This window comes from Clupea harengus, chromosome 19 (genome assembly GCF_900700415.2).
Source record: "Clupea harengus chromosome 19, Ch_v2.0.2, whole genome shotgun sequence".
NCBI classification, from domain to species: domain Eukaryota; kingdom Metazoa; phylum Chordata; class Actinopteri; order Clupeiformes; family Clupeidae; genus Clupea; species Clupea harengus.
The window spans coordinates 14,908,492-14,977,284 of NC_045170.1; the positions used below are offsets into that span (position 1 = coordinate 14,908,492).

At 42.3% G+C, this 68,793-nt stretch overlaps 7 protein-coding genes across 16 annotated transcripts in view; 3 read left to right on the forward strand and 4 right to left on the reverse strand.

Moving 5' to 3' along the window:
* Positions 1-10,578: 10,578 nt before the first annotated feature.
* c19h6orf136 (chromosome 19 C6orf136 homolog) lies at positions 10,579-15,758 on the reverse strand. Of its 2 annotated transcripts, none has more exons than XM_012818326.3 (7): positions 15,413-15,758; positions 14,153-14,315; positions 13,330-14,025; positions 13,124-13,212; positions 12,803-13,003; positions 12,421-12,490; positions 10,579-12,296 (listed from the first exon to the last, which is right to left on the reverse strand). In XM_012818326.3, the coding sequence occupies exons 2-7, from the start codon at positions 14,249-14,251 to the stop codon at positions 12,153-12,155; spliced, it is 1,299 nt and encodes a 432-aa protein (XP_012673780.1). In that variant the 5' UTR covers positions 14,252-14,315; positions 15,413-15,758; the 3' UTR covers positions 10,579-12,152. The 2 variants fall into 2 exon arrangements, with proteins under 2 accessions (XP_012673780.1, XP_031442150.1); XM_031586290.2 differs by lacking the exon at positions 15,413-15,758 and adding an exon at positions 14,642-14,845.
* Positions 15,759-15,909: 151 nt separating this feature from the next.
* On the forward strand, positions 15,910-26,611 carry abcf1 (ATP-binding cassette, sub-family F (GCN20), member 1). 4 transcript variants are annotated; one of them, XM_012818275.3, is made up of 28 exons: positions 15,911-16,133; positions 16,780-16,835; positions 16,943-17,017; positions 17,109-17,235; positions 17,323-17,357; positions 17,440-17,538; positions 18,341-18,397; positions 18,744-18,842; positions 18,938-19,006; positions 19,847-19,915; positions 20,017-20,106; positions 20,216-20,314; positions 20,425-20,547; positions 20,717-20,817; positions 20,985-21,070; positions 21,233-21,372; positions 22,371-22,519; positions 22,939-23,022; positions 23,345-23,469; positions 23,588-23,700; positions 24,131-24,302; positions 24,428-24,502; positions 24,620-24,690; positions 24,782-24,814; positions 25,141-25,309; positions 25,461-25,525; positions 25,634-25,706; positions 25,885-26,611. In XM_012818275.3, the coding sequence occupies exons 1-28, from the start codon at positions 16,076-16,078 to the stop codon at positions 26,052-26,054; spliced, it is 2,682 nt and encodes an 893-aa protein (XP_012673729.2). In that variant the 5' UTR covers positions 15,911-16,075; the 3' UTR covers positions 26,055-26,611. The 4 variants fall into 4 exon arrangements, with proteins under 4 accessions (XP_031441473.1, XP_012673729.2, XP_012673731.2 ...); XM_012818277.3 differs by lacking the exon at positions 19,847-19,915; XM_031585612.2 differs by lacking the exon at positions 18,341-18,397.
* A 5-nt stretch (positions 26,612-26,616) lies between these two features.
* On the reverse strand, positions 26,617-28,715 carry mrps18b (mitochondrial ribosomal protein S18B). Of its 2 annotated transcripts, none has more exons than XM_031585618.2 (7): positions 28,543-28,715; positions 28,088-28,256; positions 27,908-28,005; positions 27,734-27,802; positions 27,567-27,633; positions 27,399-27,458; positions 26,617-27,246 (listed from the first exon to the last, which is right to left on the reverse strand). In XM_031585618.2, the coding sequence occupies exons 1-7, from the start codon at positions 28,612-28,614 to the stop codon at positions 27,047-27,049; spliced, it is 735 nt and encodes a 244-aa protein (XP_031441478.1). In that variant the 5' UTR covers positions 28,615-28,715; the 3' UTR covers positions 26,617-27,046. The 2 variants fall into 2 exon arrangements, with proteins under 2 accessions (XP_031441478.1, XP_012673735.1); XM_012818281.3 differs by having other exon boundaries at positions 28,537-28,677.
* A 191-nt stretch (positions 28,716-28,906) lies between these two features.
* ppp1r10 (protein phosphatase 1, regulatory subunit 10) lies at positions 28,907-39,839 on the forward strand. 5 transcript variants are annotated; one of them, XM_031585614.2, is made up of 18 exons: positions 28,907-29,748; positions 33,956-34,070; positions 34,354-34,440; positions 34,575-34,710; positions 34,834-34,885; positions 35,029-35,118; positions 35,310-35,468; positions 35,593-35,698; positions 35,843-35,985; positions 36,136-36,245; positions 36,379-36,538; positions 36,661-36,804; positions 36,937-37,204; positions 37,329-37,404; positions 37,579-37,896; positions 38,010-38,160; positions 38,314-38,685; positions 38,923-39,839. In XM_031585614.2, the coding sequence occupies exons 2-18, from the start codon at positions 33,964-33,966 to the stop codon at positions 39,039-39,041; spliced, it is 2,598 nt and encodes an 865-aa protein (XP_031441474.1). In that variant the 5' UTR covers positions 28,907-29,748; positions 33,956-33,963; the 3' UTR covers positions 39,042-39,839. The 5 variants fall into 5 exon arrangements, with proteins under 5 accessions (XP_031441474.1, XP_012673732.2, XP_031441475.1 ...); XM_012818278.3 differs by having other exon boundaries at positions 28,910-31,389; XM_031585615.2 differs by having other exon boundaries at positions 28,910-31,389; positions 36,958-37,204.
* Positions 39,840-46,681: 6,842 nt separating this feature from the next.
* Positions 46,682-49,023, forward strand: agr2 (anterior gradient 2). The gene is made up of 8 exons (XM_031586016.2): positions 46,682-46,780; positions 47,109-47,241; positions 47,442-47,505; positions 47,700-47,752; positions 48,101-48,177; positions 48,328-48,391; positions 48,548-48,631; positions 48,769-49,023. The coding sequence occupies exons 2-8, from the start codon at positions 47,124-47,126 to the stop codon at positions 48,816-48,818; spliced, it is 510 nt and encodes a 169-aa protein (XP_031441876.1). The 5' UTR covers positions 46,682-46,780; positions 47,109-47,123; the 3' UTR covers positions 48,819-49,023.
* A 1,059-nt stretch (positions 49,024-50,082) lies between these two features.
* On the reverse strand, positions 50,083-55,304 carry tspan13b (tetraspanin 13b). Its single transcript, XM_012818247.3, has 6 exons — positions 54,936-55,304; positions 53,938-54,105; positions 52,984-53,064; positions 52,485-52,598; positions 51,954-52,067; positions 50,083-51,369 (listed from the first exon to the last, which is right to left on the reverse strand). Exons 1-6 carry the CDS (start codon positions 54,996-54,998, stop codon positions 51,295-51,297), a joined length of 615 nt encoding a protein of 204 aa, XP_012673701.1. The 5' UTR covers positions 54,999-55,304; the 3' UTR covers positions 50,083-51,294.
* A 3,999-nt stretch (positions 55,305-59,303) lies between these two features.
* Positions 59,304-68,793, reverse strand: part of LOC116225006 (CD276 antigen-like) — a 12,907-nt gene continuing 3,417 nt past the window's right edge. Inside the window, exons 2-4 of the mRNA XM_031586313.2 lie at positions 62,575-62,922; positions 60,870-61,151; positions 59,304-60,379 (exon numbers count right to left, since the gene is read on the reverse strand). Coding sequence (XP_031442173.1) covers positions 60,267-60,379; positions 60,870-61,151; positions 62,575-62,922 — 743 coding nt within the window. The 3' untranslated portion in view covers positions 59,304-60,266. The remainder of the gene's footprint in view (positions 60,380-60,869; positions 61,152-62,574; positions 62,923-68,793) is intronic.

A 68,793-nucleotide genomic window follows, 5' to 3' on the forward strand; every position in this document is an offset into this window, starting at 1 on the left:
TACCATACATATTTGACAACAAAGGCGCAAACAAATTGATGGATAGAACATACCTTTTGATGAATACATGAAATCATACTCCCTTCAGAAGAGATCTCTGCCACATCACGAGATAATGGGTTTGCATGCTCGTGATTCATGGACTGCAGGTACTTTAACGTCAAGGAAATGATATGGAATGATATGCATTTGTTATGCTATGCTACATCTACAATCATCTTAATTAAAATATTTTGATTAACATAGCGTGTGGTCCCGGTAATACAATAGCTGAATCAATAGTAGTTCATGCAGACCACTGATTTCAAATACCATGCGATAAAGTTCCCTGTGGGCAGTCAGAAACCCACTGACTAATTGTGGCCACTGAACTGCACATAATTCTTAGTATCGTTTTGCCTCCATATATTGAGCCTGTCAATGTCATCCATGAGCCATTAGAGGCGAATGAGGACTGAGATTAAACTCTTGAAGCGTGGTAACAGACACAGTCAAGGCACAAGGCCAAGTGAGGAGGAAGCTTCTCCTACTTTCTTTAAGCGCTGTGAGTGTGGCGAGTCCTTCGCATATACCCCGACAGCACATATCTATTATTTATTCTGGGCTCTGTCCGAGTCTATTAATACAAACCACATCGTTGTACTGTTTACAGTGTTTTACTATAAACAGAATCACATCATCATTTTAAATCAATCTTTGAAGTTAGAGTTGGACTAGTTGGAAAATGCTTCAGTGGTTAAAAGAACACAACATGACAAAAGACCTGCATACAATTGTTTGGCTATAATTGAGCAACTGGAATTTTTTGCTACTTCTTGAATGCTATTGGTGTGATGCAGAGAGCACATTATTGTACTTTCTAGGCACGTCTACATAATGATAAAGGATTTTGAGAATAGTAACTGTCTCGTTGGAGCATTTCCTCAGCATCATGCCATCAAGTCTTCAGGGCTGTTGACTGCAAAAACTGATATCATTGTCATTTGAGCTAAGAAATAACTCTAGGAGCGCTTCTTTTGTTCGAAAGCTGACACGCTGGAAAACTCTGGCAGCGGGATGAGTCAAAGTTATCCTCTGTGGAATCAAATGCTTAAATTAGCGCGCTTGTAGATGCAGCGTTATGAGGGGGAAAAACATCACTTCGACTGTCAATTTGCAAAGTGCAGCGTGCTGACATACAGAAAAAAAAACACCAAAAAAACCCCACACATTCACTTGAAGAGAAAGAGAGAGCAGAGATAGTTGTGTGCAGTGGTGCACTGATGAAGACTATCTGATCAGCGCTTAGAGCCTCTCAGAACTAAAAGGGCAGGTGTTATTGATTGCTGTCGACGCCAAAGGGGACATCAGCTTCCACCCGCTACTCTGGCACTGCTCTTGTACTGCTGAACATGATCTGCTGTCCCTGAGGGGTGAACAAGGCTCAAGCAGGACTCAGTATCCCATCATTTTATGACATTGCCGGCCACTGTATCTTATTAAACTGTCCGCAGATCAGTACAGTCATGCATCCCTTTGTTCACTGACAGGTATTCCACGGTATATAACAGCATAAAATGTATTGACATTTAAGAATGTCGAATTGACAAGACTTGGCCATTTCAAGGAGATATATGAGATGTTAATGTGTTCTGTGTTGTTAAATGACCCTTTGTGCAGGCTGAGCACATTGTAAGGAAAACACTAGGCATGCACATGCATATAAGTGAGGCTAATGAGTCATAGTGTTGGGTTTAATCAAATTAGTTGTCCACTTTGCAAATTCAGTTATGAAACTGTAAGCTGCAACAGCACTTTCTTGCGCTGTTGCTAAGCAAGAAAATGGCATCTTCTTTCTTTCTTTTTTTATACAAAATTGATTTGCAAATATAAATATATATCAGCTATTATGCTGAATGTCAGCATTTCATTTTAGTATTTAATTTTTTTTGCAGAATGTCAGTCTTTTTCAGTATATAGCTTTTAAAGTTGTTTCAGTATAATGATTGTGACTGCAATGTATCAGCACATATGGTTAAGCGGCTGTGAGTATCACATTTTGTGTCACCACAATTTGAGCCAGTTCATAATCTCGTCTCACTGGATTGTGTTTCCGTGGTGTCATAAGAATTTAGTCTCTCTTTCTCAAGTTATGGAGACATGAAAGGTAGTGAAAGGCCATTTAGTCAGAAGCCAATCAAAAAGAGCATGAAAAGAACTACTGATAGAGCTGTCAACAAAACAGCTTGTAAAGTGTTTTGTGTTCAAATTTTTGAGAAGTTGAGGTACTACAAAAGGCATTTGTAAAAATGTCATGTCCTTGTTGTTGTGGACTGTTTCATTTACATCAGGCTGGATTTATGTGTGTGTAAACAAGAAGGGTCAAACTGCAGAGAAGAAACCTACAGATTGTGACTTTCAGTCGGTGAAATATTCAATCTGCCTCAAGCCCACAGGTTGATAAAGTGGATCCTGTACTAGAGGTGACTTGTCTCTGCCATAAATAAATGTGAACGTTCAAAAATGACAGTAAAATGGTCGCAATCAATCCCTTCTTCCTTTCCTTAAAATGTTGCTTAAAATCCGATATATTCTCTCAGGATTCAAATGTTCCGAAAATGTCATCCCCTGGGATAACGGTACCGTAGTCTTACTGATATTTTGAGGAATAGCATATTCTTTCATTCAGGGTAAGTGCAATGAAAATATACCATCAAATGTGTCATTGCTCTTTGGGTTGCTATGTCTGCCTTCTGCTTTCTTCATGTATTGCTCTCATAGTATAACCCCAATAAAATACCTCCTCATAAAGACATATTGAAGTCAGTGTAAACATGTTTAGAAGTTTAACAATAATACTAGACACCTTTTTTTCAAACGTATGAATTGTAAATGCCAGATTCATTCCTCTGATGGTCTCTACATAGTGTCTGACCTTTTCCCTCTGTTTACACTTTTTTCACTACAACAAAGTTGTTTTTCTATATTCTGCTGTAGAATATCCAGCACTAAAGGTTAACTTGTCAAGATAAGAGTAGTTTGACCCACAGAGACAATAAAAGCACTTCTCAGAGTGTGAAAGGTCTCAGAGTTTGAAAAGTTACCGCTAATAGAGGTCTCAAACAAGGGCTTAAGACACTACTGTTAAGTGCCTGAGAAGTTCACCACCCACTCACACACAAACAGGTACAGGTCCTATCTTTCCCGTATTCTTTGGAGACGGCATTCCTGAAAAAGGCCAAGGGCTTATTCACATGTATATAAATATTTTCCTGCCAGAATGTCTCCCAAACCTGTTGGCAAAAAAAATTCTCATTTACCTGTCATTCCCAATTCTTAAATACATTCCTATGAGAGAATATTAAATGCATTCCTATGCATAAACCTGTACTGTGCAGCATGAAAAAAATATCATAGGAATCTGTCATTTGATTGAGATTGGTTACATTTCCTGAACCGTCATTGTGGAGAAGCTTGCTGAAGCCACAGAGGAGGCTGTCCCTACTGATCTGAGTGCAGGGTCCAGTGCTCCATCTTATCGTCTCCAATGGATCTGCTTGGGCCTCCAGAGTGACACTGACACCCGAGCCTCGCACTCCAAACTGAGGGGTTCTTCCTGCCCCCAGCCTGGCTGCCTGCCTACCTCTTTCTCTCTCTTTCTCCTCCCTACTGCCGTTCGATGGGCCATCGATTCAGTCCTCAGCGCAGGAGACGCCAAGGCCCAGGGAGAGCGAAAGTGGATACACCTCGCCCGTTTCCAACAGTCCCTTTGTCCCCGTCTGGACAGGCCCGAAGTAAATTAATAGTGTGCTTGCAGAGCCTGGGATATTGCTAATGTATTTGCTATTGATAGAGTGAGATAACATGAGTAGCTTCAGCCTTACTTAACACAAAACATAAATCCTCGCAGGCCCTCCACCTGTGTCTCCCGGCACGAATGGCGAAAGCAGAGACTGAATGGTTTCGGGGTTACGTTTGACATTGAAAATTGTTATTTTTGATCGGATTTGATCTTGGCATATTCTGGAATGGCTGTACTGGGTACAATATGTCCAAGTCCAAACACTTTGTAATATATTTTTTTAATAAGAATGCTATTGAGTCCAGCTACATTTGACATTTGGCATAAATCTACATTGTCATATTGCAAACATTCCACATTTTTGTCATCTTGATACTTTCGATGTCAAGAGAAGTTCACATCCCCTCAGGATCATTAGAACTATTGCTGTTTCCTCACATATCAAATGTTATGTGCCTATAAAACCAAACATACTCTATAATCTCTCATGCATTCTGTTTCTATGGACCATCACTGGGACACAGGGAACCCATCTGAGGCCTGATAAGCAGCCAGTACTTCTGGGATTCCAACTCACTCCGTCCTGATTACTTTCAGAGAAAAAATGTCAATCAGCTTGGGTACCTCTGGCTAAAACTCAAAAGGCTGAGCTTGTCAGGGAGAGACAGCCCAGGAGCAGTACCAGGTGTTTACCAGAGGCGCTAGTCTGACGTCTTACACCTCCACTCTCGCCTGCCCCAACGTGTACAGATCTATACACAAGCTCAAGGTTCCGCCCCAGTGCATCCCGAAAACCGCTCCCACTCGACGGCCGCCAGGCAATTACTGACCACACACACGCTGAGAAATGGCAATAAAATCAATTTTAAGGTTTCATTCCATTACTTTTCAAATTGATCTTGCTCCAAATAATTTTCTTTCTCATTTTTTTTCTCGTTTCTCTTAAAGGCTGAATGTAGGATGTGTTGGAATATAAATTGCTTCACTCAGGACATTTATGTATGAGGGTGACAGAAATAGCTGAAATAGGAGGTCTTGCAACAAGGACATTCAATATCCAAACATGGGACAGCCATATATTTTTTTTTCATTTTGTTCTTTCATTTTTCATTTGCCTTTTTCTGTGACCAATCATACTGTCACAGCAGGATGACCGTCCATCAAGATGACAAAAATATTTTGGATTACTCAACCGTACCCTGCAAGCTGTGTCAAACCCTTCCCCACATGTTGCATGTTTTTATGAAAAGCTATTTTCTTCAGGGAAATTGGGGAATTATTCAGGGGCTTTTCTTTCAAAATAATATCCTATATCTCAATTTGTGTGCCACTCGGTTACTACAGAAGCCTAGGTGTCTTCTCACTGTCTGAAGTGGAGATGCCTTTGGCAGGAGCTTGCCGTTTCCCTACCAATAACTCTTGTTTCGAGGTGTTTGGAGGTCGTGCAAGTGGTAAGTATTTCAGTGAGGCAGATTTCAAAATGTTATGAACAGAAAACTTTAAAGCTATCAAATGTGACAAAAAAAAGATTAAAAAACAAATTGGTTGCTTTTTTTCTAAGCCATTGACACTGGGGTGTGACTTTAAAGGGTTGTCCTGAATGAACTGTTTGCAGCCAACTATTTCATTGCGGTTTCATCAGATGCCATTCTTCATGTTCATTAGTGGGTTGGAACACAGAATATCACAAATTAGAACTCCAAAACAGGCATTCTTATTCATGAATGTAGAAACTGGAGATCCATGCAGAGACAAAACGTAACTTAACCTTATTACCTATCAACTCATTACTTCAAGGGGAAAATAAATAAACTGCATTGAATTAAAAATTCTAAGTCTGATCACCTTTGGAACACGCTTGTATTAATCATAAAGCTCTGACCTGAATTCCAATGGCAAAACTGGGATAAAATGTTTATCCTGTAATTTCAAAGGTGGATTATACACAATACCAAAGGTAACCATAGCGGATGCAATATAAGTGAAGAGGCTGTGATTGTGATTCATACAATGTGTATGACAGGCCACTTAAGAGAAATTGTCTGGCATGTAGCAATTGTTGAAAATAACAATGTTTGTAAACCTACAATTATTGTATTTCTGAAAGTGTTATTATAAAAGGCAGTTTACAAATACCCTTGTAAGTTATGCGCACAAAAACAAAGAGAAGGCAGACAAATGAAAAGCGGGGACAGAAAGACATAAAGAAATGTCCTGTGGGCGCATATTATGTCGTTACAATCTTTCCATGACAAATACAATTATGGTGCAGTTGCATAAATATACAGTATGAACCCTGCAATTACAATGTGAGCAGAATCTGATATGGCTCATTCCACAAACTTGCGCATATATTTAAAAACTTTTTAAAAACATTACAAAAATGCAAGCCCTGATAAAAGAGGAAAAGTAGTCCTTCCTGTCTGGTCAGTTATAGGGCTATATTAAGATGAAAGTTGAACTCTTGTATTTGGGACACGGGGCAGAGAGGGTGCAGCCAACTAAATCACTGTGCTTTACGTTCCCTGAACAACATGGCTACTGTGTTTTGATAGACGGACCGATTCTGTTTCACTGAGCAGGGCGACAGATGATATTATTGGAAATTCTTAACATAGAAGAAACTGAAATCTATGGACGTGATGTAGTTTCCTCTTAAATAATGCAGGTACCTTCCCCGGGAGAAATCTACAGATTGTGCGCATTTGACATTGGTCTGGCGCTTCGTGACACAAGAGTCTTTTTCCAATAGGTCTGTGGTAATCAAAGACTGATTTTATATACTGATCTTGATGCATTTTGGTATGACGTATCACTGGATAAGTGGATTTCAGGGATGAAAGCCTTTTTTCTTACAATTGATTGAGGGAGTCTTGGCGGCAGCTTGCTACTGTAATAGACCTCTATCAAAGTCAAGATCAATTGTGGTGATGTTATATTTAAAATGTAACAAAAAAAGATTGTGTTCTAAGTTTAAATGTATCAACAATTATCACACAAGGGACACAATCTTCTTCATTTCACAGCATATGTTAATCTGTCTGTTTTTAATTGTGACGCTTAAAATGTTCAATGTTTAAAATGTACCAATGCGATTTTTTTAAAGTTTAATTACAGGTAAAACTGACTCTGAAATATGTGTGTCTAACATCACAGCTTTTACTATGAGTTATTTACAGCTTATAAAATGCTTTTGCAAACTTTTTGCAAGCAGTGTCAAACAGATGTTATTAATGGATGGTGAGCAAAATATGTCTGAAGATAAAAGAAGAAATGAAAGAATGATTATGTTACTGGTGACAAAAGGGATACACATATTGGCATAATGGTGAATGCTGGCAAACTGGTGGTCCATGCCTCCATATCAAAATCATTGTGAATTCCATTTGGCTTTCATGGCTGAGAGAGCTGTTGCCGAGCAACATGACAGACCACAGAATGTTATGTATGCATTTCCGATAGTCCCTTTCTATTTTTATGAGTCTCTGTGTCGAGTGCTGAAGAGACATCTGTATCTGAACAGAGTTAGTGTGATAGGTGATTCATGCTGAAAACTGTGTCCTATTGATTATTATCAAATGGGCAAAGTAAATCTACCATCCATGTAGACAACATGCCTCTAGCATGTCCCAGTTACAGTGACTTACAAAAAGGCACTATCCATTGAGGGTAATGCAATGATAGTTTTTTGTTACTGAGATTTAGTTTCTTGCAAATTAGAATTGTGCTTACACAACAGGACAGAGACTGGCATTTATTGAATAGTGGAATGACTGCTACAGCAATTTGCACCAATTATTGGAGCTGTAAATTACAGGTGACTATTTGCTAGAAACAAACGGCACTAGTTTTCACTGTCAAATTATGACAAAATTCAACAACTACTGTGTTGAATGATGTTTAGTTTAGTCTAGTAGATACAAATATTGCTGATGAGTAACTGATAATAAAATTTCTAAGACTGTGTGATTTTGTAAATTAGCAAGACAAAGCGAGGCAGACCTTACCCTGAAAAAAGCATAGACATATTCTGGAGAAGACCTAGTGGTTCATCACAAGAGCAGCCCGGCACTTAATTTTCCAATTAGCTCATTGCCCACCCTAATCAATTTAAAATTACCACTGAAATGACTTAGCCTACACTTTGTGCATCATGTCTATCTTCAGTCTTGATATTCGCATGGAGGTTTCTTTCTCTTTCAAGCTCAGTAAAATGTCTTTTACAGTATTATCAATTTGCACAATGTCCCCAATTCCCCTTCCCATTTATCAGATTGCAGCTGATCTACCGTACAATCTATAATTTCATGATGCCAGCAGCACTAGGTGGACTAACAGTGTGGAAATGGCACAGCACTGCCCTCTAGAGGACATAAGGGGCAATGAACATCATGAACTGGGCTCATCTCTCTCTTTTCCCACTAAATTCTTGCAAGTGAACCTTTCTTATTCCAAAGAGGGAAATGGCTGTTTCTTATTAGGGCCCAAAAGCCTTATCGCTTTTGGCATGTTTTTTTCTCAGCACATTCACTTGTTTTTGAGGCATTCATGATGCTTGAAAACTTGACTTGCTTGAAATTTGGCACATGCGTAAAATCATAGTTAATAATAATTAAGACCTTTGTCAGGTTTTTAATGGCACACACAACACACTGGAACACACACGTGCATATATGGAGGCGACACAGGACACACACACACACACACGCAGGTAAGCCTGAGGTCGCGGTGAATTTATTTTCTGCTTTTTCCCATCCTGGACTGTCCTTCCTCAAGGACCCCCCAGGAGCAGTGGGCGGCTTGTAGCGCCCGGGGACCAAGTGAAGTGAACTGTCCATCTTTGGTCAGGGATGGACAAGTGTTCTGTTATTTTGCATGTGTTTTACATACTGCATGGGCTTGGGCGTGGTCGAAGAGTTCCATAGCGGCCCCGAACACAGGTAATGGTCAGGATGAAGTTGCTCGGACGTGCACAAGATTTGGTATGGTAATTGTTCTCATCATATCAGACAAAGTTCACTTGGTTGTATGTGACTCTGGAAGTCAGCCATGTTGAATGGAATTGGATTTGATTTGATATTGCAATTAAGCATAGGTGTGCCTCAATGGCTCCATAGCCCCCCCCCCCCCCCCCCCCCTGCGCCAAAACTAAGCAAATTTGGCACACTCATTAAAGGTGTAGTGTGTAGGATTTAGTGGCATCTAGCGAGGAGGTTGTAGATTGCAACACACTGAAAACCCCTCCCTCACTCCTTTCTTTCCAAAATCTCATTGTCAACGACCACATCCAGTAGCCATAATATGTCAAGTGTTGAGGCTCCTTTAGCTAGATATTTAGACATTTTATTTATTTATATATTAAGTCTGGACATATTTCCCATTGACCTGTACTTACTCTGCCAAACAGGAAGCTGGCCATTTTGCATTTTTCCCAGACTTTTTACAAACTCTTTCGAACTCCAACTACAGAGTTCATCGGATTCCCTTGACATTTGGTTGGTATAAACTCCAGATACATCTGCTTTGGACGATGGGTGTGTGTGTGTGTGTGCAGGTACATGTGTGTGTCAATGAGTATCTCTTTGTGTACGTGCACAACTTGTACTGTCATGCACACTAATAGAAAACCGTGTGTATGCATGCGTGTGGACAGTATGTTTTTCAGAATGTATCAGATTGGAATAAGTTACTGGCAAAGCTCTGCTATAACAATAATACAGCTATGTAATGCAGTCCTGCCAGCTAAAACATTTAATTTCCCTAGCATTACTAGTATAAGGCTTGGTTATTTCTCCACTAGCCATTAAAGTTGCTAGTTTTCCATGTCAGAAAATGTAACACATAGGTGTTGGGGACATTATCATAATGGTTACCCATGTCTGTGAGTGTCTTTATCCAAAACACTATTGTAAATTTGACCATTAAATCATATTGAGTCCAATTTGAAATACCTCCACAAAGACAATGCTGATTCCATCATATCCCAAAGCACTGCAATATTATAAATAGTAAAATATATTTAAGGTTTGTTCATTTTAAACACAGGAAATAATATTAAAATGAAATAAAAGTAAAAATGTCCCAAGGGTATTATATCTACAATCTGGCAACTATTTCTATTATACTAATGATTACAATTTGTTTCAGATATTTAAGTCTTTACATTTTAAATACCGGTACCAACAATGTTTTCAAAGTTGTTCATTTGAATCACCAACCAGTGAACCAACAATTAACACAGACTAACTTCCTATAGTTCCAAAAACTCTCTCTGCTAAAGCATCACTACAGTTATCAGTTGGTTTGACACGTTAATATTCAAGAGTTTTTTTTATCTTCTGTAACAAATTCAGCTCGCCTACAGCGCTTACAGGATTCTGCATGTCTAGACATAGGCTTTCACAAATCGGTTGCAGTGGTTGCATGTGTTGGGCAGCCTTCGTTCAATTAACTGATTATCTCACTTCCTGTGAAGGCACATGGGTTCAATGGAAATCACGGTGAGTTCAATCAGGTGGCTGGGTGTATCGAAGCTATTCTGGCATCTGGACTCTCTAGGATCCGCCAGTGTTGAATGACTACCAAGAGCAATCAAAACTTTGAGTTAGGGGCAAGTAAAATGTGTTACCTTTGTTTGTTATGACAGAGAATGTATTCATTGCTACATGAAAGTTTCTGTACATTTGAAGTTTACTTAGCTTAGCTATTATAGTAGTGGTCAAAAGATGCCTAGTATTGTGTGTGAAGGAGGAAAAAAATCAATTTAGTTGTCATGCAAGTCATCACACTCTATACTGTTTATTATTCACACATATTTTGTTTTATTCCACAGCAAAGTTGAATTATTACAGGAACAAAGAGTCATAATTACCACCACAGTACCATCATGAGGATTTTAGTCATGTTTACTAATGAATTTGCTTATCTGAATGATTTAACTGCAGAATGACGTCAAGTCATGCTTTTTTACTCTAGATTTAATAAAGCACGAGCACTACTAGCGGCTGAGTGGCGTCGTCAGAACAGATGAATCACAGAGAGCAATGAAATGAGAAGAAATAAACGGTCATTTTGTACTACGATTTGAGGACTTACCTTTTATTTTTTTTACTGTTACTTGGTTTGCTGACTCTTATGACGAATTTTAAACGCTCGTTTCTGGAAGCTGGATGAACAGACTACACATTTGGACAACTTGGAACAATACTGCCTTGGGGTTTGCATTATGAATTCCAGAGAAAACCTGGCTATAACTTTACACCAATTTGATTACATTGTCATGATTTGCTTTCTCATATACAAGAGATATGATTTTCAATGCACTGGTTGAAACATATTGCTATACTTTTTCTCTCATCTGTAACCAACTAGAAGAACATGCACAGTGAGAGCTTTGGAGGATGAAAAAGGACCATTTCATAAATCCATTTCCAACAATGAGGTTGGGGAAAGGGATTGCCATTAATCAGCCGACACCTACCACTGCCATTACATTTTTCACTTCATATTTCCCCAGAAATGACTTACAGTATAAGCTGTTCTTGGTGGTACAGTATAGTACAGTATTAATTCTTCCCATGAAAGTTTGCCAGACCGTATCCATAATGGTAATGCTTACCCGTTGAAGGGGGTACAATATATATATATATATATACACACAGATATTGTGACCCACCCAATTATCTCTAATCTGAAACCAACACCTTGCAAAATACCGCATCTCGGAGAAAAGCCTGTCCTTTGGCCAGTTTCAGTCAAGAGGTTCTTCAAACTGTACAATAATGACAAAGTGTCCACAGGGCAGGGTGTGAGTGTTTTGTCTGTGTGTGTGTGTGTGTGTGTGTGTGCGATATTTTAAAGCCACTGCAGCTTTTTCTAAGGTGCATGCACGGATTGTGCGCAAGGTAGAAGCTATTTAGAATATCCTATTCAGTGATCCACTTCAGAAAAGGGGACACATTGGAGGGCATTGCATAACAGTTCAGGTCGTGTTTTAACCAACTATTCACAAATACTACATAAATTCCTCTCGGCTGCATGTGAAAGAGGAATACATACTGAGGGTTTAAGCTTGCCTGTACAGTTAAAGCAGGTGGAAAAAACTTGAAAATAAAATAAAAACAAAACAAAAACACAGGGATAGTCATTTTCAAGTGTGATATTACTGGTTTTAGAACGATTCGTGCTTCTGATTTAGAACATCAATCGCTCTCCTTCTACACCCACCTCCAAACACATCCCTTACCTCTTAAGACAGGTTTTTCACTTCACTCTTACTCACTCTCTCCCTCTCTCAAAACTCTTTCTGCCATCATGAAGTGCTTTAAGTCCATCTCTCTATCTCTCCTCATTCTCCCACTATCAGTCAGACTCAGTCTCTGCCCTGCCTGAGGGAGGACAGCAGGAAGGGCAGCAGGTTGAGAGCCGGCCGGTGCTCCTCAACGCCCAGAGCCACCAGGGCCCCGGCCAGCAGCGAGGCCACCCCGGGCAACACGGGCGGCTGGGCCTGCATCACCTAGAGACAGGAGTAGAGTAGTAGTAGAGTAGAATTATGGAAAACCCATTGACGCATTCTTGCATCCACCTTCCCAACAACTGCATTTTTATGATTTTGTTTTTATGTGTTATAAGACTTATACCTTTTCCACTCTATGACAGTGTATGAGACCATCTGAGCCAAGGTAGAACGTGGAGAATGCATCGTGACTCCTAAGAAGAAGTGGAGAGAAGTCAGATTCGTGATCCGATTAACAAATACACCCTATGCTGATTTGACTCCCGGGTGAGGAATGGCCAGCGCACTGCATATGTTCCCAGACATATGGATTCTACACAATCATTCACACAGATCATTTTGAAAGAGCATATAAACATCATCTGCATTCTGCATCAACATCTGCTTTACAAGCAAAACTCCCTATGCATCAGGACCGCCAAAAAGCGCAAAAAATGATCTAAATCTAACTGAATTATCTTGATTACAGTTATAAGTGTGCTTTACTTGCCTACTCGTGCTCTCACCTATAGAGCTGGCTCTTGTCCTTCTTGTAGAAGCGCAGCAGCAGTGTTTGTAAAGGCAGGCCCCGGAGTCTCCAGCGCGCTCGTACCGTACCGTCCTCAGGGTGCTTGGTCAGCTTCAGCACCTCCAACCGTGCATCTGCGTAGTAGCACAGGCACACAAGCCGCCACAGAGACAGAGTCAGCTGGTACATCAACCGGCCCCTGGAAGACACACACACACACACACACACACACAGAGATTACTTTAAGCCTAGACACCAGATTAAAAAACAAATGTGTGTCCAAACAAATCCAACTTGTGTAACTGGAATGGTTCTTTACTTGGTCTTGGCGTTTATAAGTCCATTGATGAATTCAATGTCATTGGAGTACAGGCCGTAGTCGTGACTCTTTGAGAAAAATTGTGGAAGCTGCAAAAACAGATCAAAACCACCTGGTGAGCCGGGGAGTCATAAAATCCAAAGCACTCATGAAAACCAAAAACAAGAAGAACGACATTGTTAACCTGTTTGCCTTCACACACCTACCTCCACCCTTAGCCTCTCATACATAACGGCCAGCTTCTCCTCGTTCTCCTTCTCAGTGTCGCTCCTTTTCCTCTCCACCTGGTTAGGATCGTCCTGGAAGAGGAAGACTGAGGGGAAGGGAGGAAGGCCTGATGTCTGTCCCTCTAGTCCGAGCCTCAGATTAAGTCTGCCACCACTGATGGCCAAGGGCTCAATTCCCGGGCAGTGAAAACAGTAGAAGCAAGAGCCCAACACAAACGGAGCAGGACAGCCCTCCGTCTCGAAAAGACTCCTGAAAGAAGCGGTTTCCTTCCAGGGAGCCACTCCCTCCACATGTCCCTCCTTCCTGTCGTTCGCTGTAATGCTAATGTCATCCTCCCTGCTCCCGTCAACAGTCGTTAAAGGGAGAAGGAGCTCAAAGGGCCTGTTGGGTCCCAAAGCCAGGAGCTCGCTTAGTTTAGCATGCCCAAAGTGTGACACCTCCACAAGGGTGTGCTGCTCCTCAGACACCTTGGGTCGCAGCAGCACGCACAAGCTGACTGTCTCCTCCCAGTCCTCGTCCAGGACAGGTGCTGACTGGGACTGACTCGCATGGTGGAAGGGGTTTGACAGGGACGGAGGTTTAAGGTTCTGATAGCGGAGGCTGTTTGGAGGCGCCAATGCCCACGACGCACTGCACAGTGTCCTTGAGGAGCCATTCAAGGGCTGTTCAAGCATCTGCCAATGACATTTCAATTGAATAGACTCTTCTAACCAACTGAATATTACTTGCCTTGAAATAACATTTGTTTTAAATCATTCAAATTATGATTCAATTACAGGGATTCGATTTTTTTAAACATACCTGATATACAGCCCAACATGGTTGCCTCTTAAGTTGATTGCTGCCTTGGCTCCAGAGGCACCCTACCCAGAAAGCGGCGCCCCCTCTGCACGCAGCCATTCACCTCAGGAGGGGCAGGGATGACCCCAATGACAGATTTAGTGAGCAGTCACCATCAAACAAACTGAAAGGGAAGACATACCATAGATAACTTAATGGCCAGTAATGGCTTGTTTGTTTGTTTTTGTTTCTGCATTCAAAACTAAACAAAACAATTAATTTGAACAAGGCTAGCTCATGCCCATTGCTTTACCTGCTAAAGAATAGGACACTGATGGTTAACTGCCAAAATCACACTCAAATTCCACTAAAGCATTCAAAGCACCAGATTCGGTACTGCAAAATGATAGCATGAAGTTTTTGTTTATTCAAACCATGTGCTATTACTTAATCAATAAACAACTGCCACCAATCGCTGCTATTGTGGGACGCAAAAGTGGTCCAACATACCGTTAACGACAACGTTAGTCGAGGTGTATGAGACTTTGACCTCTCGTGCTCTTGAGGCTCACAAAACAACCCAAGCCAGAGTAGCACATGACACACTGAACGTGAGTGGCAGCAGCAAGTTCGAAAATCATTCGATTAACGTTCGCTGCAACTTCTGTAGCTAACTAGGTAGCGGCTGTTCAGCTGCAGAACCTGCAATGTACCCATGAGTTCACTACACAGGCTTTTTCACATATGGCAAATAAACGTATCTTCAACCGATGACAGGTGTTGACTAAGTTACTGTAAGAGTGAGCGAAAGTTAGCAGCTGACGTTCACTCACCACTGCAATGTCTAACGTTAGCCAATGTATGTGGCCAACGTTGAGATAACAAACCACAGCACGAAGAATCTAACGTCAACCTAACCCAACCCACTAGCACAATTACGCAAACACAACAAAGCAGTCCAGCAGTCATTTCTTTAGTAACGTTAACATGCAAGCCAAAGCTATGTAGCTAGCTTGCCAACTGTTAGCTAGTCAGTGAGCTAAGGTTATTTGAATCCAAATTTGGTTGTGGGCTGATGCCTTGGTGACCACTGTTGCCTGCAAGCTAACGTTAGCCATTTGAATGTGAATGCTTAGTATACAGCAAGTGATGTTATATCGCATAAAAAACCTTTCCGCACTCTCATTATAAGATAACATTGCCTCACTGGTCCAAATATATGCTAATAAGCTAGCAGAAAAGCTAGCAAGAAAGCTATGTTGCCAATCCTTTTTTGCTTACCTTTATTACTTAACTAGGACAGTAGTGCAGACGTTTTGTTTTTTTTTGGACGAAATGTGCAATTGATATCACTCCGCTAACTTAACAAAGATTGATATTTATCCAGCAACTTCTAAGCCTTTCCAAGCGTTACACAAATGTCATTTCATCTCCAAATGTCCTTGCCAGTCTTCAGCCCAGTACACACTATTCACAACGCAAGCGTGAAAACGCTTCTAGAACAGTAGTCCGCCCATCTACCTCAAGCACCGGCGTCCCACTGATTGGCTGGCAAATCACCGTTGAACTTGGTACCAAGATAGGTCAAGTTCATCAGTGAAAACACAATTAGAATAAACATTGTAATGCCACAGTGTGTACATATATACAAAGGTATTTTTAAGCTTACAACATCTGAATTCCATTGGTTTCCTAAGCAAAGAACTGCAGTACTGGTATTGACCACCATGCGTTACTGGCGCTATGACAATTTCAATAAACCGGCTCTTCTGAACTCTGTGGTAGAAAAAAGGAAAACAGGCAGGCCGCCGCATGTGAATCGCAGTAGCTAGCATCCTTGCGCAGTTGAAGTACGGGTGGCTGGTGGTCTCCCAGTGGTCCGAGAAATATATTAAAATACAGTAACAATTCATCCAAACCCATTAAATTTTTTAAGGACTGAAAATGCCCAAGAAAGCCAAGGAAGTGGAACAGTGGGAAGGAGATGAAGCTGCAACGACAGGTAGGTTAACGTTATGGCGCTAGTGAGCCTGCTCAAAAACGACAAATCCATTTAGCCAGCTGGGCTTCGTAGCTAACGTTATTTCAACGGGCCATGTTGTAATTGGAATGCAGCAATAGCCGCGTAGCAAGTCAACCATCAGATAAAATCTTAAAATGTTTGGGGCGGCTACGTAGTTGTAAATGACAGCTATTAATATATACAGTGAGAGAGTTGAGTTCGTGAAAGGTAATTGTAGTGATGGTTGTTGGTCTTTGGTTTTCATGGCTTGGTTTTGAACTGCAGTGAAAGATCACCTGTCAGACCGAACAAGCAGGACCAAACGCATTATAGCAGAATTTTTTTGTTAACAGTTTGCTAGTTAGTTAACGAAATAGTTAGTAACTGATGTCGATGTCGTGTCTGCAGAAAAGCTTATGCAACAATGCGTCATTGCGTGAAGTGGTGTTGCTGGTCAACTTTCCCAGGTTATACAAATGGACAATTCTAGCAAAACTGCGGTGCTGTCAGAAACAAAGCTGGAATATTTGCACTAGCATCAGCTCCAATTCTCATTGAGCCAGTGAAGGCTGTGGTCGTTGCCTTTAGAGTCTGCGCTCTCGTTCATGACAATTACAAAGCATATACTTTAAATATCTTTGTCCAGAGAAACCAGAGAAACCAGTCAAGAAAGGAAAGAAGGACAAGAAAGGGAAGAAGAGCGTAAGTTACCCAAAGGGCTGTCCAATTATTTGTGTCTAGATTTGTTTGTATTTCTGTACAAGTTGTGTGAAAATGTACCTGTATCAGATCCTCATGTCTGCCCACAGTTTTTTGAGGAGCTGGCATCAGATGCTAAACCTGAGAAAGAGGAGGAACCTGTCAAAGCAACTCACACGAAACAAGTAAGTCTAAAGTTATCCTCTACAATTACCCTCACAAGTCCCACAGTGAATTGGTAATCCTAATGTTTACACCCTCTGTGGTTTTCCACAGCCTCAGAAGAAAAAGAAGGACAGACGAAAAGGTAAAGGAGGAGATGAAGATGAGTCTGATGAAGATGTTATGGAGAAGCTGAAGAAGCTGTCAGTTCAAGCCAGTGATGATGATGATGAAGAGGAAGGTACTGACAACAAATACTCTCTGGCTCCTTGTCTTAATACACTTTAGATTAGATTTTTTTTTTAACATAAATGTGTTTTCTCCTCAGTTGTTGTTCCCAGCAAAGGTGGAAAGAAAAATAAGGTAAGTCCTCTCTGGGAAGCATTATGTTTCGCATCTTTTCTTTCCATGGTGAGCCACTTATGTCCCCTCTCTCGTTTCCCAGGGGGGCAACATTTTTGCTGCTCTAAGTCAAGGGCAGAGTGATGATGAAGAGGATGCAGATGATGATGACGAAGATGAAAAAACATCTAAAGCATCTATGGTGGGTGGTGATTACATGTCTGTTTTATATGTCTGACCTATCTTTGTAATATTGTCTGGCTTTTGATAAATCTAAATTTGTTGCGTAGCTAAATCATCAATTCCGATGGCAAAGTGATTGAGGATGTTGGAATGCAGAATGCAGAATATGTGCATGGTGGCTATTTTAAGGATTGTCCTTTATTTTGATTGCATGTTGAATATTCATTTGTGTATGTGTGTATGTGTGTATATGTATTCATATGTATTCCCTACTCAAACTTGTCATAAGAAGTGTCATAAGAAAAGATGTGTGTATACAGTACACAGTATCATGTAGTCAAAGTCTGTGTACATGGAACGTGTGGCCGCAAGAATGCATTTGACACAGATTCATCATACTAACCTTTTGTAGTAGCTCCCCTTGTCTCGTTTATCCCTGTGTCTTTGTTATCCATTCTCTTTCTACCCAGCTCCTTATTCCTATTCATCTGCGCGCTCTGTCTCCATCTGATATTTATAACCTATGTTCACTACATTGCTACCGCTGGTGTGAACACACCCTTGCTGGAAACTAATAACCTTCCTTGTATCATTCACACACCATCATATGTTTAACATCCTTGACTGTATGGCTGCTCACTTAATGAAAGGTTTAAATGTGCTTTGTTTACCGTTTTGTATGTGTGGCCTGGGGTTTGATCAAACAATTGGAAAACCATCAATGCTGTGAGCATTTCTCACACGGAACATGGTATTATATTTAATTGAAGAAATCTAAAATTCTCTGTTCATGTGTCTGTACCTGTATGTCCGTAACACAGGAAGTGCCAAAGGGCAAGAAAAAAGATAAGCCTAAGCCTAAGCCCAAGAAAACCAAGGTGGGTAAGAAACAAACAAACCAAACACACAATGCTCACTGACATCGTCCGGTTTCCGGTACATATTCATACCACTCTCCTCACCACCACCCCCTATCCATCCACCCCCCCCCCCCCCCCCCCCCCCCCCCCAAACCCTCCTTATTCATGTCTTCCTTTTGTCCCTTCTCTCTTCACTGGAAGAGGATGCTAAAGACGTGTCTCTTGATCATGTTTATCTTTTCATTTCATCTCTTCTTTTCAACCCCACGACTCAACCTCTGCAAACTTTTATTCAGATGGCAATGCCAGCATAATGCCATGGTGAGTGAATTAACCAATTATACATTTTTTTGCCCAATGTAAGGATGTGTCAGAGGATGAACAGGATGAGGAAAGTGAGAAGAAAGATGAGGAGAAGAAGGGCATGAAAAAGAACAAGAAGGCAGCAGCCAATCCATCTAAGGTTAGACATCAGGATATCCTGTGCTAAGTCTCTCGACTCTTAACTTGTTACTTTGTGTATAGAGTAAAGGCTGTGCTCTCTGTCTGTCCCTGTAGTCTCCAGAAGCTGACGAGGAGGTCGAAGAGGAACAGTCTCAAAAGAAAGGCAAGAAAGAGCAGCCCAAGGTGAGTGGGTAGTGCCTCGTTGAACAAAGTGGATTGTGCGAGTGGCACTTTAACAGAGCATTCACACCTTTGCGTTGATCCGTCAGGGTTGACGGCTCCCCATTCACTTTGAATGGGGTGACGTCATCCTTTGCCGAACTGAATTGTGGCTCCGTTGGGTTCCCTTGCGTTGCGTTTCATGCTTTGCTTGAAGAATGTTCAACTTTTCGTGAGGCAATGCATGTGTCAGCCAATCAAATTGCCTTTCATGCATAACTGACTGCACAGGCCAATCAGATCCCGTATATGCTCACGTCTAAAAAGCGGCAAGCTCAAAAAAAAAAGATGGCGACCAAACTCCGTAGATGGTCGTGTTTGTACCTAAAAGTTGTTCGTTTGACTTTTTTTTGCTTAGATTTTTCAAAAGTTACCGAGAAATAGACACTGTACAATGTAAAAACCCCTTTATTGTAACTGAAAAATACGTCTGATAGGATTTGCGAGGTGTCTGAGCTCCCTACCTAATGTTAGCATGCTACTGCTTACAAGGTAAGCAGCTTGCTAGTGGCGTGATTGGTTTGTTGACCTGTCAATCTCACTATAACGTCTCTGGTATCAACACAACCCCATGCGCCAGACTCCTCCTCCGCCATTCGTTGGATCAACGCATTCTAACGCGTAGGTGTGAATGCTCTCTAAGGCTGAAGGTGGTTATTTTTGCAATGTAGTTTGCGGAATGTAGAAAGCTTGCACCCCTTCATGGTCTTTTTTTTTTTTGCCTGCTCAACTAACTGAGCTTTAAGAAGACACCATAGACATTGTATAGAGTAAAGGCTGAGTGCTCCCTGTCTGTCCCTGTAGTCTCCAGAGGCTGACGAGAAGGTCGAAGAGGAACAGTCCCGAAAGAAAGGCAAGAAAGAGCAGCCCAAGGTGAGTGGGTAGTGCCTCGTTGAACAAAGTGGATTTTTGCGAGTGCAAATGAGTCCCTGGTTATAAAAATGCATTCGAATATGAATTTACCTCCATTTTAGAAAAGTAAGCCGCCGACTCCGCCCCGGAATGAGGAGGAGGAAGAGGAGGAGCAGGATGAAGACAAGAGTGATGGGGATGACACGATGATGGTACAGCCTCACCTTTGTTTTCCCGGTGTCAATGGATGTTTCGCTAAAGATCCTCACCTCTCGGTCCTTACTGAAGACATCATTTTGTTCCTCTTCTCTGTCTTAACAGTGTGCAGAAGATGCCCTGAAAGAACAACTGACTAAAGAAAAGGACGACGACCCCTATGCTAACCTGAGCAAAAAGGAGAAGAAGAAGAAAAAGAAAATGGCAAGTGGTGTTTGGGAACTGACCCTGGACTAAGGATTTTGTTAAAGCCACTTTTTGGTTCCAAGTGGATATTTATCAAAGCTTTGAAAGAATGTCTTGCTCTCTGACAGATGGAGTATGAGAGGCAGGTGGCCAGTATACGCGCTCAGAACGCTTCTGAGGGAGACTTCTCAGTCTCTGTGGCAGAGCTGTCCTCCAGGCAAGCCATGCTAGAGAACGCCTCTGACATTAAGGTAATTTTGCTTTTGTGTTCTTTTTTTATCTGCTTAACATTTGTCTTTCTATACACTCAAACATCTCCCCAAATCACTTAAACATCAGTTTGAACTAGGAGCTGATAAAAAGCTCTGAAGATGTTTCTAGTTTGACCTGCCTTAATCTGCTCTCGGTCTCTCCCATCAGCTGGAGAGGTTCAGCATATCAGCTCATGGAAAGGAGCTTTTTGTTAACGCTGACCTTCTGGTCGTTGCCGGAAGGCGATATGGTTTAGTTGGACCAAATGGGTGAGTTGGGCTAGTATTTGTATTTGTATGTGTTTTTATATACATTTTATCATCCTTCCGTAATAACTTGAAGTAAAGTTATCACTTATAAATAGAATGTGGGGGAAATTGGTTTGACTTATTATAGGATCAAAATTATGAAAAAAATATTTTATTGCTGATTCCAGAAAAGGAAAGACCACACTTCTGAAGCACATTGCCAATCGAGCCCTCAGCATCCCTCCTAATATTGATGTACTTCTCTGTGAACAAGGTAACAACTGGTCCTCACGACCAACCAGAGCTACGTTTCTTTGTGTTAGACTCTGATGATATTGAATTTTGTGCACAAGCCTTTCATTTCCCCAAAGCATAACTAATGGCTTCATCATTCATCACACAAACACTTCACTATCTCGTTTGTGTGCGTGCGCAGAGGTGCATGCTGATGACACTCCGGCTGTTCAGGCGGTGCTGAAGGCAGACACACGCCGACTCAAGCTTCTGGAGGAAGAGAGACAGCTACAGGTTCTGTTGGAGAAAGGAGACGATAGCGTCGCCGAAAGACTGGAGAAGGTGAGGACTAGAGGGTGCCACTAGGACATGTTAAGGAAGTCAGTGACTCAAACCTCATGAGTGGATAAGAAAGGAGAGGATTGCATTCCCTCCCAGCAGAGGATAAAAAAAAAATGGCGTACCTCTTATGCCAGTCGTTCTCAAAGTGTGGTCCGCGGACCACTGGTGGTCCGCCAGTGCCCCGTAATGGTCCGCGACGGCCAAAAGTAAATTATTTCGACATTTCTAACACAGCCAGTAGTAGCCTAATCTAATAAAGAGTTGCCTAATCTATTAACAAGGTCATGGATTGGTGCCTTAAGCCAGGGACTATGAAAATAAAATTAAATGAGAAAGCCTCTGACACAGACAAGGAGAAGGTGCAACGGCGAGACGGTTCAGCCTCATTGGGCATTATCCCGCCGCAGAGTTGCATTCAAAACAGCGTTTTTTTCTCCCGCTGCGGAGACAGCAAGATGATAACTATATTCTGTATTGTGTGACGTTGGATAATGACAGCTCTTAATTATGAAAAGTTGACTACTAGGATGGCTGTATTAATGCCAGTGGGCTAGCCTACTGTTGGTAGTGAAATACTGCGGTCGGTATGCGCATCGTTGTGTTTTGTGATACATTGGCCTGTCTGAGTGTGTGATGGGAGTATGAGGCTGTGAGCGAACTATAGTTTGTAACATAACCAAGTCACGCATGGAGCAGGGTTCCAGATGCTTTGCCTTGCGCATTGTCATATCTATAACTAGCCTACTGGTACGTAAAAAAGGAGAGCCCACCCGCGAAAATCATGTGTGCGCTAACAATTGTCTGGCGCCAGGTCTGGGTAGGAGGCATGTTGTTCCGGGGATATAGTATTTAGTTAGATGGTCCGTGAGTTTTTCTTTTATTGGCTAAGTGGTCCTTGGTCTGAAAAAGTTTGAGAAACACTGTCTTATGCACATCTCTTAAGTACCGCCACTGATCATCTAACTCTGTCTAACATGTATGTGTGCTTGTGCCCGCAGGTTTATGATGAGCTGAGAGCAATCGGAGCTGCCGCAGCTGAGGCCAAAGCTCGCAGGATCTTGGCTGGTCTGGGCTTCACCGCCGAGATGCAGAACAGAGCCACCAAGAAGTTTTCTGGAGGCTGGAGGATGAGAGTGTCCCTGGCCAGGTCGGTGACACATTCTGCTGATGCTTGAAAGGTGGACAGGGCTCAAGTAAAACCTTTCTGGGGTGGGCTTGCAGTGACATACTGAAATAATGAAATGTAGGCTTAGTCTCTGCAAGTCTGGTACATTGTGATCTGCACACCCTCCATAGGCCTTTATTTAGATTAGGGGCAGCCCTCTTGAATTCTCACATAGCATTACCGTATCACACATGTTCTTTTAACATTTATGGAAGGGATTGGATAAGTCACTCAGCAGAGCTTACTGATTGGCCACCGAGAAAGCCCATAGACTGAGCTCTTGAGTTAAACGTTTCTCAACTGTAAACCCAGTAAAAGTTAAACAGTCATATACTCTCAGTGCTCCTAGCCTCCCGGCCAAAGATAAATAAATCTGCGTCTGTCCCCTGTGTGTCCCCTAGAGCTCTCTTCATGGAGCCGACGCTGCTGATGCTGGACGAGCCGACCAACCACCTGGATCTGAATGCTGTCATCTGGCTTAATAAGTACTGAACAAATGCTTTTTATTGATTGTATGGCCTTTATGGCCTCTGTGTATACAAAAATGTTTGCATGTATGTGCTTGTGTGGTTCCTTCTGACAAAAGGAAAGATCAGTTAGAGCATCACACATGCATGTGTCTCACTGTCTTGCATGTGTTATACTCCAGCTAAAGATGTAGCAGCAGAAGTTAAGCCTTTAACTGTGCTTTCTTTAACTGTGCTCACTTTTATACTAATTTAATCTAATTTATTTATTTATTAACCCTCTTTATATTTGTTCTTTTCTCTTTCTCTTTCTTTGTCTCTGCCCCCCCTCTCTCTCAAGTTATCTCCAAGGCTGGAAGAAGACCCTTCTTATTGTTTCCCACGACCAAAGTTTCCTGGATGAAGTCTGTACGGATATCGTTCACTTAGACAACCAGAAGCTCTATTACTACAGAGGAAACTACTGTAAGTATACATAAGTTAACAAATGTATCGTGTACGTTTTACCTTGAATATTGTAATGTACCTTGGATACTGTGAAAACATCATAATTGATTGGTTCTCTGTTTTATTTGTGTCTTAGTGACCTTCAAGAAGATGTACGTCCAGAAGCAGAAGGAGCTCCTGAAACAGTACGAGAAACAGGAGAAGAAACTCAAAGACCTAAAAGCTGGAGGGAAGTCCACTAAACAGGCTGTAAGTAACCTTTAACCTTTCCCTTCCTGGTTTCTCTATACTTATACTGTATGTAGGCAAGCAAAAAATCTTTGGTTGCCTCTGTCATAACGACCCACAGTAGGGCAATAAAGCCAGAGAGATGTCTTTAGAAGGTGTTTCTAGCCAAGCTCATTTGCCCATTTACACATGTCTGCAGGTTTCTAATGATTTAGTGTTTAATTAATAATGATAGATTAGCCTGTGGCTGTATAGGTGCATACTTTAAAGAAGCATACATCAATCTTAAAGGTTTACAGAGCAGAAAAGGGGGATAGATGTTGCCACCAAAAGTACCTATTGTGTGGCAACCAAAACCGAGAAATTGCTGGCATCAAATCAGGATTTTTTAAATATTTTTTTCAACATAGTGAAGCACTCACTTTCTGTGTGCCCCTTCCACCTTGTCCAGGAGAAGCAGACTAAAGAGGCCCTGACACGGAAGCAGCAGAAGGGGAAGAAGAAGGGCATTGAGGAGGAGAGCCATGAGGCCCAGGATCTGCTGAGGAGACCCAAGGAGTACACGGTCAAGTTCACCTTCCCCAACCCGCCACCTCTCTCGCCACCCATCCTTGGGCTGCACGGTGAGCCCTTGACCTTCGTCTTTGGTTCTTTCTCTTTTTGGTCCTTCACTCGCTGCTGTACACACATAGTGTCATAATATACTGATGTTTAATGGAAATCCCCTTCTGCAAATTATTTCTTGCAGGTGTTGACTTCACCTATGAGAGCCACAAGCCTCTGTTTAAGAATGTGGAATTTGGTATCGATATGGAGTCCAGGAGTAAGTTAATGTAGTTACTTTGAGATACTCCAAGTCAAATTCACAAGGTTGTCATAAATTGACATGTATTTTGGTGATTGACATGTATTTTGAGGCTAACATAAACTTTCACTCCAGTTTGCATAGTCGGACCCAATGGAGTTGGAAAGAGTACATTGCTCCTTCTCTTGACTGGAAAATTAACTCCAGTAAGTACACGTTTCCTTTTTTTTTCATAAACTTTCTGTCTCAGATGATGGTCTGTATGACACTGACTGTGCTTTTCTCTGATCATTATAGACAAAAGGAGAGATGAGAAAGAACCACCGGTTGGTAAGTAAAAATATTTTGAGTGTATACTGGGTGTGTTACAGCATCACTCCATACACCAGGGTTTAGAACCATCATGTTCTGAACTAGAACCATCAAGCTAACTGTGTGGAACTAGGGCTACATAGTTTCTTTTTCTGACACATCACCAAAATTAGCCATGTTTTGATAGGACCATACAAATTCTTTCACATCTTAATTATGGTACACACTTGCTACCTCCATTAACATTGTAGATATCCATACCCAGTCACTTGAAGTGGAAATGATTGTAATACCTACAACTATTTATTCTAATCATATGTAATTATTCTCTTGTGTCTTTACAGAAAGTGGGCTTCTTTAACCAGCAGTATGCTGATCAGCTGAACATGGAAGAGTTAGCCCATGAGTACCTCCAGAGGAACTTCAATTTGCCTTACCAGGACAGCAGGAAATGCCTGGGCCGCTTTGGTCTGGAGAGCCATGCTCACACCATCCAGATCTCCAAACTGTCTGGTAACTATAGCAACTTCCCTAGCTCAGCATCAGTCATAAGAGAACACTGCTCTGAAGTAACATGATGAGGTCGATATTAGTTTCTCATGTTAAGTTTGACTTTATTACTAGTTGTGGCTTGAATCCGACTGTTTTGATTCTGATTCTTTAGGAGGTCAAAAAGCAAGAGTGGTGTTTGCAGAGCTGGCATGCAGACAACCTGATGTCCTGATTCTGGTGAGTTCTTCCTCAATTGCTGTCCCAGCTCATCTAACTTGATGTAGAACTGACTTGGCTGTTGATTATGTACGGCTGAATCTGATGTCTTTCTCTCCTGTTTGATAGGATGAGCCCACAAATAACTTGGATATTGAATCAATTGATGCCTTATCTGATGCCATCAATGAATACAAAGGAGGTATGTCATCTTAAAATGTTTTTCAGTTGATGTTCAGTCCCATCAGTTAGACATTTACTGGCATTGTATTATGCAGTAATGGTGTTGGCTCTCAAAATGTAAACCTTGATTCCAGTGAACTCAGAACATACAGTTACTAAACTCTTCCTAACTAATGGCAATGCCTCCTCTTTCCTAGCTGTGATCATCGTGAGCCACGACGCCCGTCTGATCACGGAGACCCAGTGCACACTGTGGGTGGTGGAGGACCGGTCAGTCAATCAGATCGATGGTGACTTTGACGAATACAAACGCGAGGTGCTGGAGTCTCTTGGGGAGACACTAGTACACAAAGACTTAAACCCATAAACTCTGGCCATACAATAACTGACTCAGTGCTGGTGTACTGCATTAGGCTGCTTTGCGATTGAAATGTCTGAGGTTCTTTTCAAGTGTATTCTGGCTTAAGTCACAGTGGGAGTTGAGTGATCAGATTTCATCTTGAGGGAACCAAAAAGGCCAGAAAAAAAAATAAGTGCCATTTAACCAAAAAAGGGCAGAACAGATACTTTTGTGACTAAATATCTAGTTAAATTAATCACGCTGTTAAGGGAGAGAGGAGTGTGTAATAAACCATAGCACACTCCTAGTTGACCTCCATGAGGAGGTGTCTGAATTCATCAGTGTTCAGTGGAGAAACTGAGATTGAATGGGGTGTTATGCTAAAGATATTGGCCACATCATGTGTGGGTATTTAAAATCTGTCTTTAAAAAGATGAATCACAAGTATTTACATACACAAACAGGGCATATACCTTGGATATGGACATTAACGCATAGCTCTAATAAACAACCACATTATGTGATGTGGGGTGCATTGCAGAACACTCAATATTGTCAAAGCAAATAAAATGGATTTTACATCACAACATTATCCACACGTGTTTTATTGAGTTTTGTGTTAAACACAATTTGATAGCACATTTGCATGACTTTCTGCACAGGAAGAGCCAAGAGGTTTCAGGGAAAGATGCCATGATTTGAAAAACCATAGGCAACTGGGGGATATTTCAACTACGTGGTTTGGTGACAAACCTGGTTAAGTTAACTCTGAGTAAGTGATAAACCTGTTAGATTTAACTTATCCTGGTTGGTCACCAAACAACGTACTTGGAATACTCCATAGAATTACTCTGCAATGATGACCGGTAGAGCAGTATATGGGCATTCTTTTGTATGGTTAGACAACAATTGACATGCAATTTACTTGTTCTTTATGATTAAACAATAAGTGCAGGCCTTAGACAAGACATTAGCAATGGATGCCACACATTATGCCTTCTTCCCACAAATACACGCAACTATTTTTTCAGGTAGGCTTTGTATATCTTCTTCACTCGCGCTAATTCCCGCTCATCTGGATCTATGTTGCCATACCAGTAGTACCATGATTCACCAGCCTTGACAACAGGGGTAGGAGGTGTGCTTCCCACTGCAGCATGGGAATTGGAGTAGTCTTCTCCTGAGAAGTCCACATGTGGTGCGTGTACAGAAATCAAACCTGTAGGAGGAAAAATAGGTATATAATCTCTAAAATCAAGTTTGAAAACACATCCCTTTCTCTCTCAAGGCAGCCACTTGTAAGCATTATATTCATTAAACAGATGTCACTTGTAGGAGGAAAAAAAAGAAGTGATTAAAATTAAAAACTACCATGGTCCCTAGCGGTCTCCAGCGCCTGGTTAAGACGTTTCTGTTGTTTCATGCACACACCTGGAGGTGGGGAGAAAAAAAAGTGATACATTTTCTCTAAATACACACCAGTATTAACGTTAATGTGTCACTATCATGCAATTCAAGCAACTTAAAATGGGTCAAAACCTGTTCGTGTAGGATCCAATACCAAACCTGTGTAAGGACTAACAAACTGCTGCAACAACTTCACATTCTGTAGATACAACACACACAAGGCAATTAATGACTGCAGTAATATTTCTAAAGAGCAGATCTTTCAGGGATGTAAATCATAGAAGAAAATTGTTATAAACCTGGTAGTGAATGAGGACATTTGGATCTCTGCAAATGGGGCAGGGATTGCCACAACTTTTATCTCCTCTCTACAAAACAGACAAGAGAGCTCGAGTCAGTAGATGTAAAGCCATTGTGCCTGGCCCACACATTAAGCTTATCAACACTCATGATGATTTATCAGTTTCACGCACAATACAGGTTTTACGTGTTTTCTGCCTCGGAATCGCCCCCTTATGGTTCCTCCTGTAGTCGAACCACACTGGTTTCGATCCATAGCGATCAATATACTCTGCGGTGAAATAAGAACAGTGTGTCTTTACCAACATCCGGCGAACAAGGAGTTGTCGGAAATTAATCGGAAATACGTTTACCTTCGCTCTCTAAATAATCCCAGGGTCTATCTTTGTACCGGGACAAAGCATCAAGAGTGTCTGCAACGTCTTTCTCAATTGATGCCGGGGTGCAAAATGATCGGTTGACCTGCACACAGGGTATTCCAACCTGGAGGCACCTTATAACAGGTAACGTTGACTTTCCTCCCTTTAACAAGATGAGAAAACAACACAGCATGTTATTGCTTTGAGACAAATACGACTATGCATTTACAGAGTCCATGTTATACACACAAACTCATACTAAGACTCGGTTTCGGTTATTTTAAGTCAGCCCGTTGCTAAAGCGATTTAGCTAGGTAAGTTAGCCAACTCACCTACTCTGGCTTAGTCTGTAACTTATGTTTAATGGAATATCATTGGACTCTACAACCATAGGACTACAAAGCTGTGGAGTTTACTAAAACAACATTTTGGGGGAAACATACCCGAACCTCTTGGAAACATTGTCGCAATATGTTAGTCCGACAAAGTAGTCTTTCAATGCTTCTCAAGGGGGCCGCCATTTTGTTTGTCTAAGTGGTAGGAAAGGTCAAAGTTGATGGCAACGGAAGTGTATTGGGTTTATTTAATTTTAAGTTATTTTATTTTACAGTTACTTTACGCTATTTGTTCACTTTTGGATTACTCAGTTAAAAAACATCGCATTCCCCAATGATGTATTAACTAGTTTGCAATTAAATTGCTAAGTTCGTTAGCAATAAGCTTGGTGTCATGTCATTGTGAACTATGCGCAGCTGCAGTAAACTAGCTAGCCAACTGTGCTAATTTACAATTAGCCCTTCTCAAATGAACTTGGGTTTAAGGCGAGCGGTAACATCTTTCAGAAATCTTACGTTATGATTCGATTTTAGTTTTTCTATTTTAAAAGTTGATGTGACGAGCTTTCAAAGTAACGTTAAATGGTTTGTTTAAAGACCAAATTCATGTCTTTGCGCAAGTGGGGGATGGGCTAAGGCCTGTCCTTGACAAGCGAAGAGGTCATTTTTCTGAGAGGTGTCGAAGTGGAACTCCATTTTGTTTTCGTGAAAATTCACGTACGCGCTTTTCCGATAGCACACATGACGTCAAAATCGTCACCGGGTATATATACTGAGTCCCACCCTTTCTAGATCATTCCCTGGATTTGTCTGAGGTGAGTAAACGTGTTAGGATTTGTGGTCGGTACGCATTTTTTGACCAATAATACATTTTCCCTATTTTTTGTCGTTTTTAGTTCACATTCCACTTTAAAACCATCAGAAGAGCCGAATGTTGCTTTGAGAAGACAACGTTCCATGTCCGTTGCCGTTTTCCTAACGTGTCGATTGCTTTTGTTCTTTGTTTCAGGTCTGGCTAACGTTATCTCAGTGAAGATCTGGCGTCGAGGATTTTCAACAGTGTTTGAAGACCAAAACCAAAAATTCTCATTATTTTTTCCTACTCAAGTAATGGACATTTGATTACTACTTTTTGCCTCCAGACTGTTCCAGAAGGAAAACCTAGAGCTTATCACAATCCCGCCCATTAAGCAATTTTTCAACCATGATATAAAGTCATGACAGTTTACTTTCTGAAACTGTTATAACTGAAAGATTTGTTGCTGTAGCTAAAGCACAATATAATTTAGCTACCCGAGACGCAGAGGAGAGGTATAAATAGTAAGTGTTGCCTTTCAAACCGATTTGAACCTAAATTTGAAGAATTATAGCTATATATAATATGTCTTGCCATAAATATATTTGAGTTACCTAGAAATAATCGAATGTAGCGAGTTATCTTGCTAGGATAGCTGGATTGAGCTATTTTAAGCATTTGGTCATAATCAGCTAGTGTTAGCATATGAGCTCGCACAGCAAAGTCTACAGAGGCTGAGCGCCCTGTGTTTCTTTGTGTGTGAGACTGGTTTGTCAATTAAATTATTTAATCATAATGAATATAGTATAAATCCAAGATCGCTGTTCATAAGCAATCTGTACATAAAGATTGCCAAGAGTTAGACAGGCAGGAAGTGATTTTATTTTGATGTCGCTAAAAATCTTTTTGAAGGGAGAGCTCATTGGAACCAAACAACGCAATCTACACATAAAGATTGCAATACCTGACGATTATGGACTTGCAATCCGAAAGTGGAACGCTATAAAATGTCTTTTTTTTTTACTGTGACTTCACAATGTTTTAATGTTAGTTTTTGTCATGCTGGCTAGTTTGTATTTTCGCGCAGATTCCGTTTTCGTTGGTTTGTTTTATCTAGTTAAGGCTATCCTTAACCGTATGTCTAATTTAAACGTTGCAATCTCATGATAAAGATTGCGGTCAGTGAGAACGTAGGTGTACAGACAAGGGAACTTAGGTTGAGAAGTCTTTGCTTTGCGGTTGTAACGTTAGCTCTAAAATGGCGGACAGGTTGTCCTTTGTTGAGAACACTCGAGGCAATGGAGGCTCAGGTTGTTTGACTTCTGGGATTACATGAGTCGGAGCCATCTCCCTGATAGCTCCACTCGGACCGAATTCGTTTACTGGATTTTCTGATGGACTTTTCCGACCATTAGTTGTGTTTTGGAGTTATAGAGGTAGACAACTGCTCGATGTAACAGCAGTTAATGTGACGTATTTTTCCTTCTTCAAAATGGCGCTCGTGGCTTCATCATCCAGCGCTCTCTGGTTGTTTTTACACGACGCCCGCCATGAAGAGGTTAACAGAGAGGGCTGGCCATAGATAGTGCTTCAACGAATCACTGCGTCAGAGGGCCCCTCCCTGGGCAGCTTGTGTCGACCTGGCTTATGAAAGCCAGGATGTGTGACAGATGGCTAATACATCAGACCCCTATTGCAGCTTGGCTTCATTATAAAACAAAGCCTGTGTTAATGGCGCATGAATTGCGTACAATTCGTATTTGTTAGTTAAGGCAATGAAATTGTCTTGATCTTTTCATACTTTATTGTACTTGCTTTTTACAATGCAGTGCATCAGTATAAGGCGACGAGTGTAGATTAATAATTGGCCTACAAATTGCCTAACTCTTCTATTTTGACCCAAGTTTTCTTTCCCTTAGTTGCATCATAGACGAGTAGAGGGCGATTCCTTTATCACATGAGCATTCATTGATGTTGAGACATTTCTTGAAAGTAAAGTCGATGGTTTTTAAAGCCATACATTACAATGCTTTGTTAGTCTCGTTAACTGTGTGTACATGTGTAACAGTTGTGACGTTTTCAGGAATTGTGTTGTATGTCCCGTGTTTTGGAGTTCGATTCTGAATTGTGAGAGTATAAAAACTTCTACAACCACAGTTAAACGGGTAAGACCAAACCTGATTTCTCACATGACATTTGACAGATCATAGCTATTAACAATACTCGCCCTGATTACAAATAATGGTGCCGAGTTTATACTGCCTCAAATTGACAGTTTGTACCACTTAAATAATACTTAACAGTACAATGCATGCTGTAGCCTATTCAGTGCCCCGGCGGTTTAAATTATTTCACATACACAGCCGACCAAATTTAGTTTATACAGGTTGCAAACGTTACCGTGCACTAGTCTGTTGACAAATGACACTCACTAGTGCTTGCCCGGCTTCTAAGGAGTCTGAGATATGGTATAAATAGTTGCCACTGCAGAGGCAGGGCGAAATGACGTCGCTAGACATTTCTCCATAACAAGGAACGCCCCCCTCGACTGCACTATTTTTTGGCAACTAAAACCGGGTTGCATTGTCAGTTGTGTGTGACAATTTGCAGTCAGGTGATTCACTCTAGGGGTTGTGTTATTTCTTGGCTGTTCATGTCGTAGCCGTTCTTGTTTTTCAGAGATTAACTTCCCTTTCCTCCTTAGCCACTACCACACAGTACCACTAGATGGCAGCAGTGTCACGTCAGTTGGTAAATCCCGTGAAATAAGAAGTGCTCTTTATTTGTTAGTTCTGATTTATTTTGTTTGTCGCTAAGAAGTGAGTCCCTCATGTTATAAAACATTTTAAGCATCTTACTGTTGTTATACTAATATAAAGTAGAATGAGCATACATTTCACTTTACTTTCTGCTTTGGCACTTTGAGGATGTTAATTACCCACAGATTTTTCAAGACAGTTTTTTTCTTTCTTTTTTGCCTTCTGAGTTTTTTTGCCTTTGTTAATGGCAGCCTTTTGGAGTACAATCTCACTCATGGCTCGGACAACATTTCTAACGCAGTCCAACTTAGTTGTCCTACAGGAATATGTTTTGTGTGTGTGTGTGTGTGAGAGAGAGAGAGAGAGAGGGTGTGTGTGTGGGGGGGGGATTTGTAAGTACATTTGTGTGTTTGGGACTGTGTGACAGTGTGTGTTTTAAGAGTTTTCTGAAGTAGGGTGGTGTCAAGATATAGTCCTATTGCCCCATCCATCATTATGATGTTGCATGTACTATGCTGGTCTCTTCCTGTCTGAAATTGAGTCTGAAGAGTCCCATATACTGAGAAATGGAAAGTAATAATAACAATAAAAGTAACATCCTCACTTTTAGAAGCTTATATTGTATGTAACACAACATCAACAGTTACCTAAATGATGTAAAGAAAGAAGGTATACATACAAACATCCTAGTTAAAGACTAACAAGGAAAGTGCAGAAAAAGAACAATGTTTTGTCAAAACATTACATTTTACACTCTCCTGTTACAAACCCCCTTTTTTGTGTAGTCCTAGTTATGGTCTGACACCCCTTGAAGTTTAAGTGTATTTTCATCAGGCTTACAATCACAACTTATTCTTTATACACTCACTTGTTGGGCCTACTCTGTGGTGCAGGTGAGTCCTTTATGAAACGATGAGATGAGTAACTAGTACACATTCCTGTTTCTTTGTCACGTGTGAAAAAAAGCTTGAATGAAAACTGGAGAGTTACTGAAATAAGGGGTTTATAGTGACTCTTGAAATTCATTTCTAATTAATTGGCATCCATCATACGATAAATATCCCCTACTTGTCTTTCCTTGTTAGTGGTGTTCACTTTGTTCTTATGTTGATAGTAAGAAGCCCTCAACAGTCCAGGTACCCAAAATGCCTGTTGATTCATAATCATTAAGTGGGTTTGAGCGTCCAGGCCTAGTTTGAGGAAGATGTGTCTAATGTTAACTTCTCCCTGTTGTTAACTTGCACATCTCTGTTCCTTATTTGTAATGTAATCTGCTATGAGCTCATTAGTATAGTTGAATATTGCATTGGGTTAGGGCCACACTTTAAATTCCTTTAGAACATATTTTGAAATTCCGAAGTCAGAAATCACTGATCATTCTAAATAGATTGGCATGGAGAATAACACTAGATTTGTTCTTGTGTACAGACACAATGGCAGCTCTTTCAAGGCTCAAAGCTTCACTTGTTAGATTTGAATTGTAGTGTTCCCACAGAGAAACATGTTTTTTAGGAAAGACTTTGAGTCTTTTTGTGTGTCATATTTTTTACTTACCACAGCATTTAAGATCTATCAAACTACCTGATTGTTTTCCTTTCTTGTGTCTATAATCTTCGGACTGGGGTTGTGTTGTGGACATGTGAAAAGTAATGTTCCACTGGAGCTCTTGAGAGCTGCTTGAGCAAGGTGTCCTTTTTCTCCCTCACTTTGGCACCATGGTTCAGAATGTCCGACTTGTCTGTGGAATGGGTTCTGCCCTGAATGACCTCTAAGCACGCTTGGTTCCAATGTCCTCCCTTCAAAAGAGATTTCCAATACTAGTGACCAGACGCTTTTTACTGCTCTGTGCCAAACGAGTTGTACTTCCTTATAGGGCTGTCAGTCATATGATTTGACTCGATGATTGAACACACTACGCTGTTTCATAGATAGGTGTGTATAACACTTTTCTCTGTTTCTGTCTCTCTCTCAGACGCACCAATGGCAGTGGGGCCTGTTGACCCGAGGGAGGTGTTGAGAGGTGTGGAGGTGCTCCTGGGGAAGGATGGGGAGCTGCGCAGCCTTGAGGGAGTTGCCAAAGTCTTCAGGTGAACATGTGTGCACAAACACACAACTATTATTTCTCTCAAATCCCGTCCCCACTGAAGTCCAGGTGTCAAAGCACAATAACATTTTTACCCCCACAATAAGTTCGCACCGATAAGCGTTATTTACGGAATTTGCAGTGGCCTGCTGTGACCCAAATCACACAAATTATGTTAAGAGTTGATGTCACATGAAAGTCACTGAAAGTGTGCTAAACCACCTGTAGTATTTTTAGTGAGATCACTTATTTAAAGTCTCTCTTTCCCATCTCCCTCTGCCCAACAGTCTCATGAAGGCATCTCATAAGATGGTCAGCAGATGCATGTACCTGAACATCCTGCTGCAGACCAAGTCCCATGACATTCTAAACAGGTATGAAGCTTTTTCTGAATTGTGAAATGTGGGTATTTAAACCTAAACTCAGAATGAAATAACAAGAACTAGAAAACTAGATTTAGTATTTCTCACTCATTGACCTGTCACCGGCATTGCTGTCTCTCTCTCAGATTTATTCGGGTGGGTGGCTACAAGCTGATGAACTCATGGCTCACCTACTCAAAGACCACCACCAACACACCACTGCTCCAGCTTATCCTCCTGACCCTGCAGAAGCTGCCTCTCACCGTGGACCATCTCAAGCAGGTAAGGCGTCTCATATCCTGCATTGCTGAAGGATTTGACATGCTAGAATACATCCCTTTGTGAAGGTAATTAGCATGTAGGAATGTAACTCACGCCATTTATTTCCTCCTTCACCTTTACTAGAACAACACAGCCAAGCTGGTGAAGCATTTGAGCAAGAGCGCCGAGACTGAAGGTAAGTTTCATCCGTTCCAGATATCAGCTGCCAAACCAGTTAGATTTCATTCATCTGCCGTTCTAGGTCATGTGTCATTAACTCTTCATCATTGCGGTTGTTGTACGGCTGTGTTTGTGACCACATGCACTTGTGTTCCCCAGAGGTGAGGAAGCTGTCCTCAGTGCTGGTGGAGGGCTGGATGAACATCATCCGTTCCCAGAGTGTGGCGGCCAGCGGGGCTTCCCCTGCAGGTAAGATCAGCCTCCACTTCCTGGTGTTTTCTCCCTCCGTTTCTGAGCGGCTTGTTTCTTTTTGTTTGCTTTCACGTTTCGCGTCAGGGTTTTCACTCTGTGTCTCCTGCCTGTGTTCTGTGAAAATATATTTTATAACTTTATATTTATATGCGTGATCGTAACTTCATATTCTGGTTGGGTCTTCTCAGATAAGAAGAAAAAGAAAGAAGAGAGCAAAGTTCGACCTGAAGTGAAGGCTACCGAAGCCAAAGCTGCTGCTGCTGCTGCTGCTGCTGCTGCAGAAGAGGAGAAGAAGAAAGACAAGCCCAAGGCTCACGCTCCCAGTCACGCCAAGATTCGTTCCATAGGTGCGTTGCCCAGACAACCTTGGCCAAAGATTTTTGTCGTTTGAAAATGACCGGCTTATTCAGACTGCCTTTCACAGACTGTAGTTATGCCTGCATTTACATCATATCTAACAACCTCCCACAGGTTTGGAGATGGACACCCTCGCTCCAATGCCACCCAAGAAGCTGGCGCCTGCCCTTGTGCTTGGGGACAAATACAACATCAAACCAGCGGTACTCAAGAGGCCCAGGTAACTACCGTCACTCTGTCACTAATTACACCAGGTCTAGCTCTTGCCATAGTGAGACTATACCAAGTAATGCTTCTTGGTAGAGTCTAGCTGAAACATGTTGTTTTTAAAGTAATGTTATTTGAACATGTTTTTTTTGTTTAGCCCACCATTAAGACTCAACTCATCTCCTTTCTTCAATCTCAGTGGCTCCCCGCCAGACGCCCCACCCGTGGAGAAGAAGTACAAGCCCCTCAACACCAACTCCACAACCAAGGAGTCCCGTGTCAAACTCATTCCTGCCCAGCGTAAGTCCTCTTACCCTCACAGCAGCAGTCTTGGTTTTTCTCTTTTTCTTCTTCTCTCATTTGACGTTTGAGTCACGTGATCCTGCCCCCCCCCCCCGCCTTTCAGTGTCTGTTTCTCACCTGGCTCATCTTCCTCCTCTTCCTCTTCAGCCATGGAGTGCACAGGCTTCTTGGATGCTCTCAACTCGGCCCCGATTCCCGGCATCAAGATCAAGAAGAAGTCGTCCAAGGGCAAGGCCGTGTCCCCCACCTCTAACAAGGTAAGCACGCCTCCCCTATCCTGTCTGTAAACACAGACTGCCCTGAGGATGTAAGTGCAGATGGTACGACAGAGTTCATTGTGAGGTAAACAAATTCACCCAACAATTCTCTCTGGCTCTCTTTTTTCCTCAGCCGTCTCCGTTCGATTCTAAGACCCCCTACCCCAACACGCAGACCAAGCCGTCGTCCCCCGAGGCCGCCGCGTCTCACACCCCTACCGACGAGCCCCAGGAGCTGGAGCAGCCCGGGACGCCTGTGCCAACCGAGGACCCAGAGGCCATGGACACCTCCAGTAAGTCTCACCTTAAGTCACAACAGCAGGGTTTCCATACAAGTACAGTTTGGATGACAGTTTGAATTTGAGCATGTGTTGACAATGTTATTCCATGTTTTTTTTTTCTCTTTCTCTTGAAGCTGACAAGCCCAATGCGCTGGCAGAGCCCCGTGGCGATGAAGAGATCCTGACGAAGAAAGGGAAGAAGAAGAAGAACGTGTCCTGGGCAGAGGAGGAGCAGCTCAAAGAGTACTTCTACTTTGACCTGGACGAGACCGAAAGAGGTGGGTCATCTTTACTCTCCGTTGGTGTTCTCGTTAACTTCCAGAACATTCAAACAGATTCAAGCAACAAGATGCAAATACTGTACAAGTTGCGGTATCAGTGTATAATACATTGAGAAATAACTTAAGTAGCTTTGTCTGTTTCTTCTCTAGTAAATGTGAACAAGATCAAGGACTTTGGCGAGGCGGCCAAGCGCGAGCTGATGATGGACAGGCATACGTTTGAGATGGCACGGCGGCTGTCCCACGACACCATGGAGGAGCGCGTGCCCTTCACGCCCCCGCGCCCCCTAAACCTCATCGGCAACCTGGTGATCCCGGGCGCCAACAGCACCGAAAGGCAGACCCAGAGAGACCGCGAGATGGGCATCCTGCAGGAGATCTTCCTCAGCAAAGAGAGGTACGGAGCCAGAGACGCGTCCATCTCTGTTCAAGAGTTTGTGGGATGTAGAGGAGAAGGATGAGTTGGCTTTGAGGTTGGTGATGTGTAGTCTAATGAATCGTCTTCTCTCTCTGCTCCTTAGTGTCCCAGACAGCCCCCATGAGCCTGATCCTGAGCCCTATGAGCCGATGCCCCCACGCCTTATCCCTCTGGACGAGGTAAGGACACACGCAGACACACGCAGACACACACACACAGACACACACAGACATACATACATACACACACTCATACTCATTCTCATTACACTTCTGAACACACACCTATGTTAACATGCTTCTCATATAGACACACTCACTGATGTCATGTTTCTCTCCCCACCACTCCTGCAGGACAGCACCATGATGGAGGAGCCCTACGTGGACCAGACCGAAAGTGCTGCACCCTCCGGCCCTCCCCCAGTTGGCCCCGACAGCTCCAAACTGCCCCCCGTCCTGGCCAACCTCATGGGCAGCATGGGCAGCATTGGCAACCTGGGCAACCTGGGCAACCTGGGCAACCTGAGCAACCTGGGCAACCTGAGCAACCTGGGCAACCTGGGCAACCTGGGCCCAAGCAGTCACAGCCCCCAGATGCAGGGTGCCCCTGCACCACCCGCCAGCAACCCAGCCCTCAACGTCAACGTGCAGGAGCTGCTGACGTCCATTATGGTAAGGGCTTAGGCTAGTGGCAACAAAATGATGCCAGGAACAGTACTAAGGATAACGCTAGCGTTTAGGTTATTGGTGTTTAACTCGTTCTTTTTCTGTCGCTCTCTGCTCAGGGTGCCTCAGGGGGAAACCAGTCAGCAGAGGACCTGATCAAGCAGCCCGACTTTTCCGACAAGATCAAGCAGCTGTTGGGCTCTCTGCAGCAGACCCAGAACCAGAACCAGAACATGCCCAACCAGAACATGCCCAACAACATGCCGCCAGGTAAGCCCATAACACCAGGGTTCCCTCCATTTACTCAAATAGGCATTTAATCACGCATGTGTTGCAGTACTTTATGATGTGCATCATGATCGTGGTCAGTAGTGCTGTTTTGGGGAGAGTTCATCATTTCAACGTGTGTATGTGTTTCTACAGTTCCCACTGGTCTTCTTGGCCACGGCCCCGGCATGAACATGAACATGCCCATGAACATGCCCATGAACGGAGGCTACCCGCCCAACAAGCCACCCCCCGGCGGCCCACACTACAACCACCCCCCTCCCCCGCACGGACACGGGCCCCCCTTCAACGCCGGGGGCCCAGGGCCAGGCCCACGCATGATGGGGCCCCCTCCCGGCGGACCTGGAGGTCGCGGCGGAGACAACGGCAACTACTGGGGCGACGACTCCATGCGGGGCGGTCCGCACCGCGGAGGCCACTTCCACCGCGGCCGAGGGCGAGGAGGCGACCAGGGCTTCAGAGGGAGAGGCCGCGGAGGGCCCAGAGGAGGCCACAACAACATGAACGGTAAGGCAGCCATCTATGGGCTTCTTTCACTTGTACTGTGCCATACTTTAGTCTATCTAGCCAGGCCACGTAGTAGTACTATTTTTACACTGGGAGTGCAAATTTGTGTAGAAGTTTTGTCGAATATGAAAAGAATATTGACTGACTTGTTTGCCTGGGTTGCTGCATTGTCATTTTGAGCTGCTTGAAGTTTGAAGTCGCAGACCCATGCTAATTCCCTCTCGCTTCTCTTCACAGACATGTCCAAGAGGCCCGTGTGTCGACACTTCATGATGAAGGGCAACTGCCGATACGAGAACAACTGCGCCTTCTATCACCCTGGGGTTAACGGGCCACCACTGCCCCCCCAGCACTGACAGTCTAACACATAACACCCACCCTGCTCCCCTTCCCCACCTGTGAGCACTGTATGTCCTCGGACACACACACACACACACACACACACACCCTGTGGCCATTCTGACAGTCCCTCATTGATCACTAGGGGGCAGTTGGACTCCAGTCAGAGCCACTGCAGTGAGACACAATGGCTGCTTCTGTGTGAGTTCCGTAGCTGAAGCCGAGCTGGGATGACGATACACACAAACACACCCACACACACACAAAGAGTGAGAGAGAGAGAGACTCCCACATCCCAGAAAATGGCCTGTACCTTTGCTAGCTACCACGCTACCTGTTCCAGCGGCCTTGACTAATGAACACTACTTTCTTCTTCCACGCTTGGTTACGAGGCTTCTGTGAACATGCTGGCGTGACACACAAAGACTGTCCTGGTGTGACAGACAGACAGACAGACAGTGAGCTGGTCGTCAGTGTGAGGAAATGCTTTTCCACCTTTCTTTGGTTTCCCCCCACCCCCACCCTAGTCAGTGGAGATTGTGTCCCTCCTGCCCCTATGACCACTAAAGTGAACGCAGGCAGTGCTGGTTATCCTGGACATCCTGGTCTCTGTCCAGTGTCTGTCCCCCCACTCTCATTCCATCTCTTTCCCCCAGGCCTGCTCCCGCCTGGGTCCATATGCCCTGTTGCACTTTTCCAGTCCAAATGAGAGGAGAACATATATAGATTTTACAGAGTTCTATTTTTTACTATTTAACATTCACAGATTGAAGTATTAACCCTTCACTGACCCCCCTTTGTGAACCTAGTGACCCCCCCCCCCCCCCCCCTCTTTTTTTTTTTTCTCTCCCCCGAATCTTCTCGCTCAAAGAGGACCTAAGACAAACTGTGGATATTCAGTCTTTTAAGCTACAAAACAAATCAGCATTTCATCTCATTGAGAGTACAGTGTTTTTGGGCCTTTTTTTGTTTTACGGTCTGATGATGTGTGAAGAAAAAGCAAATTTTCTAACAGTTTAAGACAACAAAAAAGAAAGTCCCATCAAGGAACAATGCTGTTTGGGGATTGCCTTCGAGCGTCGACAACTACCCTTGACCACGTCTGTGTTTCAGCAGGCCAGAGAGAGGTCCATCGTGATCACGGTTTCATTCCCAAATCTCTCGGGTCTCGCTCTCAGCCATCAAATTAGCACACATCTGGCCACACTGTTCATTCTGTTATGGGGTTCTTGTTTGTATTCTTGTGAATTTCCCATGTAAGCATCTCATATCTGCTCATTCTGCTCAAGACGCCTCCCAAGGCCTTGTGTTTGCTGCCCCCCCCCCCTCCGCAGCTCTGCTGCTGCTCCCTGGGTTATTGACTCTGCACAATGTTGAGGAGAGAGAGGGACCTGTAGGGTGTGATCGAGGTGACTATAAATAACGCCTTATATTACTTTACCCCAAAGAACCGAGGATGCAGTATTACAGAAGGGGCTTATGCACTGATGTGAAAGATGATGACCACTGATTGGATTCTGGTTTATGGTTCCTTTTTTTGTCTGTGGGCACAAGCGTTCATTGTTTTCTTTTTTGCCTTTGTCCACAAACTCTAATTACTGTATTTGGATGTTTGCCACTGGCTTTCAAAAATTGTACCTTTTGCAGGTTTTTTTTTTTTTTTCCCCTGCTTTTTTTTTGTGTGTCTTCGTCGAGGACTGTTCATTTGAGGAAATTAAGTCAAAAGTAAGAGGTGTGAACATGACTCAAATGGATATGTGCTGTACCTTATGTAAATGTTTAATGGGACAATCATGAGGTGGTACAGTGCGCATCATCTATTGTCTATGAATGTTAATGGTGCCAGATGAGCTCAATTGATCATTTCCTTCACAGTGTGTGAGGTGTGTGTGTGTGTGTGTGTGTGTCTCACCGTGCCACATTTGAGCTCATGTATTCAATGGGGGGTTCGTGTGTGTGTGTGTGTGTGTACGTTTGTGTTCGCATGTTGTGAATGACAGAACCTAAACAGGGGGTCATGAACCACTCTCTGGGCCAGGCCTATTCAAAGTGTTTTCTGTGAAAACAGTGGCCTTCATGTCTCTTGTGGGACTGTAATTTAGTTTCCCCCCCACCTCTCTTTGGTTTGGTTATGTTTTGCTTATGAGTTTGTTTTTATTTTGATACATTCATAATAAAATGGCCTCTTTTTAACCTCTGAGCAGAGAAGGGGTTTTTTGTTTGTGTATAGAGGTGTGTGTATCTGTCTGAGTCGAAGACACACATGCACATGTATATTACATATTATTCACACATTGTCATAGGTATTTTGTACATGCATTAATAAATGTTGAAAACGATTATCTTTGGTATGGCTGTGTGAAGTTTATTTCCGAAACGCTGGCTGAAAGCACAAATGCGATATACCTGAGCACTCCTAATATCGTCATAGTTCAACGCCAATTTACGCAATCTTTACTCTCCCTTATTAATTGTTTGCTTTTGGGTTGTGACCATTGTTTAAACCACTGGGGCTGTTAAATTCCAGTGTCTGCGGGCTGTTTGTTCTCAGCCAATCAGCATTACGCGAGAGAGGCCTGAGCCAACCAGAGGACGTCTGGTCAACCGCCAGGAAGATCCGTGTTCTAAGGGCGGGGCCGGGCACAGGTGGCATATGCGAGGTGCGAACAGGAGTGCCTTCGGGGGCCCACCCTCCAGGGCAAATATTGACCCGGGCTTAGTACCTCGTCAGCCTGCATTAGAGTGTGTGTGTGTGTGTGTGTTTGCGTGCGTGTGTACACTACCGGGGTTAAGGACACCTCAGCACTCCGCTCATTCTCCTTCATGGTCTACATATGCCGCATGGGCCTCATCAGAGTGAGTGACGTAATAAACCAGTAACGGGGCAAGTCATCCGGATGTCATTTTAATAGGCCATTAAATGAGTGTCCAGTCATGATGAAACCAAGAGGCAATATTATAGACAGACTGTGCGTACTGAAATATATATGTATCTGTATATAAATATCTATATCTGAACTTTTGACTTAACTATGAAATATGAAATACGAAAATATTACTATTACTGAATTGCCTGGTTTTCTTTATCCATGTGTGTAAAAGTGCAAATTAATATCACTCTTTTATGGGTAATGTGGACAGGTAACTTCCCACAACCTTTGTATTCCACATTCCTATGTAGATTATTTTTGTAAGATTAAGTGTGTGATTATTTGTGTAGATTAAGTGTGCCAAGAACCACTTCCTATGAGCAAGACTTAATTTCTTGTTCTTGATGATTTGATACTAATGGCAGTGGTGTTGACTGCATACTTCTACAACTTTGACTCTATGGTCAAATCATGCTAATACACCTCCAGATAAACAGTGCCTCCGATAAGTACAGTGCCCTCCACAATTATTGGCACCCCTAGTGAATATGAGCAAAACAGGCTATGAAAAAATATGTCTTTGCTGTTTATCCTCTTGGTCTTTCACTCAAAATATTCACAAAAATCTTACCTTTTAATTGAAGTAAAATTATTGAAAGAAAAAAAAACTGTTGAGATTAAATAAATATTTTTCCCCAAAACATGTGTGCCACAATTATTGGCACCTCTTAATTTAATGTTTTGTGCAGCCTCCCTTTGCCAAGATAACAGCTCTGAGTCTTTTCCTATAATGGGTGATGAGGTTGGTGAACACATGGCACGGGATCTGAGACCATTCCTACATGCAGTATCGCTCCAGATCCTTCAGATTCTGAGGTCAACGTTTGTAGACTCGGCTTCAGCTCATCCCACAGATTTTCTATGGAGTTTAGGTCGGGGGACTGTGATGGCCATGGCAAAACCTTTATTCTGCGGTCGGTGAACCATTTTTGTGTTGATTTTGAGGTGTGCTTCGGATCATTGTCCTGCTGGAAGGTCCAACCACGGCCCATTTTAAGCTTACTGGATATTTCATTTAATATCTGCTGGTATTTGATGGAGTCCATGATACCATGTATCCTAACAAGATGTCCAGGGCCTTTGGAAGAAAAACAGCCCCACAACATCAAAGATCCGCCACCATACTTCACATTGGGTATGAGGTGCTTTTCTGTATGGCTATCTTTCTGTCTACGCCAAACCCACCTTTGATGTTTGTTGCCAAAAAGCTTTATTTTGGTCTCATCTGACCATAACTCGGTTCCATTGAAAGTCTGACTTACATTTGGCAAACTGTAGGCGCTTTAGTTTGTTGTTGATTGACAGCAGAGGCTTTTTTCTGGCAACCCTCCAGAACAACTTGTGGTGATGTAGGTGGCTTCTGATGGTAGTTTTGGAAACTTTCTGACCCCAAGACTCAACTAACCTCTACAATTCTCCAGCTGTGATCCTTGGAGATTCCTTTGCCAGTCAAACTATCCTCCTCACGGTGCGTGGGGTCAATGTACACACACGTCCTCTTCCAGGCTGATTCTTAACATCTCCTGTCGCTTTAAACTTCTTAATTATTTCCATGATAGTGGAAATGGGTATTTTCAACTGTTTAGAGATTTTCTTGTGTCCATTTCTTGATTTGTGCGGCTCAACAACTTTTTGTCGCATATACTTCAGTTAGATTTTAATTATAAGATTTTTCTAGGGGTGCCAATAATTGTGGCACACATGTTTTGGGGAAAAATATTTATTTAATCTCAACAGTTTTTTTTTCTTTCAATAATTTTACCTCAATGAAAAGGTAAGATTTTTGTGAATATTTTGAGTGAAAGACCAAGAGGATAAACAGCAAAGACATATTTTTTCATAGCCTGTTTTGCTCATATTCACTAGGGGTGCCAATAATTGTGGAGGGCACTATCACCCCCTTGGATGTTTTGCCCTTTTATTGCTTTTATAAATCAATCATGGTCAATATAAGTTGGCTTCTTTGACAAAAAAAATCACAAAAAAGCCCTCTTTAATGTCAAAGTAAAAACAGATTTCTACACAGTTATGTCAATTTAATAAAAATATGTAATGAAAAATAAGTGATTCCATAAGTATTCACTCATATCAAATATCTACTAGAGTTCGCGAAAAGGCATGTGGGAGACTCCATGGTCAAGTGGAAGAAGGTTCTGTGGTCTGATGAGACCAAAGTGGAGCTTTTTTTCAACAGTGGCTCTCTTCCATAAAGCTTTGATTGGTGAAGAACCCGGGCAAAAGTTGTTGTATGCAGAGTCTCTCCCATCTCAGCTGCTGAAGCTTGTAACTCCTTCAAAGTAGCCGTAGGTGTCTTGGTGGCCTCTCTCACTAGTCTCCTTCTTGCACAGTCACTCAGTTTGTGAGGACGGCCTGCTCTAGCCAGATTTACACATGTGCCATATTCCTTCCATTTCTTGATGATGGATTTAACAGAATTCCAGGGGATATTTAGTGTCTTGGACATTTTTTGTATCCTTCCCCTGACTTGTACTTTTCAATAACCTCTTCTCTGAGTTGCTTGGAGTGATCTTTGGTCTTCATGGTGTATCGGTAGCCAGGAATACTGATTACTGAATACTGACCAGTGAATGGACCTTCCAGACACAGGTGTCGCTATACTACAATCACTTGAGACACATTCACTGCACACTGATCCCCATTTCACTAATTGTGAGACTTCTAGAACCAATTGGCTGGACCTCTGTTGAATTAGGTCAGTCACTTTAAAGGGGGTGAATACTTATGGAATCACTTATTTTTCATTACATATTTTTATTTAATTGACATAACTGTGTAGAAATCTTTTTTCACTTTGACATTAAAGAGGGCTTTTTTGTGAATTGTTTTGTCAAAAAAGCCAACTTATATTGACCATGATTGATTTATAAAAGCAATAAAAGGGTAAAACATCCAAGGGGGTGAATACTTATGGGAGGCACTGTATCCTCCATCCCTACCTGAGAAGTCAGACTCAAAATGGTGGGACATAAATGAACTGCCGCATTTGTTTTTGAAAGCGACTGGGGAAACCGCCATGTCAAAGGAGCTGATTCATGCAGTCAGATGCACACTGGCTGTCTTGAAGGCCCTGTCTTGATTGAATGCTGAACAAAGAGGCCATTGATTCAATGCATGTCATATTATCCTCCAGCCAGAGGACCAGGGACAGGGGAAGGACTTAGTCTCCTATGCACCCAGCAATTTTCTCAGGAGAAGCTAAACTGTGTGGAGCATTGGAATGGATTATTTCAGGATAGCAATAAACCATCTGTACTTATATAGACTATCTAGACATTTTGGTTATGGTATTTGGAAGATGTTTTTGTTCAAAACAACTTGCAAAACATATTTGAAAAGATAATAATACATTAAATGATGTGCTGGATATTGCTTTTGCATTTATTGGATGTGCCCATATTTTCCAGAGACATTTATAGATGTATCCCATCAATGTCTTTTGTTAGATATTTTCTTCTGATCTTTGTTCATTCATTTATATTTATACATAAAAGGTTTATGAAAATAGCACACCTGTGCATGGCCAAAACATAAGAACATGTTAATATGGCCCTTGAATGTGTTTAAGGATTTGTTCTGGAAGGTAACTAAGTAGGTAGGCAATGAATGGAGTTCTTAGGACACGTCAGATCTTTGAATGATCTTGCCTTTTTACTTTCCCTCTTCCTGGTCTCCGCCTCACGTGATTGATCACAGAGGTTGGGTTTTTCCTTTTCCCAGAATGATTTGTTCTTTGCTGTAGAGTATGCAGGAGAACCTCCTCTTGTTATGTACACAAAACCTCCCGGATAGAGAGGGAGGGAGAGAGAGAGAGAGAGAGAGTTTGAGATTAATGTTGAACTAGCTCACCTTTAGTTAACTGGTCTGTGACCCAGAGAACTCCACTCCATCACTATGGAGATAACATTTTGAAACACAAACAAACCCTTGCTTATAACCCAACAGAATCAAGTTTTAATGAAAACACAGCCACTCAGACCATGGTACAATATGTTTTCTTTTTCAGAAAACGTGTTATGTTATACATCAATACATATAGTAGGTTGATACAAACTAACATATCTTACATGGTGTAACATAATACTCTGTAAGCTAACATGTCTTCTCAGAGCACTGATTAAAGGTGCCATACATCACACTTCTGTGTAAAATTAAAATGAGTTAATTCACAGTTTTTCTATTCGCAGCTATTTTGTGCAAGAATTTAGATTTTGTAGCTCTGTTATAGGTACTGAATGTAGAGGACCTATAACTGTAACATGCTAATATAATGACAAAAACATATCTGATCACAAAATACCTGTGGGGAAAAGTGTGTCAAACTATGCAGTGACTCCGAGCCTATCCTTGATAAGCAGTCTATGAAGGTTTATGAGAAGGATACGATCTGAGCCAATCGTGATGAGACAACTCATCCAAACTCCAAATCAACCCACTGATTTCTGCTGATCTGTTCTTGGACCAGAGCCCAAATCTTAGCATGTCCCCTCTCTCAGTACTGTTAAGCTTCTCATCTCTGATCCCTGAGCAGTAGAATTTCAAAGCCTTTGCACCTCCACTTACATTCGACACACTGTGAAGAATGTTAAGGTTAAAGGGAATTTAAAAATGTATTCAGCAAGTCAAGGGATTCGGGCTCTATAGAATCATGCTCCACACATTCCTCCATGCTAGAGGAAAAGAAAAAGGGATGGGGAGGAGGCGGACCTAACAGGTGCACAGGTGTATAAAGGCTGGCCAGGTGAACACGGACCGCTACAGTTGCCACCAAGCAATCGGAGCTTTCACAAAGGGGCACTTTATAGCAGGTAAGAGATCCACAAAGGGACCTTCTTTCAATTTTTCTTTCAGCTGCTCTTCTCTGCTGTCATCCACTGCCTGCACCCACACACACACACACACACACACACACACACACACATGCACACTTGATGTTATCTTAGATCTAACGGTCTGTGTTTGGTGCCGAGTATCAGTATCTCTCTGTAGGGGGATCTGTGTCTTAGCGCAGTGTTTGCATTATACAGCCTGTGTGCTATGCAAATAGGAAGAAAGAGCCATTGAGTTCTGGAATGTTGTCTACTGTATTGCCATGCGAGAACTCTGAGGCTAACGCGCCATGTTTGCTCTCTTCAGATAGGTTGTGAAAAAATGGCTAAGGTACTGTTGTCAGTCTTCTTGGTCCTGGTGGCTGTGTCCTCTTCCCTGGGGAAACCAGAGAAGAACACAGTGAAGAAAGAGAAGAGGATTCCTCAAACTCTTTCCAGAGGTAAGAGCCCTTAGACCCCCTGCCTACTCCCTACTTTCTTCAGTCTCCCTACTTAAATCACACTGTTTGGTATGTTTCAGTATTTAATGGCAGCCTTGGTGGGGCTAAGTTTTGTGAAATGTTAGCATGACACAACATTTGGGAGGGTTTTATGACTGTGATGAGTGGGAAACCTATAAACTAGATTGATCTCTTTTCAGGATGGGGTGATCAGTTGATCTGGGCCCAGACTTACGAAGAGGCCTTATTCTGGGCCAGAAAAGGGTAGGTCTTTATCTTTCATGAGGTGGCTTTAATGTGTACTGATATACATGACTGATGTGCAACAGTTTATTTAGAAAGTAAATACGTAATCAACCTTTTAAAATAACACAGCACAAGTATCATTATATTTGCATGAACCATGAAGCAGGTGTCTTTCATTCAAGTGTGATCTTTAAAAACTTTTGTTTCCATAGGAACAAGCCCCTCATGGTCATCTTCCACCTGGAGGACTGCCCACATAGCCAGTGTAAGGCCCGTGCCCCTCTAGTCAAATACCACGCCAATCCCAAACACACGATATATTTGCTTCCTGTTCTGTGTAAACGAGTTGCAAGTAATGTGGAGGTTGTCCAGAAGTTCAGCGTGGGTATCTGGGCACGCCTTTTCAGGCTCCAGACTCTCCCTCTAAACTCACTATTTGAATGATTGAGGATCCTGTTTGTCGAGTTATTTGGCATCCAGCCTGTAAACATGGACTGTTGTTGAGACAAATGAAAGCTTAATGCCCTCACAGCACAGCACAGCACAGCACAGCACAGCATCAAACAGCTCCCGGATCCTATCTAATCCCTCCTCTGCATCCATGTCTTCACAGCTATGAAGAAGGTATTTGCAGAGGATAAGGAGATCCAGAGGATAGCTGATGAAGACTTCATTGTCCTCAATCTTATGGTGAGCTACGTCCACTGTCTGTTTTATCTCAGAACACGTACATTTTGTGGCACATTTGGCATATCTGTGCCCAAACAGACCTTAGACAGTTACAGTTGTCGATGATTTCTCTCTGGTAATGTATGATTTGTTTTCCCTCACCACATACAGTATGAGACCACCGATAAGCATCTCTCACCTGATGGTCAGTATGTGCCCAGGATCATTTTTGTTGGTAAGTGATTCCAACTGGTTCATGCCACGTATCTTCAGAATATAATGAAAATATTGCTCCGAAGACCAGCATGCACCAGCTACAGTTATTCTCTATTACTGGAAGTCCTTTAAAATGTTGCTTATTAAATAATGCCCCTCCTCCTCCTCTCTCCAGATCCCTCCATGACTGTGCGTGCTGACATCACAGGGCGCTACGCTAACCGCATGTATGCCTATGAGCCAACTGACGCTAAACTCTGTAAGTGTTTCTTCAAAGTCTATGATGTTTCTTTGCTGAGTTTGATTAAATTTTTAACGGCAGAATAGGCTCATTTTAGTGAGATTGCATGTGATTTTATAATTTAGTTGACCCTGTTCTTCCTCTCCTTTCACAAGTGTTGAGCAACATGCAGAAGGCTAAGAAGTTCCTGAAGACGGAGTTGTGAGCCCGAAGGACGTCTCCACCACCCTTCACCTTTGATGTGAAGGCTATGAACTGGAGTGCTCATGCCACACTCTTTGTCACGGTTTACCGATGTAAAGCCAAGCACTGCAGAACTTTTCAACTTTGTTTTTTAGTTTCAGTTACCGTCAATTTCCTGTTTGATCTAATGTATGAGATGTCTTTTTAAATAAATGCAGATGTTCTCATGACGTTTTTTGACCTATTCTATTAAAAAGCCTCTCCCCTTATTGTAATATATTGTGCGCATATCCCATGAATGCAATCTACCAGTTGCTTACAAATTATTCTTTAAAAAAAAAGTTGTTACCATAACGCTTTCGATTATAACCCTTTGATGAAGGGCTAAATATGGGCTACCTTTACCTTTACCACTACAGCTATTTGAGTTACATTTAGTCCTGAGATACAAAGCATTCGTATGGTCAATGAAAGGTTTCAAGAGAATGTTTAAGTTGCGCAAGAAGTGTAGGTAAGCAAATACATTTCGGACTTTTTCTTTTGGCCAAGCTTGCATTGTATCCATATCAGTATTATTAAATGTCAGCAAATACAAGTTCCTTCATGCATCCTGTTCAGGGCAAAGTGGTAGTATGTGTATTTATTTACCTGCCTGAATGGGAGTATACCTATAAAAGCATCATGTAGGAAGTATTTAAAATAACACAAAGTTCAGCCTTTCACCTTATACCGACAGTCTGACATGTCTCAGTATAATTCTGAAACGTGTTAAGGCACAATGAAGTGTATTCATTTAGGATATACTCTCATTCCTTCTGATCTATTTAAATGTAAACACCATTCAACTTTGGCAAATACATGTTCCTCCATGGATCCTGTTGGGTAAGAGAATGGTAGTGTACTAGTAAGTAAATATGTACTTTCCTAAATGTGATTCTATCAGTAAAACCAATGTGTGAAGAATTTCTTTGGGTGTCCTGGTCAGGACTCCATGTGCCACTGCTGTTTGCCCAGAGACTAAAGGAACAGGGTAGGTAGGCTGGGTGAAATCTGGGGAGCGTAGGGCTCCATCCTACATCCTGAAGGGGAAGGTTGGCATACTTTGTCCTGAGTCACCCTGTTGCCTAGTTACCGAAGCCGAGCCATTGTTGCTTAATGAGTTTCTGGGACAGGGAAAGTGTGTCATTCTCTGATTGGCTTAAATGGTGGCAGCGTAATGAGGCCTTTGTTTAAATCACACAAAAAGCATATTTGTTATATTCGTAACAAAGTGAACGACCACAAAGTATTATTTCAGGTTTATTTTAACACTTTGGTGAGTAGTTCACAGAACCTTCATACACATAATTCAAACCAAATTCATGCAAGAAGCCAAATCCACACACACACACACACACACGATCAGAGGACAGTAGTTCTATTACCATCATTCCTCTCATTAATACACCCAAAGAAAGCAACAAAAGAGAAAGAACAAAACTATACGAGCCAAACCACAACATCTGCCAGGTAGAAATATTCTGATAAAGTGGCTAGATAACTCATAAGTGACTTGTGTTGCATGTTGTGACGGCTGTCAAGTTAGGGTTAAAACCAGACATGCTTGAGAATTCAATTTGGTGCAACTCACCTGGACATCCGGCCTCGCAATGAGATTAGTACCTGCCCCAAAGACGCACTCCCAAGTAAGACCCAGTCATCAGATTTAAATCCAGGGAGGAAGCTTTAACCCTCTGCTTAGTTTCTCTTCTCCCTTTACTTCAGTACTGTTATTTCCATTACTACACCCTCTTATACATCATGCTTCATTTTCCGGAGAAATGATATACAGCATTGATGAGGATTTTATTGCCGTGACTTTTTACAGATGAAGGTAAAACACATCCAGTTCCTACAAAAAAAAGCATTTGGGTCTAGACCAAAATCTTGACTGATATATAGTTATGCAGTCCTTTGACAGTTTGTGAGAGATGTGAAGGCAGCTATAAAACAAAATGATAGTTCTCCCTCCGGGAGGTATACAAATCAAATATGTCATATAAATATAGTAGTCATTTCCATTTAGTCCCACATGCACAAGTGATACTAAGATCTTCATTACAGCAGCAGTTTTCATCCCCGAACCATTAAAGCTCACATTATCAGTGGACCGTCATACTTCAACCACATTATTCTTCGCCGATCAAGGTCATCAGAGGGTACTTAGGAGTTAGTTACTCATGCCAGACTTCCCAAGTTTTCAAAGAAGAACGTCCTATTTCTGGACCAACACGGTTATAATGTACATAATCATTTGACTCAAACACACTACACTCTCGCAAATCCAGCACATAGGGCAGTTAGAAAACATGTGTTTCCACTCCATACCAACCACACACGCACACACCCACACACTTTTATACATACATCCAAACAAAGCTTCAAAAGTTCAGGGGTTCAGACAAGTGCAGGAGATTGCAACGGAGGGTCACCATGACAACCACAGACCATAATGGGAGCTACAGGAAGGCGCTGGGATTGGCCCTCGGGTCCTTCTGGTTCCTGTATCTGTACGTGAGCCATACGCCCAGGATCTGTAAACAAAAAGATGAACAGGTCGAGGGTCATACTACTATCCCTTCATGTTATGAGCTGGCTGGCATCAACCTATCACAGAAAACACTTGGGCAGCCACAGATGGCACCCACTCCCGCACAGCCAAGACTGTGCCAACTTTGGATGAAGTTGTGAGATTTTAAAGTGGGATTCTTCATAGCAGATGGTGGATACGGAAGCCAAATCTGAGAGGATGGCAGCACATAAACAACTAGATTTTGAATGTGATGAAATGATGTGATGAAACTCAGACATTTGTGGCACATGAAGTCCACATGTATCATCCTAGTGTGAACACTACATAAATGAAATGAACTACAGTGTTCACTACAGGAAACAAAAACTGGTTAGACTGCTTGACAGTAGCCGGCCACATTCTTTAGAAGGACTGTCCTCCACTTCCTTAAGAACGCATTTGTTGGGCCAATGCCTTATACCTGTGTATGGCCTGCCTTTTACTTTATTAGAGAAGAGGTGAGAGAAAGAGAGAGAGAAAGAGAGAGAGTGACTGAGAAAGAAAGAAAGAAAGAAAGAAAGAAAGAAAGAAGAGATGGGGGCTCACCTCAGTGAAGCTGAAGAAAAGGCCAATTCCTCCTACGAAACGCAGCACCTCATCTGCATGCTCTTGGATTTTATCAGCGCATGTGGGGCAAATGTTGGAAGTACGGAAACAGGCCTGTGGAGGAGAGGGGGCTTAGAATCAACCCTGGAGTCATTGTGGCTTCAACGCCATTTAGTTAGATGATATATGTCACGACAAACACTTTTTTCAGAAGGTGATCGCGGAAAGCAGTTAACAGGAAATTGTGGATACACAATGTGCTCTGCTTGATATTCTCGTAGAATGTTTACAGTGGTTAAAAATGTAATTTAACCAAGCAGTTATAAACTGTTTGGTTAGCTACAGCAAATGTACAGCCACAAAATTTTCTTACAGCAGTTTTTTTCTCCTTTTTTTTTACAAGATGAATGTTGAAAACAAATAATAAAAAAATAAAAAACAATCAACAACATAACAAAATGACCAATTCTGCTTGGGTTGTGGCATACATATATCCAAGTTGCATGGGTGTGTATGCTGCCAGTATCTTACAGCGGGACAAGTGCCATTGAGGACGGGGGAATTAAAGCCGCAGCAGTTCAGGGTCTTCTCCACATCAATCTGAGTGTTCTGAGAGTTGTTCCAGCCCACCTCGAGTAGTTGCTCCTTGAAGTGTGATGACACGTTAGTACACACACTTCCTTACACGCAAAAACACTCACACACACATACAAACCTCTCAAGCACTCCTCATACTCCACACTAATCTAAGTGCCTCTTCACTCCTTACAAGTGACTATGTCACTTTGTTTTCATCTGTTATTTAATCATTGTCAAAGAGAGACCACAGAGCATTGTGGAACAGGTAAAAAAGATGGATGAATGTCATAAAGAGTATCCAAGGAAAAGCATAGCATCTACCCATTCTCATTCCCTTACCACATTCCCAATAAATGGTCCTGTGTTTGCTTAAAGGCTTTAAGTCTATTTAGTTATGTGCTTTGCATAGAGAGGGCTTGTCTTGAGTCTTTTCCTGACCCACCACACGTACCTGCTGGTCTTTGTTGATGGCCAGACAAGCGCTGGACACTGAAAACTGCACCACGAACACCATAAACAGGATAATCATGTACTAGTGTTTCAGCTGTTAAGGTACAAGTTCATCAAATCCTTAAAAGAGCACAACTGAATTATGATTTGAGGAGCTTCCTGAGCCGATAATGTTGAGTGGATTGCCAACAGATTGCCACAGATCTGCAGCATCCATCCACACAGACCTAGTGTGTTTGGCACAGTGTGAAATCGGATCTGAACCACACAGGTCTGGTTACATACACATGCATCAGTGGAAACTGCACATGAAAACTTCCAAATAAGGTCAGCAAAGCAAAGCCAGAAATATGACTAAACAGTAGGCACTGTTTATTTGTGAGTTTATTATTATTATTATTACTAGTCACATATTACTCATTTATCTGACAGCAGACTTGGCAGGGCAGAACTGATAAGTGCAGGTGATGCAGTTCCTCTATTTTTATAGTGAAGTTTTAATGTACACATTCCTCAGATAATTAATTTGTTGGCGTCTTCTGTCAGTGCGCTTTTCACAAATAAAGTGTCAATGTGACAGTCATGTCTAACACCACTATCCATTCCCCAGTATCGCAACATTTTTCGGCACAATATTATTGCGATACATCGGTGCCAAGTATCACAATATATATTTATTTAATATTATGATTTACATTTTATTTTGATAAATACATCTACTCTGATACCATTGCTTCTGAAGTCCACAAGATGGCAAAAGACCTCATTCTTCTCTTGCGTCATAGCAGAAATTGGATAGGAAGTTGCCTCTGTGCCAATTCCCACCCCTAATTGATACTGTTTACATTAAAATAACGTTTGATGTTACTGTGTTCTCAATCAGCCGAGAGACTGGCCTGAACATTATCTGACCTACAAAACTCAACAACCAGAGATCCAGGGGGGCAAAGGATACAAAGAAGAGAAGGACTTGATGATGCTTCATGGCTCCAACGAGACCGACCAGGGCGACAATGAACAAGAAGACCCCCACTCCGATGACGCCCCCCACTACCTGAAAGCTAGAGACCAGGCCAAACCATTTCCCCCAGGCAGCGATTCCAATCATCAGCAAGCTCACCATCTACAGGGAGGAAGTAAGTGAGCACAAAAATCTTAAATGAGATATGAAAAGTTAGGAATGAGGGTCAAGGCATCACACGTACCATTATGTAGACCGTATTGTGCTCTGATGGCAGTGTGTATCCATGTCTAAGAGAGCAAAGTTTTTCTTTTCGATAGAAATACATTTCAGTATGAGGGCCTTACAGTAATTATAAAGATACATTTTGGACATCTTATTGACTAAACTATAGCTTGTCCTATAGCCTATCCACTTACAAAGCAGTCTGAAATTAGGTCAAAAAAGGAAAGAATAATCTCACAATATAAACAGTCATCTGACACTGCACAGGATCAGAATTGATCTGATCTGATATTTAGAGCATAACAGGCCACGTGGTTGAGTGTGACATGTAGCAAACCAGCATAGCACTGAAAAACAGCACAGTTGTGATAGTTTATGTTAGATAAAACAAGATACAGTTAGGCCCAGCCTGAGCCCCGAACAAAGACAGGACGTGCGTGTGTTTTCTCTCAGAGACGTGAGAGGAAACGGGAGCGACAGCTGGTTTCTCCTCTTATTTTGTATAATTCAAACATTTGCACGATCGTGGTTGAAACCCAAAACGTTGTTGTTGGCCTTCGACCGTCGATCTAATTCCTGACAATGAATCTTTTTGAATAATTGATACAGCGGTTCTAACTCTGAGGACCAGTATATTGTTTACAACAATTTGCATCTTGTTTCCTACGGTAAACATTGTTATTTCACCAACGGCGTTCTTACAAGGTTGTCAAATTGCCTTCAAGTCGCACCATATGGAATTTTCTGATATGGCATAGGCTACTTACAACATAGAGGATGTTGACAGCACATAGGGAATTCTTAGAGCAGGTGAATCCGGCGCAGCCCATGGTGACGTTTTTTTTCCCTTGTTCCAGTTCCCAATTTACCTCAGACTCCTCGCTTGCGATTTCTTAAAGAAATAGCCTACTGCAAATAGGATTTTTCAATGAACGGTTCCAGTATTTGTCGCGTACAATAAACACACCTTGTGCCTTCGGAAAGCTAGACGGGGAGAGCATATGACTTCCAAGGGAGGGACTCCAGAATGCTTTGTGCTCTGGTTGGTTGGTAGGCAGTATCTCGGATTCATATGCAAATGATTGCGGAGATGCGGTGAGAGCTTTGGACCGCTGGCCAACGGCAGCATCATCCTGAAGTTGCGTGTGCAGCAGTAAGATCGAGTCATATATTCAATTCATTGGATGGTGGGGTTTACGTAGGAGAGTTACAAAAGGCGTTCTGTCAGCCTTGTCACTGACCACATTCATAAAGGCTTATAGGCTTAAAACAAGTTTGTAAGTATAAAAGTCCAATGTCCTGTTTCTTCAAGCGCTTCTAAAGATGCGGTAATATGGCATTTTTGTCTCTTCACTTACAATTATGATTATGATTATGAAGTAACCCAACTAGGCTCACCATATTCCACAGTAGCCTAATATTTTGCGTTCTATAGACGTTGTAACTCCATCTCATGTCTTTTATCACAGTTGTTTACATTTCACCTGCCACAACTGCATAAAAACAACGGAAACAAATCAAGACAGGGGAATCCCAGGAGCATTGTGAGAATTCTTTTTACTCCTCTCACGAATTACGCCAACACTGTAAGTCAATAAATAATTACATTTTTCAACAGAAACTACACATTGTATATTAACTCTAACTGGGAGATGACATGGCCATGTTCATGCTTGCTGTACAGGTTATTTGGAGTAGACGTGAAAAAACTGGAAAAATCCAAGGTATTTATTTGGGCACTACATACTGACACACCACGCAGACATGATATCCTTCAATCTTCTGATCTTCTGACCTCTGACCTTGTGGAATGCGGTGATTCCAGTTAAACATGAAATATCCATATTGCACCAATGGAGCAACTTCATAGCTTCTCTCTGGTGTCTTTGCCGTTTATTCCGCACACAGAAAATAATCAGTCAGACTGATACAGAAGGCAGAAAAGGCAGAGGGCCTTACACGTGGACACAACACAGTGGGTAATAGTGACAGAGACACTAATACACAATGACACTATACAGGGCATTTACACAATTTACACATAACACAACATCTTCAGAAGGCGAGCTGGGTTGTCAGAGTGAAGTTAAACCATTCCCCAAGTCCATCACTCTGGGAGTGCAACGGAGTAGTCAGAGTCTCTCTAATAACCAGCCGCCAGCAGACCTCTCTAAACACGCCAGCCTCGAAGTTCTACTCCAGGTCACTGTGCAGCTCCTTGGGGCACACTGAAATGGCAGAACATCTTGCTGACCAGGTGCTCAGCAGTGGTGGCAGCACTTTGATCTGGGACCGCATACGCCCAGTGCATCCACCTAGAACTGCTGCAGTGGGGCATGGGAGCAGCAGGTCGGCCCCTTCTTGGCCGTGCAGGAATCACAGTGGTGGATGAAAAGCTTCAGGTGCAGGCAATAGCCCCGCCAGTAAAAGCGGGTCTTGGTGATTCCGTAGTGGCCCGACCCTACCAGGCCACGGACCAGCTGGAGGACCCTGGATTGAAGATGGCGAGGCACCAGCAGCTGCAGGATGTTGCACTGACCAGTGCCGATACAGGAGCCGGTCGGCTGTTCGTTGAGGTCTGGGGGTCAATGCTCACTGCCGCCTGAAGGCTGTCACTCACTGCTGCTCGCTGATTGGACGCTGCTGTCGTTGTCACCTGAGGTGGCAGCCCACAGGGCCCAGGAATGCCGTCCACATGGCCCAGGAATGGCCTGCAACACTTAACACTGAAACACGCTTTTGAAGTCTGCAGCGTGCACGAGGAGGCCATCTAGTTAGACCACACAGTGGCCCGAGGGAACTACACTCTCTCCATCGGGCGCTGGAAGGTGGCTGGGCCTCTGTAAAGCCTGAAAGGCGGCACTTTGAGCTGCCATTGCCCCTGGCCAAGGGAGAAGGTGGTCTTTGGGCATGCCTCTGGCGTCAGCTCCACCTGCCAGTAGCTGCTGCGGAGGTCAAGGGAGCTGAGAAAATGAAATTTGGTCGAGGGCATCATCAATGTGTGGCAGTCTTTGCAGGTGACGTCATTGAGACGGGGGTAGTTGACACAGAAATGCCAGGAGCCATCTTTCTTCCTGACCAGGACAGTGGGAGTGACCCACAGACTGCTGCTGGGCTCGATGACGCCTTCTTTGGCCATCTCCTGAATCTTCCGCTCGGCTGCTACCCGTTTGGGAGAGGGAGAAGGCGGATAGGGCGTGCTGGACCAGTCTGGTGCACGTGTAGTCTTCATCTCTTGCTGCGAAGACGTCAGTGAACTGTTCCAAGAGCTCTCGCAGCTGGCGTCGCTGGTTTGCCTCCAGCCCCATGACTGGACTTGGCTTAACTCCAGCTGCATTCCTTTGGCTTGCTGCGATGGCGCGCTGGCTTCTCCGGAGTAGCTGGTGTCGAGGCAGTGATCTCTAGACTCGGCATTCGTGGCGTGGCAGGACCCTGGGCTGCTGGTGGCACAGTGGCAGCGCCTCTCTGCTTGCGATGCTTCTAACGGTGGCTTTGGTGAAGAGCAAGACTCTTCTTCCCCTCCGGCAGACTGTGTTGTGGCTCTCTGGGCGGTTGAGGTGGGTATGGCGGGTCCCCTGGTCGACAGGTTGTCAGGTCCCCCCCACCTGCCCAGCAGAACCAATCCACAGATCTTGGATGCTGAGCAGTCAAAACAGATGATGGACTGCCTTTCTCGCAACAGTCACCTTCAGTGGCCTCTCCCCTTCATCTACACCCTCTCTCCAGTGACAGGGGCGATGCGGAGCTTTGTGGCTGCCCAACCCTGGTGGTCATGGCTCTTCAGTTCCCGGGCCGCGTTCCGGGGCGGATAAGGTAATGAGGTGGATACCTGTTCCACAGGTAATAGGACACTTTGGTGGGTTTTTGGAAGGTGCAGTGTAAATGAAAATAAAAGTAAATTGTAACACTGCTTGAGAACCATAATCTAAAACAAACCTTCAAAAGAGAGGTAAATATTGATGGAGATAATTACCAAACACTGTTAATAACTTTAGAATATATGAATCAAGTGCCTTGTATTAATAATTACCTTATATGCTTTTGTTAACAGGAACATGGCTTTTCTGTGTTTCTGTGTATATGTGTAACTTTGGCGCCACTTATTGTTTTGTCGACCCTGGGAAGATACAAGAAGCTCAGTCGAGAACTTTATTTTGACTGTGACGTGAACATTTATGGCGTCAGCATTAGATCAATCTTAAGTGTATAAACCTTGTGGGCTGTTTGTGAAATGGCTTCCCTTTTAGCCTTGTGCTGGGAGTGAGCCCGATTGCAATTGTTGTTTGTCTAATAAATATACTTATATGCAACTCCGGAGTCCTGAGGTAATAAGGGTGAATTTTCACCTAACAAATATAACGAACAGAATTATTGGGAAATCTCTTATCATTCATTCCTTTAGAACTCCAATGTTGTTGTACGTCTAGAGTAATTTCCTTCTTATTACCATTATTTCTCATATTTAATCCAGTAACTTTACATAAACTGTCAACTTCAAATTATAAATACAGGTTAAATTCTAGAAAATGATCATACATGACCATACAAGGAAATTGGGGACGTTGTGAATGTGCAGAGGTATCTGAAATGTAATTATTCTTTGAATCTACATGTCTTGATTGCATGAGGAAGACTGATGGTTCTCATGGCACATATGAATGTGTAACCTATGCTGTATAGACAAGCACAGTCCCGCACCAGACACGAACTGGCTACCTCGGACATGGGAGGCTGGGATCGATATTCAGGGAAATCTGTGCCCCTAATTTCTCACCTCAAGACCAAGTAATATTTCAGGGAAAGTGCCTGTATGGCTGTGATGAGAAAGAAAGCAGGAACATTGCAGGGACAAGCATGTAAATCAATCTGCCGCCATCTGCTGGACTGTCCCTTGCTCTGTGTATTCCAGCTTTGCCATGGCGTTTGGGAAAAGGTGCCAGAGGGAAATGTTCCTGAATGTAGCTGCATGTATGAATAGTGAGAAATCCCTAGCGGTGCCTGAAAGGTTATCCCAATAATTTACAAGGAACTATGTGTGAAAGAGGCGGCTTGTACAGTATTGGTAGCACACTGCATAATACAGTACATCAATACATATTTTAGTTAAACATTGTAATGAAAAAAGGACGGTTCTCTTGTGGTTGATCAGTCAATCTTTATTCAAGTAAAGTGCAGTAGCAAAGCACATGGAAAATACTTCATATTCAGCGCTTAAGTTACCGCCTAGGCTTTTAATTAACTAAATGAACTAGGCTTCTAATGCAACTAGGTATGGTGACCTTTCTCATTAGTAATTCAATGAATTCATTAAAAAAACACTGGTTCTCAATGGTCTACCCCCATTCCCATGCTACAATTGGCAGGGGTCGCTCACACCTCAGTTGTGAGCGACTTTTCACAATTACAAGATGTGCGAAAACTTTCTGTTTAATTTTCTCCCAAACGAGTAATACAAAAGACTAAAAAAGTACAAAGTACAAAACAGAGGGCAAAAAGAGTGAAGTTAACTTTAGCAGCAAAAAGGTTTAACAAAACAAGAGGCTAGGAATTTCACAAAAAACTTACCAAAAAACACAAGGACTGTGACTGGAGACTAGTAAACTTGAGACTTGGAGAAAAGAAAACTAGAAACCAAAATTCCAACCACAAAACAAAACGAAGACACAGCGAAGATCAAGACAAAAAGCCAGGTATAAATACTTGAGTTAATTGGTCACCTGACTCGCTGATGAGGCACAGGCAAAGAGTCTTTTTTCTGGGCAGCCTCTAGAGGTCAGAAGGTCCCAAATCATGACACCCATACTACAATTGGTAGCGGTCGCTCACACCTCAGTTTGCTTCATGACTGCAGTTTCTGAGCAGTACCAGGGTGTGGACCTGCTCTTTGTTACCATGATAAGAGTACCGTTTGGGAGATTATGCTGACCATATTTGTGGTGGTCACAGTGGCTGATGTACCATGAATGTCATGTTCTCACGCAGGATATACTGTTTCTTACAACGCCTTCAAAGAATCCAGTGATAGTGCAAGAGTAAAAGAAGAGAAAAAAATTCTCAACTTAGAAATCCTTGTGGACATATTTTGATCTAAATGACATTTAACACTTTGTCCGTCCCCAAAATAGTATAATTAAGCCAATTACACAAAATGCAACTGGACATAGCAGAGCAAGTCTCTCTCTGCTGCAATCCACATGGTCTCTCTGGTCATCTGAAAAATAAGACAAGTTGCAAAGATGTAAGGTTCATACTAACTGAAAACTCACACAGAGAGAGAGAGATAGAGATAGAGAAAGAGACCTATAAAATATCCCTAACAATTCATTTTAGTGTTTGGTCTGATATGTACAGGGAGAGGGTAATCATTTTTTTTAGTAGCTCACTGGTTTCTTCATTTTCTATTTACAACCAAATGGCATTTTCCTCAGAAGGCTTACTTAAATTCCCATTATCTTGTGAGAAGGCTATATGCCCATGAGAGGGCAGCCTAACACAAAACAAAGTAGGCTACGTACTAATGGAAGTATGTTTGCATTTCTATTGATGAACACTAGAGGGCAAGTTAAATGGGAAGTTTCTCTTTGGCCTTTCCTAGAGGGGGCAGTGTTTAAGGCTATTATGTTCTTTCAAATCTGGTAATATCTATCAATTAAACAATAAATCAACCAATAAAATCCTCCACAAAGGGGAGTCAAGATTACCATAAAAGAGCCTCACAGGTCTTTCAATGACCTGTCCCAGGGGATGATTTACCACGATGAGAGTCCAGCTCAAATTCTTGACCGTATCGGCTACCACATAGGTGAGAAGCTTAAGAAGGTTTGGGTTCTCGTCTGACTGGAGCACCTGGGTGCTGTGGGTGAGGTTCTTGCCCAACGCATCCGTCCATCGGACCTCTGGTTCTGGATAGCCTTCACTCTCATACTGGAGAGTGTAAGTAGAGTCGTGGGCCAGTATAGAGAGCTGCGGTTCTGTGAAGAAAGCTGAGGAGAATGTTGGTCAGCCAAAGTTAGGGAACAGGAGGATTTTAAATGCTGCTGCGAGCTACTTTAGCATTTCTTGCCAACCTCCACCAGTCTAAGCCCACTCTTCAAGTGATTTCACACAAGATGATCACACAGGGATGCCTATCTCTTTTCAATTGCTTACTCCCACATGATTGCTGATTAAAAACCAACTCTTTTAAGCATCACGTTTGGTCTCTTCATAAATTCCCATGCCTCTCTGGATTTGAGATTTTGAGATTACCTCCATTCCCAGAACAACAAACCAATGTTTCATTTTTATCTAGTGTTAAAGCAACAAACAAGACAAGACTCTGTTAAATGTTTCAAAAGAAATATTGACCACAACCGCTTTAAAGGAAACAGGCACATACATCTGCACATAGCATAATGTGCAGCAACTTGGATACAAATAATCAAATCAGAAGTTATAATCTAGTGCATAGGGAGTGAATAAGTGTAAAAAGGCCCACTATTTGGCAGATGCTTTCATCCAAAGCCACATACATAGATATCCATCAATGGCCAGGAAACAAACCCTGGGTCACATAGACGCTAACCACTGTACCACAAAGTAAATATTTTCTTCCCTGTTGGGTTCCCCATTCATTCCTTTACAAATGCGGAATGAGACACACACACACACACACACACACACACACACACACACACACACACACACACACAGTATTGCCAGCTGGACACAAATAGTGAAAGAGAGAGGGGGGGGGGGGGGGGTTATTTCAACTGGAGGGCATTGAAATGGGTCAGTCTGACGGTTTTTATTTCCTTTCATAACTTTAGTAAAGATTAAAAAAAGGGTAAACCATGCTTTGTCTGTTCATAAATTTCCAAAATAGGCCTGTCTTCAGTGTAAAACATACAAAATGCCCTTTCTAACCAAGCCTCCAGTGTTCTTCAGGTGTCTTGCTACTTTATGTTCTAGGTAGATATAAACATTTTAGTTCATGCCCCTTTGGATTGGAGACTTGTGACAGGGGATCTGTTACCTCTATTTTTTGTGAAAGCAAAACACGAACTACGAAACTAAACACAGCCCTGTAGTGCAATCTGTCTTATAAAATAACTGCCAAGGGAAAATGTAGGACAGAAACAAAAAGAACAGGTAGGTGCAAGTAAATACACTTTTGGCAAATTATGCAAATTGCCCTTAGCAATCTAGCTGTCCATTCTGTGTGTGTGATGTTTGTACAGTCCTGGCACTCTAAATGGACAACAAACTAAATTGGCTGGACCGAGCCATACAATCAACACATTGCTTCAGGAGCATAGAAGGGAGGGGTGTCATTTGATTGGCTGTTTAGCTTAAAATTCAACAACCTTTCACCATAATGTTGGGCTGTACCTTTAAAAGAAAACCCCCTATTGAACACATCCTCACCTGCATAACTCAGCTGAAGCTCAGCCTTGTCGGTTCCCTGTGAGGTGCTGACACTACACAGGTACTTCCCCGTATCTCGAGGACCTGCCCCTTCCAGTCTTAGAGAAGCATTCCCGCTCAGAAGCTGTTTGTGGTACAAGCTCGTTCTGTTCTTGTACTCCGGGCTTTGCCGATCCAGCTGATCGGTTCCGTAATAGAAACTGTGAAGGACCCTTTGGTCAGCCACTGTCTGCCAGGTCACGACCGTGTCTTGCAGGGTGGGAGGAGGGGTAAAGGTGCACCCCAGAATCGCTGGAGACCTATGGACTGCCACCACCTGTTTCTCAGGGACTCTCACTTCAAAGGCAGCTGAAGGAGAGAGGAAAGGGACAAGGACCAGTAAGAGTTTAGAGTGAAATCAGTTAGACAGTTGGATCAGTGGACAAACGTCAAGGAGACAGGCCATCCGATGAGGAAGACGATAAAAACTTTTGATATCCTTCTTTTTGAAATGAAATGCTTTTGAAAGGCTTCTCGACTCACAATGATGTAAGACTGACAATAAACAAAGTGAACAATTAAAAAATAAACTGATAATAACTGACAATAAACAATAAACTAATAATAAACAAAGTTTAAGCAACAAGTGAGAGTGTGGTTTGTAAAGAGTATCTCCATGGTTGTGATTTGGCTACATGAGGCCACATATTGCTTTCACACAATAGTTCTACTAGCAACTAATTCAGTTTGGGGACACCCTATTCTGATTTATTTTTGTTTATTTCGATTTTGTTTATCCATGCTCTGCCCTGAGAAAGCACCAGCGCACCAAAGTGTTTGGTGTTTCCAAGTAACCTATACTGCCAATTCAAATGTATGAGGCAGAGTAAAAAAAATGGTAAGGTTAAGTCTGGGTGAGGTTGGTAAAGTACATCCACACTCATTGTATGCCTCTTTTCCAACCAGAAATCTGTATTAATAGTTCAACCAGAACTAACTATTGTATAATATAGTGCATTTTAATTTTTCACCATTGCATACATTGCAGTGCCCTCTAGATGCACTTTTTACTTTTTCACAACAAAAGCATTTAGCCTACTGCATCTTGTATCCAAACATATGAGTGCTGGTGAACCCAAATAACCTTTGTATATTGGGTGAGTATTGACACAGATTCTTGAGAATGGTATTGTAATACCGTTTTCGCCCAGGTTTCCAGTTATTCCTAGTCATGATGGATTATATGCAATGACTTGCACCATCGCACTGACTTGCACCATCGCACTGACAGCCCCTCCCTGGGCTCACCCATTTTTCTCAACTGAGTGTGAATACCTGCAAGTTTGTTCACCACACAACACCACCAGCAGTTTCAAAATCCACAACCCGCAACCCCAAACCATGCTTGTCCACATTACCTTCCAGTAAATTTGCACCACCACAAATTTCTGTCTGATATGACGTAATTCTGCCTCTGAGCCAAGGAGCCAAGGTCTGGGGCAACTCCCTACTACTGATCTGCCCAGTGGATTGTGTGAAACACCGGTAGTCTTGTGGGTGTCTTGAATAGTACACAAGGACAGAGAAATGCATAGCTTTTGGACAGAAAAATAAACCCAAGAGACAGTTATTTCACAAGTTGTTGTAATGACGACCTCTAAGCTTGGACCCTAATCTGATAGAAGATGTCTATATTTTTAAATAACAGGTGACCGTAACATAGTTGTAATTAAACCTACTCTGACATATCATTCCCTTAAATATTCACTGCTTTATTTGCCGAAATGACACTGGAATTTCAACCTGTGCTGTGGAACATTTTTCTCTGGGAGGCGCACACATCAGATAAACAGTGAAAGTCACTGTTTTCACAGTGCTCTTCTCTTCCACTGCCAGGGAGTGTCTGTTCTCAAAAGGAAATAAGAGTCCAGGAATCCAAGCTTGATAATGAGTACTCCTGATGGCAGGAAACTGGATGCAGATGGAATCCCCTTACTATCCCGTAATGACCTGAAGGCAGTGCTTAATAGCTTACTGTTGGTGGAGCCAAGTTTTGGTTTAAGTCTTTGAACAGGCATGTAGAGATAGTCCATTTATCTCCCGAGCAAATATGTGTCTGCCTCATTTCATAAGCGAAAGAAAAACTTGGAACATGTAGGTATCCTTTGTTGACAGACCTGTCCAGCTCAAGTCTAGAGCTAAACAGGTCGGATAAAAAAACTTAAAAAAAACTATGTACCTCACAGCGGTGTTTAATATGAGTGAGAGAATGAGCAAAAACCATAGGCGGAGATCCGGGGGGGGGGACAGGGGGGACTACCATAAAGTTGCCCCCCCCCCAACAATCATTGTTAACACAAATAAATCATTTTATGTTATATAGTAATATTAAATAAAAGCACCACAACACAAGCGGTGCTAATTATAAACGTTAAAAAAATGTGTTTTTTAAGTGTTTAAAAATCATGATCCTCCTATTCCTCAAAGTGGTTTGGTTCACATGCTGTTTCCAACGAGCGGGGCAGCTCCGTGTTTCAGTCAATCAGCTCAGTACACGGTCAAATTGTCAGGATACCTAGCCTGACGATATTATACTCATAATTCTAGTCAGAATATGAGTCTGATACTGCTGCTGTGATTATGGGGCGTGTTTCAACCGAACCAGGAAAAAAATGCCTCTTCGCTCAATTGGATCAACGTAGTCGTCATCGGGGCCAGCTGATAAATACAATTTTTATCGAATCCCGTAGGAAGGACGGCAAAAACATATTTTCGATCAACAAATGCCTTGATCGCGTTTCTCTGTTCCTCTTTCAAAATGAATGCGCTGTCGATGTCTTCTAAAACATCTCTATCTACACATATCTCAGCTCTCCAGCGGCAGCCATGTTTGTTGAAAACGAATTTAACCCAAGTGACGTGGTTGATTACGTTACGGTTGATCATCTGTCCATCATCGTATAAAGCCCGCCCTGACAATTTGATTGGTCTGATAAGTTTTTGATCGGGCATAATTTCTCCCCAAAGGAGAGATGCCAGACCGAACTTCCTGACCTAAAATTATGTGGGCGGGGCTAAGTTCGTCTGGCATCCAGGCAAGAGGATACCAGCCTCACTAGTAAATCCTCTACAAGTAAAAGCCAGTAAGTCATTTATCACACCACTTGTTCAACAAGCACAGGCTTGCAACATGAAGTGACATTTCTCCTGCTGTGTGCAAAAGCTCAAACTTGAGCTTGTTAACAATCATTTGCTAGTGGCTTAACCAGCGTGCTTAATAAAAAGAGGCTGATTTTGGACAAAGCACACACACACTGCTCTTTTTCCTCCTTTCTACCCTGTCACTGCCGCTACGCTACACGACATGTAAAGAGGCTGACAGACATTGGATCTCATTCTCAAACGCAGTTAAGAACACGTTACAAAGTTCCCGGGAAAATTCTGGCATTCATGAAAGTTTAGCCATGGTGGAATAGAATGGAGAAGACGTTAATTTACATGCAGCTGAATTCCTCCTTGAAGAGCGTTAATTTGCGTTTGAACTGTTGACATTATTTGTCTGTGAGTAGATGTTTTGTGTAAGTACATTTAATGCCGTTTAGAGAATAAAAAAATGACGTCGAATTTCTGTTTGTAAATGTTATTTTAGCAGCTATGTTATGCTAGCTCTCGTGGTATCGTGCTACATTTATGCCACATTATTTGACGTGAAATGTATGTGTCTCTTTATTTCTGTCTGTTCCAGACAGTTATACAAAACCAAACGTCCTGTATGAATAATTGCATGCTGATAACTTCAGTAAACTCAAGCGAAACAAGACTTGTGGATTCACTTGAAATTCATCATCTTTATTCTGCAAAGAAAAGTGTTATCTAGCTGGCTAGTCCTGCAAGGTAGCAAACGCAGTACGAGGGCAGCATAGAGAGGGCGATAGGGCCAGACAACAATTTTTGTATGTCCCCCCCAGGAATTACTCTCTGAAATTTGACCATGTATTGTCCCCCCCTACAACAAAATGGGATCTCCGCCCCTGGCAAGAACTATGTGAAACTAGCAAAAATTGAAAAAGACACAATATTTATATAAATGTGTAATGTAACCCTGTAAAGACTGACACAGCCTATGCTAGCATATAGGGTTTTTATTGGACCTTCTGACAAAATACAAAAAATCTAAAATGTTTGTTTCATATTTGATACATCAGGCCTGTCTGGCAATTTATTTATTACACTTGTTTTTATTTGAGAAACAAAAACAAATATTCATTGCATTTGGATTATTTTGGAATATTTTATGTGGGTTGGTTCTTCTTTTTTTAAAAACAAAAAAAAAGGAACCTATTTATTTTCATGTAGGCAAAAAACACAACACGCCCTAGTGGTCAAATTAAGTGTATTTTGAAGATAGACCAAACCATGTCAAAGGAACAGAGGAAAAGATGGTGTAAATGCCAATTACAAAAGTCTACAAAATGCCATTAACACGAGCATGTATTAGCTGCTGAACTTTGATTGGTCATCGGTAGTCAGTTTGTTCAGGAAGCCAAATGGAACTTTAGGAGGTGTGAGTAAATGTAGCCAAGTATACCCAATTTCAAAAGTTTAGCTTAAGAGGTTCCTGAAATAGAGTTGAAGCACTCCGTAGGGACAAAATGTAACCAAATTTGGCGTGCATTCAAGGAATTTGATGGGGCGGTGAGCCAGCCCCACTTCAGGGGGTGCGCTTAAAGGCACACAAACCTTCACGACAAAAAGCAAACACTACATGATCTCCCCGTGGAGCAGCAGCGGTGATAGCTAGACGTACCCCATAGCGGTGCATAATATGACCGCTACACAGCCCTCAGACACCCTTATAATCTGAATATGAAAATCTCGTGGGGAGGGCTAACTGAAAACTCTGTCAGGGGGCCCAGAATTCTTAGCAGTGCCCCAGTCACTGACACACACACACTAGACATTCAAAGACATAAAGGACCTCACATATGGTACAAAACACACATTTAAAGTCAAGTTTGCTAGGGTCCTAGAGGCCAACTTGCCATAAACATCTATTGACCAAAATGTGTTTTGAGCCTACACCACTTCAAGGGGTGCTAGCAAGACACACCCACCCACCACAAACTTTATATTCCGTAGCAGCCATCTGAGGCTGTAATCATTGCACGTTTCATGTGGATCAGTGAATTCTAAGTATATGATATCGTCAACCAAATATTAGGGGACAAACCCAACAAAAATTTGAAAAACACTATGCACTACACAGTGTCATAATTCTACATGAGATAATGAAACATTTAAGGGTCTCAGTGTATAGGCTATGAGAGTTTACGCAAATCTAACTTCATGTAGTGTGTCTGTCTGTTTGTGGTGACAACCTATATCATTACGTAAATAGAATAGTGTACAATGTTCCTTGCCAGTACATAAATGCCCTCAAATAGATCCGCTCTTAATTAACCTGTTAAGCTTACATGATTAGACATATATTGAAATGAAACCACTTATTTCACACAATTACGTCTCTTTCTTAACCAAACTTGCAAAGGCCAGCTGTGGGTTATAGGTGCACACGCTCTAACATTTTTCACAAATAGCCTACCGATTCCTCCGAGAGTTCCCGTGAATCGAGTTTATGGACCTGCAATACAATTGTCAGTTCCAACAGTGGACGTCCTACAAAGGTGCCGATTCTCAAACGCTGTTGTATCCATGATTTCACCCATTTGGAGAGGTTTCTTATTATTTCTTTTTTCACCTCCACCTTTTTTCTTCTTCTTCTACAACCAAAAGACCAAGGGCCGACAACCCAAGACTGGTGTGAAAATGGTAATGATTAGTTAAATGAGTTACTTCCTCTCACACAAGCACAGAACGTGTAAACTTTTTGGCCCAGACACAGGCGACGTTGAGGCAAGCCACCACATCAAAGGAAACCACTTGTTTCTGCCACCAACAGGCTCATAGCGTAATTCTAATTGTCTGACTACATGGAAAGGATCCTTACAGGGATAGGCCGGTGTCTGTTTACCTCAATAACTGTAAAGAAACTGTAGAAAATTATTGTTTCGGTATGAAACTGAAACTTTAACAACAGAAACTGTAGAAACAGTCATTTTCTACAGTTTCTTTAAAATCATTAAAAGTAGCCTAGCCTAACAGTAGTGTGGCTAACTAGCCTTTTGAGTCACAGCCTTAGCATAAACTTGGTTAGGGAACCTAATCCTACTGTCTTTTTTT

Bases quoted from the DNA above. Each gene is read 5' to 3' on its own strand.
- ppp1r10 (XM_031585614.2), top strand. From the start codon at position 33,964: ATGGCAGTGGGGCCTGTTGACCCGAGGGAGGTGTTGAGAGGTGTGGAG. The intron at 34,071-34,353 runs GTGAACATGTGT...TCTGCCCAACAG, and splicing joins GGAGTTGCCAAAGTCTTCAG to TCTCATGAAGGCATCTCATA. The intron at 35,986-36,135 runs GTAAGTCCTCTT...CTTCCTCTTCAG, and splicing joins CAAACTCATTCCTGCCCAGC to CCATGGAGTGCACAGGCTTC.
- abcf1 (XM_012818275.3), top strand. From the start codon at position 16,076: ATGCCCAAGAAAGCCAAGGAAGTGGAACAGTGGGAAGGAGATGAAGCT. The intron at 19,007-19,846 runs GTGAGTGGGTAG...CTGTCCCTGTAG, and splicing joins GCAAGAAAGAGCAGCCCAAG to TCTCCAGAGGCTGACGAGAA. The intron at 21,373-22,370 runs GTGAGGACTAGA...TTGTGCCCGCAG, and splicing joins TCGCCGAAAGACTGGAGAAG to GTTTATGATGAGCTGAGAGC.
- c19h6orf136 (XM_012818326.3), bottom strand. From the start codon at position 14,251: ATGGCTGCGTGCAGAGGGGGCGCCGCTTTCTGGGTAGGGTGCCTCTGG. The intron at 14,026-14,152 runs GTATGTTTAAAA...TGTCATTGGCAG, and splicing joins CATGTTGGGCTGTATATCAG to ATGCTTGAACAGCCCTTGAA. The intron at 13,004-13,123 runs GTAAAGAACCAT...TGTGTCTTCCAG, and splicing joins CTTATAAACGCCAAGACCAA to GGGCCGGTTGATGTACCAGC.
- tspan13b (XM_012818247.3), bottom strand. From the start codon at position 54,998: ATGGGCTGCGCCGGATTCACCTGCTCTAAGAATTCCCTATGTGCTGTC. The intron at 54,106-54,935 runs GTAAGTAGCCTA...TCCTCCCTGTAG, and splicing joins CTGTCAACATCCTCTATGTT to ATGGTGAGCTTGCTGATGAT. The intron at 53,065-53,937 runs GTATCCTTTGCC...CTGAAACACTAG, and splicing joins ATCAAGTCCTTCTCTTCTTT to TACATGATTATCCTGTTTAT.
- agr2 (XM_031586016.2), top strand. From the start codon at position 47,124: ATGGCTAAGGTACTGTTGTCAGTCTTCTTGGTCCTGGTGGCTGTGTCC. The intron at 47,506-47,699 runs GTAGGTCTTTAT...TTGTTTCCATAG, and splicing joins TTATTCTGGGCCAGAAAAGG to GAACAAGCCCCTCATGGTCA. The intron at 48,178-48,327 runs GTGAGCTACGTC...CACCACATACAG, and splicing joins TCATTGTCCTCAATCTTATG to TATGAGACCACCGATAAGCA.
- mrps18b (XM_012818281.3), bottom strand. From the start codon at position 28,614: ATGGCGGCCCCCTTGAGAAGCATTGAAAGACTACTTTGTCGGACTAAC. The intron at 27,803-27,907 runs GTGCGTGAAACT...TCTGTTTTGTAG, and splicing joins AAACACGTAAAACCTGTATT to AGAGGAGATAAAAGTTGTGG. The intron at 27,634-27,733 runs GTTTATAACAAT...TTGTATCTACAG, and splicing joins ATGTCCTCATTCACTACCAG to AATGTGAAGTTGTTGCAGCA.